The following is a 59,683-nucleotide window of genomic DNA, read 5'->3' as shown; positions in this document are numbered from 1 at the left end:
TAATATCCATCAAATTCCAAACATCATATTGCCAAACAATCTCATCCTCATATTCAAAACTTCTATCATCATCAATCACCAACTTACAATAAGGATACAACCAAACATTAACTTCATCATAACCCCAAAAATTATAATGCATCATCTCCTCCCATTTCAAGAACCCATTTATTGAATTACTTTCTTTAGAAAAGTTGCTCATTTTTTTATGTATCCGTCTTACAAAAATATACTCGCAAATTTTTTTAACTCGATTAAAAAACACTTAACAAAAAATTATATGAGAGAAAGACTAATGATGATTCAATCAAATTAGGGGCATAAGTTAGCATTTATATATGACGAAAACTATGTAAAGAGCATAAGATCTTTTTTCTATTTTTGGGATTAAATAGTTGAATTATATTCGTGAGAAATTTAACTACTAAATTTATGGTCAAATATTGATGACAATTTCCATTTTTGAAGGAAAATGTGCGACAATAAGACTTCAAATTTTTGCCCAAAAAAATTGAAGCCATTTGAAATAATGTCTAACCACTAACTAAAATCACGTGTAATAAAATTAGACCAAACATTCTCAAACCTTCATGCCCACATGTTATTTTCACCAAACTTTTCTCTAAAATCAGCAAAATATAATAATTTTATTTTTTTCTAATTGAGGTCTATTCAACATCAACCCATTAGTTTCTTTTTAGTTTTATAAGCAAAACATTCTCAAACCTTCATGCCCACATGTTAGTTTTAATCCCATGTCCAGCGTTTATTTAGAGATGAGTCTAGGATTATGACCATGGAGGGTCAAGTTAGTTGGCTTATATGATATATGCAGCATAAATTCTTACTTGAGACTTTTTTTTTTTTTTTTTATGATGTTTCAAGTTTGGGCCAGCTCAATTTTTTTAAAAAAAATTAATTATCTTTCTAAACACACGCGTATAATTGAGTATATAATGATGTACGTTTGGAGTTATAACATTACATAATTGGGTATATAATGATCGGTGTTTAGGGTTATAACATTATATAGTTTGGTAGATTATGGTTTGTGTTTGGAATTATAACATTATATATGGGTATATAATGGTCTATGTTTGCGGTTATAGTATTATGTATTTAGAGGTTTTTAAAATTATATAGTTGGGTAGATAATGGTTTGTGTTTGGAATTATAAGATTATATATGGGTATATAATGGTCTTTGTTTGCGGTTATAGTATTATGTATTTAGAGGTTTTTAAAATTATGTAATTGGGTATATAATGATTTGTGTTTAGGGGTATAGTACTTTTATAACACTAAATATATTATGTTATAACCCCAAATATATGCTGTTATAATACCATATAAATTATATTATTGTAATACCCCAACTAAAATATACCTAATTAGAAATCAGACTGACCAGTCTCTTTTTAAAAGATAGGCACTATCCACTCACCTGTAGCTCAGCTGTCAGGTGCCGATCACCAACAACTACTAATATTAACAAAAGGGTTGCTCTACCAAGTCGTCTCTTGAATCAGACAATAATATCAGTTACTAACAGTAACTGAGTCGATACACTTAACATTATACAAGACCTAGACTCAATTAAATTTTATCCTATTACATTCCTCAAATAATAAACTTAGAATAGTCTAATAAATTTGTCGACTTCAAATATAATACGACTCACAATAAACTATAACTTAATACGCCAACTTCTAATCATTCAACCTAATGTTAGCAACTTTAGTTTAATCCCTTTAATTATAAACCTAGAATTTTAGTACCAAACCAACTAAAAAAAAAGAAATTGAATTATATATATATATATATATATATATATATATATATATATATATATATATATATATATATATATATATATATATGTGTGTGTGTAAAGAAAAATCCTAGTATAATTTGGCTATCAGAGAATATGATCAATTAAAGAACAAATTAGAACAAGGATAATTAAATAAAAGTCTCTGAAACGATTAATATAATGCAATCAAGAGTACAGTATTAATAGTATTACTCATGATGAAAATGCAAGGTTGTATATATAAATAGATAAATATATAAGAAATTTGTATGATACCTTTGAATGACCCAGCAAAGAATGCAAGTACTGTTATAATGCAATGACACAATGAGAATATCAAACATATATATATATATATATATTGTTACAATTTTAAATATTTTATGTTATAACCACAAATATATGTTGCTATAACCTCTAATATATTATATTATAACCTCAAATAAATATATTGTTATAACTTCAAATATATTATGTTATGACCCTAAATAAATTATGTTATAACCCCTAAATATATGTTGGTATAACACCAAATATATTATGTTATAACCCTAAATAAATGTTATAACCACAAAAATATTATGTGACTTTTCACATTTCACTTCACGCGCGCGTTTGTTTTTTCATTTCAACAACAGTTATTTTTTTTTAAATTAACATAAATTAGATTTAGACTAGGCTTTTTTTTATAAAATACAGTGTTGGTATCATTTGGTGGGTACTATAACTTTAATTATTGATTTTTTAATCTTAATCCCTTGAAAATTTGATGGGATATGACACTCTAATCTGGTTATGCCCCTTTGTAGATCCACCTTTGTCTTAATTCCTGATTATAATGATTCGGAAAAATAGACTATAATTTGACCCAACCCAAAAAATTTAGCCAACAATACACAATTATGTTCCCGTGATTAACAAAAAACTGATATTTTTGTCCAATTACAAAGATTAATTCTGAATTGTACTTCAACAAATAGTTTGAAGTACATGAATGTGATATTTATAACAATAAATCAAAAGAGTAATTAGCTATTAAGGAAATAAAATCAACAATCCATTACTCTTTCCGTCCTTTCAGAATTGTCTGATGTTTTATAAAATCACTCGCAAGTCGCAAGAAACAAGTTGCGATTTGCGAAGCAATATCAAAAGGACGGAGGAGTGTACGTTGGATGTAGTTCGCAAAGTTAACACCCCGAACTCTAACATGCTCCGTCTCGCGAAGTATGTTCCCCCAACAAACAATCCCAAACTCTAACCTTTCCGGGGCACATTTTGTTCAGGAATGTCCGTAAATCACCAATTCCGAGCTTTTGATTGAGATCGATAGTAGAAGGAGAGCAAATTTCCTAACGCATAAACAAGAAAAATCTCGGTAAAGCATAAGATTTGCAGTTTCCTACATAAGAAACACTTAAAGAGGGTTAAAGGTGCACAAAATACCCTGTTCAGCCACAAAATGTAAGCAGCAGAATGAATAGCCTGTGATTCAATATCCTCAAATATACTATCCGAAAGCGTTAGGCAATCTCGAACAAGCCCAACTTCATTGTCAATGAAGATAGACACATTGTTACCCCCACCATCCTTGTTGCTGAGATGCTTCCACATAATGTTATTGGTTCCGAAATGTTTCGCCCAACATACTGCTAAAAACCGCCGATGAAGCCACAAGGCCTGCCAAAAATAAGGCGTTGTTGATATATGAGATACTACTTACTAGCTCCCGATAACCAAAGGTTTCGTTTTTCCCGGTTCTTTCTCAAAGGATCTAATGAACATAGAGATTAAAGCTATTTGATTATTAAATTCATAAAACCACATTTGAGGTTTTGAGAATTCGAATTTATCATACATACCTCTCGCCCAATATAACGCCTAATTAGCACGTCGTTCCAATCCAGTTCGTCCTACCAGCAACCAAAACATAAATAAACGCATAATACTATTTACCATGCCTTATAATTGGGTTAAATAGCCCAATAATAGAAACTTTTAGCTTATAGGCTTCTTGTTTTGAGTTCGTCTTACCGTGAGACGGTCTCATACAAGACGGGTTGTACTTTTTATATCACCGAGTAAAGAAAGTACAATTAGAATTAAGAAATCCCAAAACCCCGTATGGTACAACTGTTAAGCTCTAAGTAACCTCAACATTTTACATTCCCATGGCTCACTTCGTCCATATAAATGATCAACAAGTCACGCGCAACTAATTACAGAACGAGATTTTATTATAGTGCAAAAAGACTACCTTCCATAGTTGTTGAAGATGTTCAAACTGAGTGAAGAGAGTAACCTCGACATTCCCATGGCTCACTTCGTCCAGCATACGCAGCATTAACTTCTGTCAACCAGCAATGTCAAAATATCTTAGACATCTAAGAATGCCAAAATGCAATAAATTGAGAAAATTACCAAGCTATCTACAAATTTTGAGATATGAGGAATGAGGCCCACGTATGAATCGGTTTCTTTACCGAGATATAAAAATGTAATAACACAATAATTTTCAATATCCTGGAGCACAAGCATGAACTTGAGCCTGTAAAGGCATTGCTTCTCAACAATTATCAAGCCGAGGCCGGATACTTTAGTCAAAAATATGTACATGTTCACTAAAACTGAAAAACTAAGCAATATTTACCTGTCGATAATGAAAACAGCTATTATCAGCAACATGCAACGCAGCCCAATTTCTGTTGGCGTTCAACTCCCGTAGTGCCTATCAGATTTTAGGATCAAATCTCATCTTAGAGAAAAAGGGCGAGGAAGGAAACCTCAAATCACATAGATTCAATTTGTTTAGATGGTCTAAAATTTACAATTTTAATTAAAAAAAATTGGGTTATACATGTTTTTTAAGACTATAAAAAGGCCTTGTCTTATTTGAAAATTTGTGTTACAAATAATCAGGTCTTGTCTTAGTTGAAACATGTACTACTTTTTCCAAGAGAAACCTACGTTCAATTCTCGTTGCGCCCCCCCTAAACCTACCCTGTACCCAAAAAAATTTAAAATTTGCGACAGCCCCTTATTTGCATGATTTTCACCATGACTGATAGGACAAGATTTCAGTACGTAACAAAATGCACTGAATACGTGATTTCTGCTTAGAACCTCACCTGTTCACTTGTCATATAAGCGATCAGCCAACATCGATGATTCCAAGCACGATAGTTCATTTTAGAATTCTGCAAAGGAAGTCTAGGGTGAGTATCGACTTCTAGTGAAAGAAAACAGTCTTGTTTCTATCAACATTTAACTACATCATCTAATAAAGTACTGCACAATGCCACAACCTCGTGTGCAACTACAGGTAAAATTCCGTATTAGTGAGAAGTTGGAGCAATTAAATTCAGCCAGATATATCTTACACAGCCCAAAAGGTAGAGTTTACAAATAAATTCGAACAAAAAGCAGCCTGTAATAAACCTTTAACAATATCCAGTTCAGCGACTGAAATTAAACCTCGGCTATTTTCTCGACAAGATCAGATTCTTTCTCCAGAATAGCTTCCAGAGGACACTTACCAGCAATTTTGTTGATAATCCATCTCCTGTCAAGAAGCACAGTTTAAAAAGTCAAAATAAAACATGTGTGATAGTATCAAAAAGAATAATATGCAAATTAAAGCCTTAAAATTTTTGACTTTTGCGAATTACAGCCTCAATATTAATTTTTTGCGAATTACAACCATTAAAGTATCAAAGTTTACGGCGTTCAGAACAAATAACAGAATTCCAACCACTGAACCTGAAATTCTGACCACCAAAATGGTCGGAGTTCTGTGATGAACTATAAAGGGCAAGTTGCACTAGCCAGTCTTTTGGGAACATGCACGACATAAGAAAAGAGGAACAGTGTGGGAATGGGAAAGCCCCCTTAGTTGCATTATTTGCATGTCGATTGTCGAATACGCGTCACTTGTAGGTTGCCAATCACGCCGACTTCATGTATGTGAAAATGTCATTCAAGAATTAAACTTCCTTGCATCTTCAGGGCTTAAGGTTTCATGAAGGGTGAGAAGCTATAAGCATAGAAAAAACGAAGAGTCGGGAAGAATTGGCTTTCACATTCATAAATTCACGCGGAAAGGAGGGGATCACTCATGAATTTTTCCGATATACAAAGTGGACGAAAAAGCACGAATAACCATGATTTGAATTCACTTAAAATATCAAAAAGAAAGCGAAAGAACTACGACATCAAATAAAGGGCATGATACCTGTAGTTCCAAGCACTTTCAGATTTTGGCGCAAATGAGAGAACCAAAGTAGACACAAGAAGTTCATCTGCAATTGAAAATTCTTCTCTCTTTGATATGATTAGTTTCCTGTATTCATGAAAGAAAGTAGCATTAATTTCAAATCGGCAGATTTTCTCACCAAATCCATCACTTTATTTCACTTTATTTCCATATCATCTAGCTGAAGGAAAGTAAAACTAACCTCGCATTCCATGCCGTCCCAAAGTCACTGCTCAGTAACAAGAGAGCCTTGCTGTGCTTCATGACTTCATTCTCAATTCCAGAAAGCTCACAGCTGCTAGCTGCACTTTCATTCTTCAAAGAGAAACTTGAAATGTTTTTATAATTCGAATATGCATCCATGAATCGGTTTTTCGCTGCTTTATACAATGGAAGAAGATATTCCGTTGAAATCCCCAACTTGTGCTCTTTGCTCCAGAAAAAAGCTTCTTTGCCTTCCACTTCATTAGCTTTGGAAGAAACAAGGTCTAGTCTTGCATCTTCTTTGTGCCCCGTAGACGTAAAAGTAGAAGGTTCTTCCCCCTCCTTGAGCACCATTAGCTGGGATGAATGAATAAACCCCACCTCATCACTGTAAACAAACCAAGCTCATAAGAGGAAAGTTATAATACGAACAAGAAATATACAAATATGCATGGTTCACATAATCGTATAGCAAGGAAAGACCATGGTAGAATGAAACATTATCATCTATGCAGGATTTACTAAGTCATAGTCTTTCCTTGCTAGCTGAGGTGTTTGGCAATTGGCTGTTGGTTGTTGGCTTTTTTAGTTGGCTTGTTTGACCAGCTGAAAATATCGGCTATTTTTTTTAAGCTAGCTGAAAAAGTAAGTTGTTTATGGAAATGTTAACTAGAAAAAATTGCAAAAGATGAAATCTTGCAGTATTATTCGCATCTTTACAGAACATAAGGAAACTTACATTTGAGGATCGTGTTCTAAGATAGATTGCAAATGTTCCAAGAGGATAAAACCCTCCTTTTCCGAGCACGTTGGAACTCTTTTTGCCATTGTTCTGTTGCATCAAAACTAGAAAGCCTTCATAAATGATAATGGGGGAGTAATTTCAATAACTTATTAAGTCTTCCCTCAAACCTTATGAGCTAAAGTCCTAAAATTTCAGACAGAAACCCATTTAGGTATAGCAAAAAACCTTCTGATCCAAACTCAAACCAACGTTAATTCCAACATAATGCACCATCTCCCAAGCACAAAAAATAATTGGTAAATTTACAATTTTACATAAAAGTAATATTATCGTGTCCTATTCGTTGCAGGAACTTCTCTTTACCTTTTTCGAGTTGAGGGACTCTTTGGCCGCGCTCTCCGGTATGAGTTGCCACCTTCCTTACTTCCCTAGACCCTGCTCATAGTTTTCTATGGGCGGAATACACTAAGTGTTATGATGACGATGATGATCGTGTCGAACAACTGGTTACTTAATTTCTGATATCAATCGAAACGGGATAGCTCATCCCAAACGATTAGTCCAATAGGTAAGAAAGCCCATTTGATCTATAAATCCCTCATCAGCTATCAATACAACCGATGTAGGAAAAGTCTTATACCTTGACCTCAAATCCATTACATTTTCTTTTATAAAACAATCATACCTCTAACTCCAAATTCAAAATTGGTTTTATCATCAAGCCCAAACCTTGCAATTCTTCAACTCCCTTATATTTCTTAACAATCATAATTCTAACCTCATCAAGCCCCAATTTTATTTTATTTTTTTTGATTTGGGTTATTGTAAAACTAACAAATAAAGAAAACATCTTTTTACTGTAAAACTTCACAAGATCATAAGCAAATGAACACAAATGAACTAATAATCATAAGAGCATAAGACGGGCATATCCTACCACTGATAATACAAATAAATAAATGTGATGCATTGAAAAACCCAGAACTGGGAATTCAACCCAACATAGACAGGTACTGAAAATACATTTATTTCCACAAACTAAAATTGACCAAACATATTATTTGAAAAGATTAAACCCACAAGAAGATTACCTCCAAGATTGAATCTTTACAAAGGTTGTGTGATTTCAGCTTCAAAAGTCCTTCATATTCTTGATTTTAGCCCTAATTTCAGAAGACAGAAGGATAAACGGAAAATAATTGGGAGAAAAATAGTGATATACTAAAAGGGTAAAATAGTAAACCCATGTTGGCCTTTTCCCATTGTTTTTTACGCACGCTATACTTCTTTTGGCATTGTTTTATACTAGTACTTTTATCGACTGGTACTCACTTAACGGTGTTTCATCACCGAGAATTTGGAATTCTTTGAGTTGATCTTTTCCTCTCTTCATTCTTTTTTCTTTTGTTTTTTTTTTCAATTTTCAATTATTGTTTTAGAGCAATTTGTGGGGGTTTTCTTCAATCTGTAAATACAGTTTTTGAGTGGTTTTTAATGGATGTTTAAGTAATCATTCTATCAATGTTATTGTAGTGATATTTTGTGTGGGTGTTTGTTAAGGAAGAGGAAGAAATCGAAAAAGGGGAGGGAATATTTGGATTTTTAAGGAAATTATTATGTGAAGTTACCTTAATAAATTTAGTGTCATAAGTAAAATTTTAATTTACACTAGAAAATTTAGTTTTTTAACTTATACGTAATTATTTGCTAGTAGAAATTTTTGTAAAATTCAATAGTTTGGAAGAAGAAGATGAATAATCCTTTAAGATTTTACTTCTTTGAAATACCATTTTTATAAGTTATATAATATGGAAGTATTCCATTCTAAATTTGAAGAACTGTCTAGGGTTTGATCCATCGTAACATATATATGGACGATACTAAAATGACTACTCAAACTACGTGCTCTTATTTATATGAAGTTGTATATAATGTTTGCTATTAATTGTCAGTTAAAGAAAACCTCTTTGTTATTACATATTAAATAGTGCGTACATCTGACCCCGCTTTGGCAAGAGCTACTTAATGGTATATGATAATAAGATGTTGCATAAGCTACATTCATATATGTATGTAGAATACTTGAGATATCTTTGTACTTATCTTCACATTTGGGCTATTTTGTATAGAGTGAATCAGTGAAGAAATCCAAACACAAGATGGTGGCTAATCTAATATCAAAGTTGTCTCTAAGGTATTTGCTCATAATTGGCTTTGTTATTACAAGTTAAAGAGCGTGTATTAACATATGTTTTGTCTTGTTTCATTGTTGTTATATTTGAAAGAGAACTTAAATTATATGCGCTTTTTATTTATTTGTAGCTATAGATGATATTTGTGGTCGAAAAGCAATCGAAAACATTTTTTTGTAATTATTATTTATTAACAAGGATAATGTTGTGTATATTCGACCTCCAAACCGTACTTTCGTGAAAATCATTTTATAGCATTAGGGTAAGATTACACTAAGAGATGTTGAATGTAATTAAGATGTTTTATTTTACATGATATAAATGTAATAATTTTCCTAGTTTTTGTCCTAAGGTTGACTTATGTTGCTTCTTACAACATGTTTGAACTTTGAAGGTGGCCAATCTCTTCTAAGGGGTCTTACCAATTGTAATGGCTCTTGTTTAACTAAATCGTGAGATCACAAATAACTATCTCCATGCTCATGTATGTTACTTCTTAATTTATTTTCCTTTTTCTTTGCAATTTCTTTTAAAAGTTCACCAGATTTGCTTTTGTAATTTTTCAAATTAGGGGCAAATCAAAAAATAAAAGTTAAATAGCCAGAAATATATGAAGCAAAAATTATTATTAAAAAGTACTTCATGTGTCTTCTATACCATTTGACTTAAATATGTGAGAATTTTTTTAGTCAAATGGTGCTGTTTAAGAGGGAGTAGCTGCCAAGAACACATGAAAATATAACCCCATACAATACAATATTAACGCTTCCCTCACCATAGAACCACTCTAATAGTGGTATATAATCACAAATTGTACTAAGTGGCAAACTTAAAAATTAAAATGGACCGCGAGGGTGGGCCACAGGACCCCTGCTAGCTCTCCTAAGTGGCTTCACACATGTCTTAAATGATTCTTAATCGTCGTCATAGAATTGGATCTTTATATGCTTTTCACTATGAAACTTCCAAAAAACGATATTTGTGTGGCGACATGAAATGGTTTTAGGTATTGCAGCAGCAAAGGAGTCTTCATATAGATGAAGAAAAAAGGTCAATGTGGTTGATAACTATGGAGCTAAGAAGGTAATGTGTATACAAGCTCTTAAGGGGAAGAAAAGTGCAAGGTTAGGAGATATTATTGTAGCCTCTGTGAGAACCTCTACGTGAGCTGTTATTGCGTGAGCTACTATGCAACAAGGTCGTTGTGATGGAAGTGAAGTCAAATTTGATGATAACGCAGTTATGATTCTCAACAAACAAGGTGAACCTATTGAAACCCGAGTGTTTGGCCCAGTCCCACACAAACCACGCCACAAAAGCATTGCAAGGTATGGGCTTGATGACAAAACCATTTTTGAATTTGGGGTTAGAATTATGACTGTTAAGAAATATAATGGAGTTGAAGAATTGCAAGGTATGGGCTTGATGATAAAACCAATTTTGAATTTGGAGTTAGAGGTATGATTGTTTTATAAAAGAAAATGTAATGGATTTGAGGTCATTGCAAGGTATAAGACTTTTCCTACATCGGTTGTATTGATAGCTGATAAGGGATTTATAGATCAAATGAGCTCTCTTACCTATTGGACTAATCGTTTCGGATGAGCTATCCCGTTTTGATTGATATCAGAAATTAAGTAACCAGGTGTTTGACACGATCATCATCATCATCATAACATAAAACAAGTCGTCTTAAATGGCATTTTAAGATCAATTTTATAAAATAATCTATCGCATATTAACGTCAATGCCAGGCACAACACCAGCTTGTGGCATAACTGCACCAAAAAATATCCTAATGCCAATCATACAAGTCTACGGTAGGTAATATCAATGGTAAGAGAATACTTGATGCTATTACAAGAGATCACTTTTCTAAAACAAGTGAAAACTTTTGGATGATGGCGTGCCTGAACCAGCTATTCAAGAGTACAAATAACCAAGAGGGCATACCTGATTGAAATATCTACAATTACAACAAGGTATTCAATATGCAATACAGAAATCTATGGGAGATACATATATCAGAAATCAAAAAATAAATAAATAAATAAATAAACTAGCAGGAAAAAATTCATTTTTAATTGCCATTTGTTCAACAAAACATTGAAATGAAGAATTAATTTTGCAAAAACAATATCACCAACAAATCCAGTACAGAACCTATGAAAAATCGAATTGTTTAAACGTATACAATAGTACATTACTGTAAAACAGCTTCAGTGTACACTCCAGAACACAGCCAACTGTTTTGTTTTTTATAATATCAAAAAAACATTTAGAAAAATCAATTCATGAACCATCTGAAAATACATCAATTCATGAACAAGTTCATCATACGACTAGAGAAGAAAGTAAACGAAATCAAGAAAAACAGTATTTAAGGGATTATAACTCAATCCAGAAATATTTTAACATTGATTTCTTTTAATCAAAAAAACACACATAAATCAATTCATGGACAAATTCATACGAAAACAAAATAAAAGAAACACAGATGAAGAAAATGAATTAGAAGCCATACAGAGTAAGGGAGATAAACCCTAGCAGATGAATCCGGCGGCAACTGAAAAAAAATGTGAGAGAGGATGGAAATGGGAAGAAATTAGGGTTTTAATATAGTGGACAATTATTTGATCCGACTTAGATTGAAAATTTGAAATACTTCAGCAAAAAAATAATAATAATTAATTAAATAAATTAAGTTTTAAAAAATTTTCAAAAGTAAGCGTGAAAATTCTAAATCTATAATTTGAAGTAACTGCGAACAGCAAGTAAGACAAATATGCAGATCAGGATCTGTTTTTCGCATTTTACCCCATTTCTCAAAACCCTAACTTCATTCGACATTCTCCCTCTAAAACCATTGATTCAATCCATCAATTCTTGCATTCCTCTTTTAATTTTGCACTTCAAAATTACTGTGGGATACTCTAGCTTGCTTAAAGGAAAACTTTTTTGCGTTTTTTTGGTTTATATGTAGTTGTTTATGGTTTTAACCAAATTTGCTTATTATTTCAAATGTAGGTTTCTAGTTGTTAAATCAAGACTATTGTTAATCATCCATAAGTTTTGAAGGTAATTTTTAATTGTTTTTATAGCTTTATGTTATTTTTTGAATTAATGTTGTTGAATTAGTGAAATTCAATGTTGATAATATTATTAGAAATGTTAATGTTGATGTTGGTATTAGAAATATTATTTATGAATTGATTTATTAATTGGATTTTATGTGTATTATATATATATGAACTTAGTTATATTATGGATTTTAATAATTTTTAGACCAAAAAAGATTATAATCAAATGAATGTAATGTACTTGTATGGGCATGAGTTGATGTTGATGTTGATTTTCTTTGTATTAATATAGAAAATGGCATCATTTCGCGTGACTATAGTATGTTTTTGGAATGGTTGTATTCGAGAAAGTAGTGGCAATATGTTAGGGGAAGACGTAAGTTGTTTGCTTGCAATTCGAATATGAATTTGAACCACTTTAAACGTTTTATATGTTCTAAGATTGGTTTGGACCCTACTAGAAGTACTGTAAATATAAGCTTTAAATATGACATGAGTGGAAAATTGCTTGCCTTTCCTGTTGAGGATGATGACGCTATAGATACCCCTATGCCTATATTAACTCGGGAAACTGCAAATCCCGTCGTTTTTTCCGCATGTTGTAATTTTTCTCAACCCCTACGAATCAAGTTCCAATTGATTTAATGGTTAACTTAGGAGAAACTACTGAGATGTGACCTTGGGATGATGGAAATGAGAGTAATGAGCTCATTGACGATCCTTCTGAGGACGATGTGCATGTCGATGAGGATGCGCTAGCAAAATGACATGACCCTAGGCAACATTCCTACAATCATTCCTTCTACACCTTATGCCCTCTGTCCACCTTTAGACGAGTATGAGGAGGACAACTCATGGAGGACTTGGGCTTGTGATACCACATACACTGAAGAGGGAGAGTTTGAGAAGGGTATGATGTTTGATAGAAAGGAATCGTTGTTGGAAACTATCAGAGTGTATCATATTCGCAGAAATGTGGAATACAGAACGAAGACCTCGAACCAAATTGTCCTTATCCTTAAAGTGCAAGCGGGGTTGTTCATGGAAACTTAGGGCTACCTTTGATTCTTATTTATCTTCATGGCGTATTGTTACCTATAAGGGTAAGCATGGTTCTTGTGTATTGGGTAGTGACACTGTTTCGGCTGGACACATTCACCTGACATCTTCTGTCATTAACAATGTTATTAGAAATTATGTTGCTAAAGACCCATTCATTAAGGTATCTGTCGTACGGCAGATGGTTAAAGATCGTTTTGGTGTGGATGTGAATTATAAGAGAGCGTGGTGTGCAAAGCAACAAGTGTTGTTGTCCATTTACGGGACCTGGGAAGGTTCTTACTCACTCCTTCCACGCTTTTTAGAAGCTTTGTAACATTCCAACTCGGGGTTAGTACTTGAGTGGTATTTTAAGGAGGACAATGACACGGGTGTATATGTGAGACCTAATATTAGAACCTTCCAATGTGTCTTTTAGGCCTTTAAACCTTGCATTGAAGGCTTCAATTATTGTAAACCTTTTATCGTCATTGACGGCACGCTTGTATGGTAAATATCGTCATACCTTATTGACTGCCATTGCCCAAGATGGTGATAAGGGAATCTTTCCATTGGCCTTTTGCCTTGATAGAGAAGGAGAATATAAGTGCATGGTCATGGTTCATGGCTTGTATTCGTAAGCATGTCACACAGAGGATGGGTTTATGCGTTATTTCTGATAGACACGCTGGTATTTTAGCAACCATGGAAGAGCCGGAGTGGCAACCACCTAATGCTTATCATAGGTTGCCTTGATAGAGAAGGAGAATATAAGTGCATGGTCATGGTTCATGGCTTGTATTCGTAAGCATGTCACACAGAGTATGGGTTTATGCGTTATTTCTGATAGAGACGCTGGTATTTTAGCAACCATGGAAGAGCCGGAGTGGCAACCACCTAATGCTTATCATAGGTTTTGCTTACGCCATTTGCTTAGTAACTTCAATCGTGCTATGGGTAATGTTCAGTTGAAGAAGTTGTTTGGTAAAACAGCTGAGCAAAGACAACAAGTTAAGGTAATGAGTGGTTTAAAGGCAATTACGACTGCAAAACGAGAGAGAATTTTGTAGATTGATGACGTGGGTGATATGTCTAAGTGGTCATTGTATCATGATGGAGGTCATAGGTATGGCGTTACTAACACGAACTTAGCTGAAGTTTTCAACTATGTGATGAAGGGTGTACGTTTCTTACCTTTGACAACACTTGTTGAATTCACCTTCTATCGGGTAAACGACTACTTTGTTCAAAGACATGAACGTGCTAGCGCATGGTTACTTGGAGGACACATGTACACAGCGCATACCACTAGGATTATCAATAGAAATACTGAGACGGTAAATTTCCATGACATAATTGCATTTGATTACAGAAGTGGTGTATTCGAAGTTAAGACTGGGAGGGGAACTAGAGGATCGTCCAAGGGGGGTAAGATTCAACATGTAGACTTGAATCAAATGAAGTGCACATGTAACAAACTTGAGATATACCACCTTCCTTGTTCACATATAATTGATGTTTGCGTCAAACGACACCTTTCATATGAGAGGTTCTTGGATCCGTGCTATACATCTCAAAGTTATGCAAGTACATACGAACATTACTTTATGCCAATGATCGATAAGAGGTCATGGCCGCAATACACGGGCTTTGAACTTAGACATGATCCCGATCAAATTCAAGATAAAGGGAGGCCTAAGTTTAGGAGAATTGCCAACGAAATGGATGAGGGTAGACCAAAACGATCTAATTGTCGTCGTTGTGGGAGCGAAGGTCACAACACTAGAACCTGTAACTCAAAGTAATATTTTATATATATTATACTAGAATGCTAATCTGTAACTCAAGGTAATATGTTGTATATATTTTATATTATTACATAATAGTAATATTAATTAAAGCTACTGCGAACACAACAGTAGAGGAGATGAATCCAACAGCTCCAGGACCCCTTGATCCTAGTGTCTTGACTATGCAGCATCAGCACAGGAGTACTCCTCTTTGAGATGCCCAGGTTAGGTATGCGATAGTTTTGGTTTACATTTTACTAATGCTAACTCAAGGTAATATGGGTTGGTACAGGGCATTCCACCACCTTGTGAAACTGAACCCCAGCTGCACCTAATTTCGCGAAAAAATCAAGGTGGGGCAAACTAGATGGAGATCAACTAGAGTCACATCGCTCGTTGGGATGGTAGACTGGAGCTGCTGGTACAAGGTGCGCTGATCGATGTTCATGGCGCAACTACTACACCAGACTACATGTCGTGGTTCCTCTCCATCACGCGCCGATGGATGACACCACGTGCCATCTTCGCAGCAGCACATTACGCACTTGCTGCGCCTACAATGACCCAATTTGTAAGTCTTCATTTGCATTTATATGATTAAGTTGCCAAATAAATAATACAATGTTAAATTAACTAAATATTAATTGCAGGCACAAGGTGCGGCTGACGTGATGCGGTACAGCCACGAGGAGCCGGTGAGGGAGATTGCGTATGGCATGCTCGTCGGCTCGCAATTCTAGCACTTCATACCGGAAAGTCGCTGCAGAGTCCTCACCGCCTACCACCCATACACACGTCTTATCTCCTGTTTATGACTACCATTTGGAGGAGATGGACCATTTATACCCCGTTGACGTTGCGAGGACCTCGCAGGGTGGGTCATCACAACCATCACGGTACCAGTCCCCTCCACTGCCAGAGCGACACCCAAACGCCTCTTACTATCGTAGGAGGCGTAGGGGACCAACTCAGTTGGATAGCGTAGATGAGGGTCGTGAGCGTTAACGTTTAACTTTTGTGTATTTAGATCGACTATGTATGTATATATATATATATTGAGTTGTATATTTCAAATATTTGTATATATTTTGTTGTATATATATGTTTAATTACTTTATCATAGCCTCCAAGCTTTAACTAATGAATGATCGGAGTTTTGGCAATGAATCATGCTGCCTGAAACATACATTGACTTGTAATTACTTATTCTAATGTCTCTAGTGTAAATACAACAAATCACAACTCAAAAATTAAGGAAAAAAAAAATCAAATAGCAGTTCACAGTTACTAACTGCGAACAACAAGTAAGACAAAATAGTTGTTCGCAGTTAGTAACTGCGAACAACTATTTTGTCTCAGCTCCAAACCACAGGTTTAACATTTTCACGCTTATTTTTGAAATTTTTTGAAACTTAATTTATTTATTTATTATTTTATTTTGCTTAAGTATTTCAAAATTTCACTTAGATTAACGGTTCTGGTTTATTGGGCTTTTGTAGGGTGGATGGCCCATCATATTGTAAATAGATTCACCCTTTATTTTTTTTGTTACTCGTCTTGTATGAGACCGTCTCAATATGAGATGAACTTTTATAAATTAATCAATTTCTATAATTAATCATTTTAAAATAGTAAATGATTATTTTAATAGACTAAATGTATATGAGTCAGCCAAATAAAATTATCCTCACAATAAGATTGTTTTATTAAAAATTTGTGTACTATTAGGTCGCCCAATTTCAAAGAGGGGAAAGTGAACAAAAATTATTTTATGTTTAAATAGTAAGAAATAACAAGGATGATTGGTAAATGACTTATTATTTGGTTGTTATTTTACGCTCGTGGTGTTCATTTAAATGTTCAATGTATTATCTCTTGGTCGAGTTAATTTTATTTCTTGAATATTATATAAATAAATATCTTGACAATTTGATTCTAAATTAAATGTATGAGTTATTTCTAATCGAATTAAGTCATTCTTCATATATTAATCGAGTCAATTTGACAACTCTATTCTTGGCCTTTTGCTTTGTCAAATAGTAAAAGAACAAGTCCGATTAATGAATTTTAAGTCACAATAAAAAAACTAACAGTATTATTAGCATATTTGTTATTGTTTTTTGGCTTTATGACTCACTTAACAACTTGCTAATCATCTAATATTTTAAAGTGGTTAAACTAGCTAACAATTTAAACTGAAACGTATTATGATTTGCCAAACAAACTCAATGTTTAAATGAACATATTTAGAAAAACTTACGGAAACATTTCTACATATTTTGTCACTTTTGCTCTTTTAAGTTATATTATTTTAAATAATTTATCCATTACAACCTTATAATTTAAATTTTTTTTGACGCATCAATAATTTTTGTGAAATATAAACACCGAAGTATCTACACAAAATCTCGTATGTGGCCGTCTTACGCGTGCGACCAAAAAATATTATACTTGCTGAATTCAAGCCTTAAAACACACATTTTAAGACTTAAAAAGTCAAATCTAATACTTAAAACCTCTACTCCAAATCTCAATATTTCTTCTTTAGAGGCTTAATCTAATTTTTTAACTATCGGTTTTAACCATTAAAACACTCATTCCACCACTTAAAATACCAATTTTAACTCTTAAAACTCTTACCCCATTCCTTAATTTTATGTTTTACTTACATATTTTCAATTGTAAAATATTAATTTCAAGACTTAAAATGTCTATCCCGATGACTATTTAAGACTTAGTTTGTTAAATTTAAAACTTAAAATGCCTATTTCAAGATTTAAAGTGACTAATTTAATATTTATTTAAAATTACAACTTTAAAATTATAAATTATACGTGTGAATGATTGCACATATACGGCTCGTCTTTCTATTTTTTTATTTTTTATTTTTTATTTTTATTTTTGTGTTTCGAATTACACTTTATTAATAAATCTATTCTGTATTCAAGTTTGTAAAGTGGGAGTAGTGGGAGTGAGAGTAGTGTTTTACTATCGCTAATATAACTGTGCATGCTTCATAACTTCCCTTCACAAATCAGCCGCAATTTCTAACACTTCCTTTAAAAACCCTAATTACATAGAGAAGTCATTCAAATTACTTAGCTTACAAACCCCTAAATAATGGCGTCGATTGTCACCGAAGAAGAACCCATTACCACAACAGAGGATATGGATCTGGAGAACCCGGAACCCGTTTCAGAAGATGGAACTACTAAAAGAGTCAGAGAAGAAAATGAGGAAGAAAACAATGGCGTTTCGAAGAAGCTGAAAGTTGAGGATGATAAGTCTGTTGAAGAAGTGAGGATGGAGAAGATTGAAGAAGACAAAGAAAATGGTGAAGAAGAGAAAGGGAAGGAAGAGGATCAAAAGAAAACGGATGAACCAGTTAGTTTGGGTCCGAAAACATTCGGATCATCTACTGATATGTTTGAATATTTTTACAAGTTGCTTCATCACTGGCCTACAAATGTTCAAGTCAATAAGGTAATACTAATTTTGATTGTTTGTATTGATATTTGAAACCGTTTAAAATGGGATGTTTGTTGAATTGGGTATATCTTTTGTAAGTATAATTATCATTTTGATGTTTGAATTTGTTTATTATAGTAGATTTATGTTTGTTGAATTGGGTATTTTGATTTGCAAGTACAGTTATCTGGGTTGTTTCAATCAAATATTATTGCTTTTTTTGTTTTTTCTTTTGAAATTGTTATTTGTGTGTTTTTTGTCTAGGATGAACCCTAATCAAATCAATAGTGAATTGGTATTTCTTTGTCATGTTCATTTTTTTCTAGTTTGGAGAAGTGTTTGTTTATTAGGAATTTAGGATTAGGGTATTTCAGTTGCAATAGGTGGTTTTTCATTCCCTTAGAAATCTGCTATATGAGATATAGTTAAGTGCATTGTGTAATTGATGGCAGTAACACTGTATTGGAATAAGAGGAAATCGAAAGAAAGAAAGGGATGGGAGGAAACCATTTCCCCCCCCCCCTCTTATTTAGGGGTAGTAGTTTGTCACACGCATTGGACTCTTCAATTTACATCAAGTACGCTTGCAGTAGGACTGCGATAGCATAAGTGTACAGTACACTTTGCACCAAAAATTGTATTTTTTTTATAATTTAGCGACACATGCCTGTCCCGAGTCTTGGTGACGGAGGTAAACACCACCTCTCCGATGTTGCCATAGTATAAAAATGCGGTAACGGTCGCGATTGCAGTAATGAAAAGGTGATGCGGTTGTCATAACGCCAAAATATTGGTCAAAACCATAAGATATGCTTTAATATGGCCCAAAAATGCTTTTTTTACACCTTTACAAATTACAATGCTGGAAATATCGGTTTGTTTATTTTGAAAACCTCTATAGTGCGGCCAATGCGATGCGATGCGATGCGATTTGGCCTTGTTTTTACTCTATGAATGTTGCTGATATTTTGAGGGAAAATTTGAGCTTTTTCTCTCTTCTTCCTCTACCCTTTCATATTAGTATCTAAACAAAGTGTGAATGTCAAAAGTAAACCCAAATAGTGTATGATAACAAGGGATTCTATATGGGACTTGTGACGAGGAAAAAAATGTAGTGGTAGATAGTATGTACAATAGTAGGGAAGTATAGCCCTCATTTTTGCGGGGTTTCTTAATCACCTCAACTAAGGAGAAGTAATTCTTTTGTATGCCTAGTAAGTAGGATTGCTAACTTTAATGGCGCCAAGGCGGTTAAGTTTACTGTCATAGACTTGCAATTTTCTTGTATCGACAGTTAACACTACTGGTGTTATTGCTTACAGTACAGCCTGGATTGTCAACTTACTTCTGCGTTAGTGTCATCCGATGGTTCTGTTTTCTTTATGGGTTTTCTCTCTCTATTCGAACTTCAAATCTGTTCATCCCTGTTTTTAATGTCCTCCCTATCTTGTTTTATCAAATTGACCATTTAAATAATTCCTCGTCTGCTTCGTTTAGGCATGTGTTTGTAGTAGTTTCCTAGACATCAACACTTTGTTTTGTGATCTTTAAGATATGCAATTGTTGTGACATTCATGTATAAGAAAATTGAACTTGTGGTATATGGGGCAATATCAGTTACTGAAAAGTTTATTTTGCACCCTTAACAGATATTTCAGTTTGAAACTGAACTCACAAGTCCCATTGTAATTGATTTAAATCATATAGAAACATATATGTTCTCAAATATGTCGGGCACTATTGAAGATTTTGGAACGAGCCGCCTTAGGTAGATCTGGCTTGGATATCTCCATGTTTTTGTTTTCGATTCCAAGATTAGTTGATTTAAATATTAAATTTTCGCTCATAATTTAACCTAATAACTAGTATTCCGCAGATTGTGCAAATATGTATACTAATTGCTTTTAATCCGTTTAGTGTATTGTTTCTATTCAAAGAGAAGTGAATGACTCGTGTATTATAGTTTATATATCTATCCCTAAACGGATTCTATTTCAATTGTAATGTGTTTGATTTCAGCGGTGTATATACATCGTCTTTTTATATGTGCATTCATCACAAACTCGGTTTTTGTTCCAACTCCGCCTTAATAGAATGCTTTGTATTTCTTTCTTCCAGTATGAGCATATGGTACTTCTGGACCTGATAAATAAGGGCCATCCTGAACCCCAGAAGAAGATTGCTTCCGGCATTAGTGCCTTTGAGATCCGCCAGCATCCAGAGTGGAAAAGTCGCTGCTTTTTTGTCGTAAGAACTGATGAGTCTGTTGAAGACTTCAGTTTCAGGAAGTGTGTGGATCATATTCTACCCTTGCCTGAAAACATGAAGATTAAATCCGATGTGAACAAAGCACTTGGTGGTGGAAAGAAACATGGTGGCGGCAGAGGTGGTCGCGGTCATAGCCGTGGAAGAGGTGGCAAGCCTCGAAGGTGAAAAGATCACCGAAGTCGAGAAGTTTTTATGCTAGATGTTATGATTCTACTATAACTATGTCTCTGTTTTGTTGCACTATATCATGTGGAATTATTATCAAATTTTGGTAAGAGTTTTATGTTTCGCCAGCTACTTTGTGTCATCTCTCTTGAGTTAATGCAAACTGTAACAAGAAACTCGTGGAGTGAACGAGACATAAGAAGCTAACTTTGTCATCATGTTTGATTTCGCCAAGCAGTACTCTGTGCATTCCTAACATGAAGCGAAACCAGTAAGAATACGGTTGGATCAGGTTGCCCTCGGTTTCGGGTGGGAAAATTATGCAGCGAACGTTCAAAGCAACATAAGACTTCATGTTGCACTCATTCTGATGAAGCAAATGGTGATGACTGATGAGACTTGATAAAAATGCTTTCTGAAGCTTTGTTATGCAACTTATTGTGCTATAATTAAGTTGAAAAGAGCATTTTTAAACTGCCATTTATGGAAAAAGCTTGTGTGACCTAAGTTATGATGGTTAAAATAAGTGATTATTTGATAACTTTCACTCCCTAATTATATTCCTAACCTTAATTCAACAAGTGGAAAGTTTCACTTTCTTACATGATGATGTGATTTTGGAGAGTGCAAGATGAACAAATAAGTGATTATTTGATAACTTACAACTTTATTTTTAGAGTCATAGCGAAAAAAAAAAAAAAAAACTTGTGCAACAAATGTATTATTCGATTTGGAGTAACTTAATTAAGAATATTTTATGTTTGAAAATATGAGATCGTTTTTATCAACTAGAATGCACGAACAATCTCATTAACTAACAAGTAAAAATGCAACACATTAAGCATTAATATCATTGTCAAATCATGCCTGAAAAAGCCTAAATAGTCGCAGGTTGTGCCTTAGTAGTCTGCCTTTGATATTATATGCCAATCGGGTTGGGCCACAGGCAATCAGGCATGTTTGCCCGTTTTATTTGTTTAAGTAGGAAAATAGCATGTATGGCTAGTTGTGTATACAAACTTTATGTTGACTTGAACCACTTCTCAAAACTTGTAAATGTGGCACACTTCAAGCACCAAAAATCATGCATCACGTGGGTTCAACTCTATATATGTGTTTTGTTGTGTCGTGCCAACACACGTATGCGGTATGCCAGTGCGACTCGTGTCCACCTTTTTGTTTATCTAATATCTATATCATACATTTTCTTTTTCATTAACTTATTTTTTTTAATAAGACTCGATAAAGTTTAAGCTACTGTTTCATATGCTAATAATTTCTATCGGTGAGTTATTCAACTCATGTATAGAATGCGTTTCACAATCAAAACTTTTCATCCAAAAATTTACATAAAGTTTAGGAAAATATTTTTAATGTGATAATATTCTATTCATAAGGAATGGTGTAGACGTGTAGTTACCCCACAAGGCCATATGCCATAAGACCTTAAACAAATGGAGTAAGAGTGTCAGTAAGACCCAGGTGTAAGTTACCAATTTACCATTCCACTATTCGGGTCTACAACATTCAACAATAACTGCTTATCTTGCTCTGATTCACTTTGGGCGAAATTCGAAAACCATTTCCACCCAGCTTCGCAATATAGAATCAAAGCAAACCAAACCAAACCATGGCAGTGAAGATGAACAATGCTACTAATTTTCTTTCATAAAATCTTCATTCTAGTTTCTGAAATTTCTTGTTTTCACTGGGGTTTCAACAAGATGATGTCTCCTAAACCAAATTCTGAGGATCGTCACTCTATTTATTCCAGGTAAAAAGAATAAAGAAAAGACCCAATCTTATTTTATCTTTTAAAATTTCGCATTGACTGGAGGATGATGAAGAACCCTAATTTCTGAAATTTTATTGATCATATGTGATTTTGTTATTTTCATGTTTAAGATTATGTTGGTGGACTTGATTTTGCTATTGGGTATTTGTTGAGCTCCAATACTTTATATCTGAAACTTTCTTCAGCTTGAACAGAGAGGATGACATTGATGAAGAACTCTAATTTCGGACTCTTATTGGTTTTGACAAATGATTTTATTTGTGATTTTGGTCATTTCGTGTTTAAGATTTTGTTGGTTGACTGATTTTAGCAATTGGGTACTTTTGATATCCGAAACATTTTTTTCAGCTAAAGTAAATTAATGAGGATGAGATTGACGAAGAACCCTATTTTCTGACTCTTATTGATTTTGACATATGAATTTTTTTGTGATTTTGTTCATTTCCTGTTCAAGATTATGTTGGTTAACTAATTTTAGCAATTGGGTATGTTTTGAGCTCCAATAACTTATGTCCAAAACTTTATTTAGCTCAAAGTAGATTAGAGAGGATGAGACTTTAGTTATCTAATGATCAAAAGAAGGATGTGTACTTAAATGTGTTAGTTTGCGGTGTAGTAGAGTTTAACTAGTCCTTGAAGACTTTGGTAATTGATCTGAGGAATGAAGGAAAACTGTGGATTTTTGCCGGCAAGGTCTTTAGCTGATTCTTTTGATTCATGTAGCCGAGCCCATGTTTTGGGTATATGCTTAGGCATTGTTTCCGGAATAAGGTTGACTTGTTCTCAACTTATCATAGTGTAAAAATGCTGTAACGGTTGCGATCGCGATAACAGAACGCCGATGCGGTAATGGGAGTGATGCGGTTATCATATCGTCTAAATATCGGTCTGAACTATAAGATATTCCTTAATGCGGCCAAAACCTTTACAATGTGGCCGATGCGATGCGATGCGATGCAGCCTTGTTTTAAATCTATGCTTATTCTGTTGAATTCTCATATTTTTTTAGTATTGAATTTGTAAAAGACTAGAACTTAGAGCCGACCTAACCTAAGTTAAGCTGGGATAACTTATTTGAGCTTGGTGATGCCGAAAGGTATGATGAATCATTTCAATTCGATATTGAAGCATGGATGCGCCTATCTTTTGGGATTATGGTTTTGATTGTCGTTTAAACGTTAATTCTTATGTTGGGTTTTTGAGGAGGTTTTCATATAAATGCTTTACTTTGCATGGTTTTCTAAGATAATGATTAAGTAGTTATTTTCGGAGTTTGGCAAAGATCAATTTGTAGACAATTAGACATTGTAGTTTTAGCTGATAGGGGGACATCAACTCATGGAAAATGTATTTCAGACATTGTTTTGAATGGATTGGTTATGAAGGTCAAAGATTTATTGGGCATTGAATTTGACGGTTTGGCAACAAATATCTCAAGCTCTTTTTGTATTATCTTTAAGTTTGTACTTGGCACTTGGCATCTTGTTATTCATGCTTAAGAGAAGGTCGATTAATACCCTAGTAGAAAGTGAACCATTATGGCTTTTTCTTTGAATCTCAATTGTAATTCAGTAGTGAGTGAAGAAGCTTAAGAATAAGATGTCTAGCAGGAAATGTAGCTTTTGCCTCCCACACTGATTTAGTCCTTGGTTAATTGATGAAGAGTTGAGTACTCTTTTTAGCTGATTCTGCATTACAAATTTGACCAATATTGATGTGGGTGACTTGGTGAGTGTTGGAGGGGCTATGTGTATGTGGGGGTTCTGTTTCCATTCTAATCAATAGCCACAGCTATATGCATATATTAGTGACTAGTGGGATCAAGATTTTTTCAGAAACACTAAAAATATCTTGAATAAAGGATATGAAGCGCTTTTCAACATTTCTGGTTTCGTATTAGAATGGATTAAGCCACAAGTTAAATGTCCTTTTTTTTGAACTGATACGAGTTATATATACTTTTTAAGATGTGAATTCTTAGTTCTATCATTGTCACCAAATAAAAGGAAAAGCTGCCTTTTAAAAATATAGACAAATGCTTTAGTTTGTTCATCGTCTTTTCAGCATCTAATACGAAAAGTTTAAAAAGTTTCTTTTTTTTTTGTGAATTTAATTTTTACCCCTTTTAGCATGTTGGTTGAGCAATTTACTTCCACTTTCATTGTATAAACTAATTCCCGATGATTTGTTCCACAGGCAAACACCTCTAAGAATCATACATTTTGCTGGAAATTTTATGCGAATATGGTCAATATATTCTATGTACCTGTACTTTATGCAGTCGGAATCTTCAGTAGTGCTTTTTATCTTCAGTTGCATGGTGCCATCATCTATCGTCTTGTTAGCTCTGCAAAAACCTTGGAGAGGAAGGCCACTGTCCAATGCTCAGGTTCGGCTATGAGGAAGCATATGTATAAACATGCGTACTATTTTCTCTAATCTAACTTTAAAATTCTCCTAATTCTTCCAGATTGTTCCCTCCATGATAAATGGAGCCATAACAGCGTTGTATTTCATCCTTTGGGTGAAAGGGGTGAAAGCATGTGGCCCTCTTCGGTATGTGGTACATTTTCAACTTATGATGAATATCTTCATATCTATTTGACCGCTACTATTTGAATATATGCAAACTCATCTTTGAAATCTGTTTGTTCTGCGGAAATTTTGAGTTGCTAGCATTCATCAACAAACCCGAAATTTGAACTTTATATTCTCATCTAGTTATCTGTTGTATTAATTAGTGTTTCCTTAATTTTTTTTTATCAATACTATCTATGCTTGCTGCCTTTTCTTTTTCTGGGGTTGTTTAGGATTCCTAACAATTTAGTTTGAATGCCATGTTATTTAACTATTATAGCTGTTCAATTCAGAGCAATTCTTGCAGAGTACTCCGGTGCTGTCCTTGGAGTAGTATCTGCAGTTCTTTATGGACGTAAGGGTCATATTTGGAAGAAGGTAGGTTGAAGCATCTAAGTTCTTATTACCTAATGTCAATTTCAAGCTATTATTTTGTCAGAATCTGCATTTCAGTAATCAAATTAAATTACATATTCGTCTTATGTGAAATAACTTATATCCGTTATTCCAGGTTGGTGGGTTTGTAGCAATGATAGCGTCTCTCTATTTCTTATCTCAAGGATGGGCCATGGCAACTTATTCTCCATTTAATATCCTTTGGTTCACTTATAGGTTACTTTTATTCCCTGGTTTGCTTTTTGATGCTGATAAGAAAATATCGATATTGGAGTTGTTAACTTAACCATAGATTACCATTCCGAGAAAACCAGGATATGGATTCTCAGAAGGAAAATGTATTGGGAATGAGGGAAATGGCTGTTCCTATGTTTGCAGGAATATTATCAGCTTTCAGAAGAGTAATTACACGGCGCATTTCTATTAAGGTGTCAATCTACATAATTATTGCAAAGTTCTTATTCTCACAATTTATAATAGTCTCGTAATCTCGTTTATAATTTCTCTGTACCGTATTTATGATTCTCAGAATCAGCTTAAAAGGCGTCTTCATGCCATTACCATTGCTTCTGCTACATGCTTCATGTTTCCAGTTGCCATGTGGGACATAATATTGGTGATCTACTGATCTTACCTCTCTAGTTCATCTTAGTCTTGTTTTTTAGAATGAAATGAGCACAAATTTTTGTTTCAAGTATAGCTTATTTTCCCATTTGGCTTTTAATGTATGTTGTTCTTGTGTACTTCAGGGAACAACACCTGATGGCAATAAAGAATTTACCTTTTCCACATGGCCTTATATCAGCACCATCATTTTTGGGGTTATTTTGATATTCTATGTTGAGAATATCGCAGAAGAAAGGTGTGTAATAAGTGATTGTACTTATACCCGATATTCATGGATCTTTCTATGACATGCACATGACCCGTGAAAGTAGAATGACACTTGTGAGTTGTGCAAGATAGGAAGGTCGAGTACTCGAGTTGTTGTATCATTGTTTGATCTTGAAAACTTCACGTTGTGCTTGTGTTTTTTTTTTTTCTCCATTTTTCGTATTTGTCTTTTCACCGGGAACTTATATCTAACTTAATAACCTATTGAAAATTTGATCTAGACGCTAATTAGGATTTGCGGCCTTTGATAAATGATAACTCTTTGCCTTGTATAAATTATCTGTTTTATCTTTGTTTCCCCGAAATTGTATCTGATCGAATCTTCAGGGAAACAATATTGGTCTTGAATTATTGAAAATAGAAATATTCTTGAAGTTAAAACTTATTCAGTACTTTGGTGCTATAAATATGGCTGACAATTGACAAAATCTTTCCGTCTTTGTAGGTTGCACATGGTTTTCTCATCTCCCAAACATCTTATGGTGGCCGGAGGATGTATCATTGTAATGGAGATAATGTACAAAATGGACTTTTCTCTGGCTGGATTCATTATTTGCTGTGTAGTTCTTGGTTTTGGTATGGTTTAACTCTTTCAAACGGTCTGATTTTCGGAATTATATGATAATGCAGGAATTGAAAGTGAAAATATTTCATTTTGAGATTGCAAGAGTCTAGTGATACAGAGTGGCCTTTATAGTGGATGTTTTCAGTTTCTATAACTTCAGACTTAATTTACCATAGGATACTCTATACATTGTCGTTAATTGACAATATCATACTTGTCTGTTAAGAAATGTGCCATTTCTTCTTAATTTGTCAGCTTTTTATTTTTATTTTAAGCATAAAATCTACTTCGTTTACTATTTGTATTCCAAGACTTCATACTCTTCTATAATTTGTACCTTCCAAAAAAATTGTCGAGAGGTATGACAACTGTCACATGATTCACTAATCTTCTTGCAAATCATACATAAAAAAAAGCAAATTATGGTCGGCTTTGGGATATTTTTAAGGTCATTTTGAGGCTTGAGCGAATCGTGAATTTTAAAAACGAATTAACTGGCGAATCATGTTACATTGGGTATGACGATCTGCTTGTTTGGAGAATGGCCTCTATGAGAGAGTGTTAGGTCCCACCATCCGTTTCATGATTGGCATTTTCTATTTTAGTCCTCTCTGTCCTCTTATCTGGGGGTTATCTTTATGGGCTTTGAGTTAGAGTGAGAAAATTTAAAAATACTATAAGAATTTTGGGAAGGAAGTGCGTGTAAAAGAATTTTTTATGTCATCTTGTGATCGTTTTGGCTGAAAATAAAATGAGAATTCAAGTTGATATCTTGGTTGAAATTATGTATCTACTTTGGTTATTAGAAAAATCAAATGCATTCTCCGTTATGGGTATGAGTTGTCGTTTTTCTTCCCTCTCAGATCCTAATCATGGTTTTCCTATGAGCGAGATACACTGGGTATGATGATGATGAGAAAAATCAAATGCAATTTGAGTTTTTCTTTGAGTTCGGTTAAATGTTAATCGCGATTCGAGATTATCATTTTACTTCAAATTTTATGTTTGAACATGAGATTTCTTTTTTTTTTTTTTCTGGCCTGTTAATCAATATGTACATTGATGGCTAACAGGGATATATGAAGCCACTTCTTTAGAACGTCCACGGAGAGATTCCCAACAAGCTTCGGATTATTCAGATAATCTGTTTGAGGACCCGGTTCAGATATCATCTTTACCAACTTAAAGTACGCTCGCATGAAACTTGCTAATGAGATAAGTTGTGTTAAATTATAGATTTTTATATTGGTTTGCATTGACAAATCAATCTCACACAGTCAGTTGAAGTGTGATGATTCCTTATACTAAATTTGTATTTCAATATCTGTTCATGTTGTGCCTTTCTGTTTTTCCAGCACCGGAAATTTCTTAATTGAATTTCCTAACATAATCCCGAATGTCGGTTTACATGAGCTTACTACGACTTGGCAATTCATGATTAAAATATTTGCCTTCATACTCGAGTCAACCAACAATAGAAGTGATTCTGGCTATAAGTAAAAAAATACCACTCAGTGTTACATTTTTAAATTTGTAGCTAAATGCCTAAATAAATACACAAATTATCAAATGAGTCAGTCTCATGATGAGACCATCGCATTCAGGTGATTCAATGTACATTTACTGTCGTAAAGTGATCTCTTATAACCTTAAAGTGTAAAGTGATCTCTTATAACCACCTTAAAGTGATCGTTTTTATAGTCTTAGAGTGATTACTTATAACCTTAAATTTATCACTTAAGATCTTAAAGTGATCAATTAGAGAAATTGATTAATTATATGGCTTGACTCATGATGAGACAGTCTCATACAAAACTAGCCGTAAATAAATATGTGAAAGTGCTCCCTTTTTGGCTGTAGAGAATTGATCAGGCAGTTAATCACTTTATCTCATGTAATATGTTCTGAGGATTCATTTTTGCTTGAATATGTTCTTGTTCTTAATTCAGGGGCTACTTCGCTGGACGATCCTTCCTACTTGTGCAATTGTGTTATTCATTTAGAAATCAACGTGTTTGAAGTCGGAAGTCAACTACAGCTCGTGAACATTCATGAAAAAGTTAGATTTTGATCGTGGCCGATAAAACATAGAAGCTCAAAATGAACTTGCTGGAGCAAATAAGGTAAATTCTCATGCTCGTCCATCAGCATTTATAGGTTCTCGTTGGGAAAGGCGTGTTAACAACAATCGAAGAAAATGTGCATTATTTGATGAAGAGAATACCCTTTGCTGCAGAACAGTTTATAGGACTCAAAATTGTTATTCATAGCTAATTCTTTCCAATATGAAAGGAACAAAAGGAAAATTGATCTTGTTTTTTGAATCTTTTCCTATATCTTTGTTGCAATTGTGTTTAGCTTTCGTGATGTTATCCCATTATATCTATGAAAGGAAATTCGTGATACTTACGCCCATTTAGGTATGCCTTATGGCATGTTCCGAATAGCGTCTACTCCCCACCCCGGGAATGGCCTCGTGATCAATGATAACCGTCAATTTTTCGCCCCCTCGCCTAAGATATGTTCATGGTAAGATTTTCGGGCCTCTTGGTCCTGACCTAAAATCATGGCTTGGGCACTACTCATTGAGTTATATTTTTAAGGGTCATAATAAAGAGAAAGGAACAACAAACCCTTGTGAAAAATCCGAGTATATGATATATATGTTGGACTTGATAAATTATTTTAATAATGTTATTAATTACATTAAAATACAAATTATTCTAATAAACATCTTTAGATAAGTAAACACTAAACTAAAGTATTTTTACTATTGATAATTAATTTAATTTTTTATTGAAAAGACGTGTATGATCATACACAAACATTTATAACAAATTCTTGTGAGATACAATCTCTTTGAGAAATCATTTCTAATTGGGACGGTCCATTGTATATTTTTTAAAATATTGTAAGTAGGCATTAAGAATGATGTAAGTAGATATTTACGATATTGAAAGTAGACATTAAGGATATGATAAGTAAGTATTAAGGATAATATAAGTAGATATTAATAATACGGTAAATAGGCATTAATCTTTAAGTTCACAAAAGAAAGAATCAACCCAAACTAATACATTTATAATATTAGTGACACGTTTACTCTAAGTTGACCCTTGAACTCTTCTGAAAGGCATTCGGAAATTAATATAAATGTCATCACATAAGTTGCTAGCACTTTGTGACTTTGTGTTGCATCTATTTTGCCCAATCAACTTCAGCTTTAGATGCATACATTTGCCCCAAACAAACAAATTTATCTAAAAACCAACAAAAAAAAAAGTCTAAACAAATTATTGAGGACCAAACAAGAGCAACAAAGTTTATTTGGCAATTAAATTGTTTGTTTATTTAACCGACTGATAGTATTTATGGTCTTGTAATGATAGCTCATTCGACTTATGAACTGTAGGTTCTACTTGTCAAGTACAACTAACAAGACAAAACATGATCCGCTTTGGATCTAGGTAAGGCATTTGCCTTGCCGATTTGATTAAGCACGAACACGCCCCATGCCCATATCTACGCATGTGTTAAGCAGGAGCGAAGTCAGCTAGTGACAATGATGTCAACTGACAACATTCCACCTATGTATAAAACTAAATACATAAAAATATTGTTATATGTACTAGCTAAGTTGATTAGAGCTTTATTGTTTGATAGCACTTACTTAGGTTCAATTGTTCAAACCTCAACATCCACATTTTTTTAATTTAGAAAGAAGACTTATATTTTTCTTTTATAAAGTATGTTTGGTTTCGGTAGTAAATTATTTGTTTTCTTAATTTGTATAGGCTTGTTTTCTTAATTTTTTTAGACTAAATTTGTTAAAATTTCTTTTGATTTCTAATTTTTTAATTATTTGTTTTAAAAATTTTTCAAATAATTATATTATGTGCGATTTTTCATAATTAGAAAATTCGACGTGGATAATTACCATGTTAACCACAATATTATTAGATATAACTTTTATTTTTATTTAAATTGTTAACAACACTTGAATTTTTTCTAAATTCGCCACCGAACTATTAAGAACTTATTTGAACATAAATCTGTAGAGTAGCTCTATGCCCAACAAAATAAGTCCAAGTGGTTAACAAGGCATCATCTAAAGGGTATTATTTATGTACGCAATAATTTTTTATTGATTAAAATATTTTAATTGATTAAGATGGTTTTTTGTGTTTTTTTGGTGTTGCTACATCAACTTTTCATGGTCAATTACATACAATTGTGACCATATTCTATTATGAATTACTTTATGAGATAAAAATATCATTATCAATTCCATCAATATATTTTGTCATAAAGTAATTTAAAAAACAAAAGTATAGAAGTGCACGGTTCTTGATAATGAAGCTTTGCATGACATATATTTCAGGACTTTGTATATCACACTCCGACTCCTAGATGTAATTTTGTAGCCTTGTTATACCATACTTCCACATATTGTCTCTAATTATGTTGATTTATGTTGCCATATTAATTTTCTCATGTATCTCATTATATAATTGCTTAATATTTATATAATTGAATCTTATTTTTTGGGATTAAAAATTTAATATTGTTGTTGTACTTCCTCCGTTCTAAAATGCTTGCAATATCTGACGTTTCACATAGTCTGTTGCACTAATTCAATTCTTAAAATCTCTAAATATGTATAATAAAAAATTATTTAATATTAATAATCTTTGCATTGAGACGAATCAAACAAAATTTCACTTGACTTTAACTTATATATTAAAAATTAATCACAAATTAAGAATGATGAATAAATAGTATATTATCGTGTAATGTTGCTAGTAATTTAGAATGGATGAAGTAGATTGTATATTTATTTATGAAAAGGACTCCAGTTTACTACTCCCTCGTTTCTTTTCAAATTTTCCATTTGGATTTTTGACACTATTAATTATTAACTCTTATTTTGTATTTTATTCTTAATCTATAAGTTAAAACACACTCAAATGAGATCTTCGTCCCAAAATAAAATTTATTAATATTTAGTTTTTATAATTTTTAGTTGTATACAATTAAAAATATTAAGAATAGTATTAGTGCATTGGCAAATATGTCCAAACTAAATGGGACATTTAAAAGAAACAGTGGGTGTACTTCGCTCTAGAACCCAAAGTGTCTTGTAATGGGCCAGATTCGAACTTGGATATCAAACGGGTCTCTACTTTGATCAGCAGGCCAGCAGCTGATTGGACCCGACCCATTTAATCTAGTGGTAGATCCAAAAAAAAATATGTGGGCATGTGGGGTACGGATTAAAGAAACGGGTAAAAGTTGCATTGTCATAGACAGCAAGGAAATTAGGTTAAATCACGAGGCAAATCAAATCTATTGACTTTTTGATGAAAACAGCATGGGACCCACACATGTTCCCTCTGCGTCAGATCTCAACATAATTATAACTAACGCGTGTGCTCACTCTAATTATATACTTCCTACCCTAGTTTCATGTACTACTCCCTCAGTCCCTTTTCTATTCTATTTTTTAAAAAAATTTAATTAAAATTTTTTAAAATATATATAGATGATAAAATATATTTATGTAAAATTTTATTAGATTTTTTTAATGTATAATTTTTATTATATATTTTTATAAATTTTTATAATGCGTATTTAGACATATTAAGGTTTAAAATTTACTTTGTAAATTGTGTAAAAAGTAAACGAGAAGAACAAATAAAATTGAGGAAGAAATATTTTATGTAAAATAAAAAATACATCGACGAGACGAAAAGATAAATTAAATATGAGTGGTTAAATGAGAGAAATGTACTCACATTTTTATTATTATTTGTCGTGCTTAATTTACTATTTTTTTCTTTAAGATACTTATTTTACCGCTGTGTTTGAATCTCATTCACGTATAATGATCCTTTGGTTAACAATTTTAGTAAGTAAAAAAAATCTAATTACCTCTTGTAATAATTCCAAGTCGTCCATGTCTAAATTGAAATGTCAAATGTGCAATCAAATAAGAAAATTCATAAATTTGACCAAGGAAGTAATTTTCACTCATATCAATCAAACGAGTGACTTTTCTCTTATTGATTAAACTAAGATTTTATTTTCTTTGAAAAGCAATTAGATTTAATTCTCAACTAATCTTTCTTTTTTCTAGACCAACTCTGTGATAAAAAAGTTTAAACCAAAATAATTATTTAATTAAAATAGAATAATGCTGCGAAATATATATTATTACGACCTTTAAAAAAAATGTTATACGTGTGCATAAGTGTCTTCCATATATATAGACAAAAACATCTACATTTGTGAAAAAGAGATTAAGTCCGGTGTATTTAGGAGCTGTTTGACTGTCTTAGTCTAAGCCCATCCGTAATTTACGCTCTTAAAAAAACTCTATATGGGCTTTCTTGGGCCCTTCCTCCAATTATTTTATGTGGATATTCTATTCTTTGTCTCCTATTTTATTTTTAATTATTAAGTATTATTATTAATTATTAATTTTGATAATTGTTAATTATCATAGTGGGAGTATCATGATTTACAGAAATCACATTTGCATCATTATAGAACATTTTATATGAATTAAAATTCAACAAATGGAAGGTATCATTTAAATTGATTTATTTAACATAATGTAGTATACACTTATAAATCTTAAAGTACTCACTTATAACGTTAAAGTGATTACTTATAATTTTAAAATAATCACTTTTTTATAGTTTAAAAATGATTACTTATAACCTTTAAACGACCATGATCTTAAAGTAATTAATTAAAATAATAAGCTAATTATATGGGCCCGTTTAATGGTGAGACGGTCTGATACAAGACGAGCTGTTTTTTTCCCACAAATTCTTTTTGAGAGGATCATATCGTGAGACGCTTTTCATATATATGAATTTAATAGCACAACTAATACAATTATTAACATATGATCAATTCCACGTTTTGCGGTATCCTAAGAATATCTCTTTCTTTTTTGAAAAATGGGTTGAATGAAATTGTGAAAGCATATTTACAACGATTAAATAAAGTAGAAAACTAAATATATTTTAAACTTGGTGAATAGAATTGATTTGATAAAACCACATGTATCACAAGTAAAACCGAACTCTCTAACAAAAAACCTAAATAAATTAGACTAAATATTACTCTACAATAACAATAACAATGAAAATGAACCTAATTTTCTTTTTAAAAAATAAACTAATAATCACATCATTTTTATAAATATAATTTTATCGTCTTTTAAATCTCCTCGGACTATAACATAATTTTTTTGCAGATACACCAAATATAATCACTACCTCTATTAATTTTTTTAAAAAAGAAGTTGAACACTAATCCAATTTTACTAATCAAGTAGAAAAACAAAAAAAAAAAAAAAAAAAAAAAAAAAAAAAAAAAAAAAAATAGTTAACAAGAAGTTGCCAACAAAGTTCCATTTCCCTCATCCCGACAAGCACACGACGTCGTATATATTAAAACGCCATCGTTTCATGAACTTACTAGGTCATCTAAACTTCATAGTGGCTATAAATGTTTGATTTCATCCCCAATTTTTCTTTCGACTTTTCTTCCACAAATTCCCATTGCATTCTTCCGTCCATCTTTTCGGAGAAAAATTTCCGCCCAGGTATTATTTTTTCTTTCTCCTCATATTATTCTCAGTTTGACCATCAACTAACTATTAAAATTAATTAAATTCGTAAATTAATAAATATATATTAAATTTGAAGTTATATTAATATTATTTATATCATCTAAAATAACATTAAATTAGCAATTCACCACCAAAATAAGCGTAATTAATGTTCCAATTTTTGGTCAAACTAAATTATTGCATATTTATCTTTTTATTTATAGCGTTTATCCATTTAAAAAATAATTTATCTAGGGCTCAGCTTTTTAAAAGAATCAGTTTTTGCGTTTTTTTTATTAAATCTAGATTTCCTTGGTTTTAGCTCGTAATTTTTGACTTTTAGTTGAAATCTAGAAATCAGATCTAGCATAAGAAAAAAAAATTGAATTATTAAAAATTAGTAGTAATTGTTTACTGAGTAGATCTTGTAGAGACAATTCACTAGTGATATAGTTACGATCTAGGTATTTTGATGAACATCTGAAGAGGAATATTGATTTGATTTTTTTGGTGTGTGACTTTAGGCGTTCATAAACAAAAAAGGAAAAAAAATGAATCGGTGGGAAATTCAACAGAACGCCGTCGTGGTAGGTTGTTGCGAAGAGATGAGGAGCCCAGTTGCCGTATCGTTATCGAATCGTAATGGATCGGGTTCGGTTCTTGTTTGCCCTAAACCTAAACGAATCGGGTTTTTAGCTAGTACTCTTACTATGTCATTGAGATGGCAGCGAAGGTAATTTTTTTAAATAAAATGATTATTTTCTATTTTGCTAATTAGAAGTTTTATATTTGTCTGAGTTTATTTCTTATTATTTTTTTTTTGTGTGGATTTTAGCCAGCAAGCAGAGGTATATGATTCAAAAGATGGAGCAGAGCTTCTGGACATGATACTTAGAAAGGTAATTTTTCAACAAATGTGTAAAATTAAGTTTGATATATTTTATTTTCTGGGTATTGAATTCAATTTTGAAATTGTAATTTTTCCTATGTGATGTATTTTATGTTTATTATCACTGAATAGAAATTTAAAGTGGATATAATGTTTTTTTAAAAAGGTTTGATTGAAAGTTGAAATCATTTTAGACTTTGTTTTGTGATTAGAGGAGTGTACTAAATTTCTTAGCTTTACTGTATTTTGGGAACAGGTAAAAATTAGTGGGTACTTCAACAAAAAATGTTTGAAATTTGTAAAATTGAGCTTACTTTCAAATTTGGGATTTATTAAATTTGGCTGATTAGAGATCTATAAATCTTCAAAATTTGATGTATTAATGGGTGTTTGTTTTGAGATGATGATATATAATTAATTAGAAAGTACTCCTATTACACTGAAAAGATTATTGTGAATCATAATCACATGCTAGTCTATCTCACGAATCACAAATAAAAAAGCGATATTCGCTTTTAGGTTATTTTTGAGCCATTTGAGTGAATCGCAAATCCAAAAAGGCGAGCGAATTATGTTTTACGTTGTGAATAATTAATGGAAATCTTTAAGTAGCTTGTTTTCATAGATGATGACTTTTCACTAATTTAATTTTGTGTTGAAATTTCAGAATGATGTCCATGGTGAAGGAAAACGCATAACAAAAGAGATAGCATCATCCCCCCCATTTTTTTGCGGATCACCACCTTGTAGAGTTTCTAATCCAATAGTACAGGACTCGCAATTCGGGGACGAAAATTTATCCCCATTATCGACTTTACAACTCGCATCATCCCCTTCAACGACCACATCTCCTTCACCTTCACCATCAGCTATGAAATCCGGTGGTGTTAGGATGAAGTTTGGTCTCAAATCGCCCACAGTTAGAGTAGAAGGTTTTGATTGCCTTAACAGGGATCACCAGAATTCAGGCATCACTGCTATGGCGTAAAAAGAAACATAAGAACAAATTCGTTTGGATAAATGTATATACAAAGCTCAACTCAAGTGAAGCTGCCATTGATCTTTGATCAATTATGGATTTTTTCGAGATTTTGGTGATTAAGAACCATAAATTTTTTGTGATATAGATAAATTGGTTTAAGAGAGAAATTTGTGTTTGCCATTGTGTATATAGGATGTGGTTATTTTACTCTTAAGTCTAGAATACTAAGGAGAGATTAGATGTCTTAGAGATTCTGGTCTCTGTTTTTTTGTACTATATATACTTCATATAGTATTTGAGAAAAGATTGCAAGAGGAATTTGTAAAGACATGCCATTGAAGTGGTCTGACTGATCTTGTAACTTATGGTGTAAATAAATGCTCATTTGCTTAAAGATGAAGAAGAATCTTTTATAAAGGTATGGTATATCATGTTCTATCTCTTTTTTATGCCTTGTTCATAGTTTTAATGAGTGAGATATAATAACGATAACGATGCTGAATCATGTCGAATGGACATGGATACAATACAAAGAATAAATGGATTGAAGAGATATGCGAAGGACCGTCTATGAAGGCATGAACATCTCTTACTAGTTATCTATTACTCTCTCAGTTTTCATATGTTCTTCTTAAATAGAATTTATAAATTTTAGTGTTAAGTTTTGACTATAATTTCTCATCAATCTATAAAAAGAAACATATTCATGTAATATTTTGTTAGTTTTATCTCAATATATACTTTATAAATATCAACTTTTTGTGATTTTTAAAAACTAACAATTAAAATTATTTGATTTTTAATTTGCTTTAGAATCTAAAAAAAATAAATAAGAAGAATAGATGAAAATAAAAGAAGTATTACCTATCATAAAATTTTCCTATTTTAAAGTTTTAACCAAATTATTTTGACAAATGAATAAATGATCATTTTTTCAATTTATGCTTCTTTCCTTCCTAATAACTAATGAGTAATTGTCAATCAAGACTATTCATTGAATTGATTTGAAGAAGGCAACAAGTTGAAGACATGAGGTTTGGTACTTTGGTTTGAACAATTCAACCATATGTTCATTTATTGGACGAGTGGTTTAAGTCTTTTTGATTGAGATCAGACTTTGGGAATTAGTAATCCAGTCAATTTCATGACAATAAATTTAATTTTTTATGGCTAAACAATACCATACATCACATTGAACTTTATCAATTAATATTTCCAAACAATACCAAAAATATTAATTTTTTATGGCTAGCTACGAAATTGACACCATTTTTTTCTTTTCATATACTCCCATCTATTTAAAATATGTGAACCAAATAATATTTTACAGTTTACACTTTTCAATACACTAATTTAATCGTAATACTTTTAATTATGCATGATAAAAAATTATAAAAAATTAAAATTAATAAAAATTACATTAAAATGAATTAAATAAAATTAAAAATTTTCATATTTAAATTACATATAAAAAATAAATACAAATTAAGAATTCTCTATTTATAAAATTCAAATCTCAATATGACACAACATCCTAATTTTTTGTTTTTTTTTCCCTATGATGGGGTCAATTGTCATATTTGCTTGAACTTAAGTATGATAGTGATGGGCATAAGACAATTAGTTACAGCTAAGAAAGATTCAAAGTTAGGTACTAAATAACTTACAAGATTAATGCTTTGCAATTTGCATGATCTCATTAGATTTTCAACTTAACTTCTTCATCATTGTTTGCTGGTGAGATAGAGATATTCTTTACTACTTTTCCATTACATCAAATTTGTTTATAAACATTTGATAAGAATACTAACAAAAATAAAACATATGGATATAATAAAAAATAAGTTGAATGTGCAAATAAGAATTTAAGCAAGATTATGAATTATGACCAAAAACAGAAATTATGATAAAAATTTTGTCGTAAGATGAGTCCATGTAAAAGGTTTTTATTATGATGAAAGTTTTTATTATTGAGCTATTTAACCAAGTATGAGTCACGTCTAACGGTAAAACCGTATTATACAAGAATTTTTGTGAATAAGTAAAAGATAAATTCTTTCTTACATATGAAATAACTAAAAAATATAGTTATCCTTATTACATGTTATTTTTGTTTTCCAAACAACATATACTACTATCAACTAATTTACCAACACTTATTATGCAAACTATTAACCCAAAATTTTACTCAAAACATATATATTAGTTTACTCCATTATTAGATATATAAGTTAATACGATCCATTATCCACTTGGTTGCCTTAATATTGTTGAACTAATATTATCAATTTTTGGGTTTAAACCTTTCTATTGGCTTTCCTAATTAATCAATCCAACCAATCTGACCAAACAATAAAACAAGTCTTGGCCCAAAAATAGAGGTACTCATTTAGACCATTTTCAGGCCAAGTATTTAAAATTAGGTTAAAATCAAATCTTGTCTCCAAATTGGATTTGACATTGTTATAAATCAAGTTTTGAAGCTGGATGAATTTCGATTGATTATACAAGACCAATAAAAGTCGAACATCGGATGTTTTGAAGACCTCAACCCAAAAACATAACTTGAATAAACCAAAGACAAGAATGTACAGTAACCAAGGCCCATAATTTGGTTTCAATTTCAGATCCCAACCTTTTGAATTTTATTAGGTCGAGTTTTAGGTTAGGTATTTCAAGTCAAGTCATTAAACCTGCAAATTCCTAAGTGAATCTCTGCATCATAAAGATCAACAACAAAATATAGGTTGAAAGGATACCAAGACATAAAAAATGCCCATACTCCTATTGAATCAGTAAAAACTCGAGCAAAGGCTAACAGAAAGCCTTACACTACACAAGCAGTCTGTTTAGACTTCCAAACACTACATTGGCAATTAAACACGATATCACATACCCCAAAATCCAAATACTAACCATACAATAAGATAGAATGAACATGTACATCAACTATAAGGTACAACACTCTCGATCACCCAAGGCGAGCATAATAAAAGCCTCAAGTTTAAGAGGTGATTTGAATAAAAAAATCATCTCAATTAACAATGTCTAAAACCATATAGCAAAAAACCCCTCATGAAAGAACGATTTCGACAATCAACACTATAATAATCGAACAAAGTCCTCAACACTCAAGTAAAAGGAATACCAATCACTAAAACACAAGCAAAGCTCTATGTGCATGTTCATGACCTAAAAATACTTGAGAAAACTATAATAAACGACAACCCATTTGGGACCAAAATAATGACTACCAAAATATAAGTGCACAATGAAGGACACCTTGAAAAAGTTAGAATCAAGGGGATGAATCTTCGCTCTTCTTCTCTACGTCATCCTTTTTCAGCTCGGCTTTAGTTTCCTCTGCTGGGGCAGCTGTTTCTTTTGCTGGAGAAGCTTTCTCCTCTAAAGCAGCTGTTTCGTTTGCTGGAGACGCTTTTTCCTCTGGAGCTTTGTCCTTGCTTTTCTCTTCTCCAAAGCTCAGCTTCTCAAGAGCTTCAGCAGTGGCAGATGCATCTTCATTCTCCTCTTGCTTCTTTTGTGATTCCGCAACCTCTTGGAACATCTCCATGAAGTTCTTGCAATCTGAAGCGATGCAATTTACGGAATCAGAAAACAAGAAAAAAACACATGTTGTACCGAAAGAATATACTTGGCATATAGGCATCGAACAAGTCATTCAATAAATCATGATCAAAACAATAAAAATTTCCAGCAATCACCATTTCACGTCATTGAAAAAGGTATACAAACAATCGCAGAATACTACCAATAATTATCAACCCATAAATGTTAGTTCTCCTACCATTCAATCCATGCATTTGCATAGTTTGTACTTCCCCAAGTTTCAAAACCCACTTTCCATAACAAGTAATCACCATTTAGTCTACATATACTCGAAAATTTTGTAATTATAAACAATGCTAACGTCTTCATCACAACAATATATTGATAGCTACATGAACCAAAACAAACAAGTGCAAGATAACGTCACTCACAAAGATTATACCTTATTCTCCCTATCTAATAGTACCATACACCCCAATAAAATCATTTTTTTGAAATTGATAAACTAATTAAATAAATAAATGGGAGTTCAGTTATTACAAATAGGAAAACAGAAAGCAAAATCCATGAAATTGTACAGACGATTGTAGAACTTTACAAGATAGCCTGTGAATTTAGCCTAAAAGATCCCACTTTGTACAAATTATTTTAACTCCACATTTAAGTCACATTATTCAGCTCTCAAGGTAACAAAACTACTTAAATACACTGAACACCTTGAAATATTTGAGTCCCCACTCAGAATCTTTTTGTGATGTTGATATGGAAAATTTTCATCCCCTCTCAACTAAAGCTCTTGCCTCCCCTCTAGTTACAAGAAACTTTGGTTTCCATGTTTATTGAATTTATTGATGTCCAAAATCAAGCTTAACAATCAGTGATAAAAACAAATTTCAACTACACCAATCTACTGATCAAAACCAGTGATTGGAGCTCAAAATATCAAGATATAGCAAGAATAATTGTAAACATTAATAAGGGCCTACAAGAATCAAAAACTAACTTTCAATAGATGCAAATCGGATGCAGAACATCTCCTCCTTTAACTCCCCATCAGCATAATCACTAGCATGCCAAACACAAGACTTCTCATTTCCAGCATGTTCTTGAACCGTCATACCCGCAGTAACTACAGAAAGGAAAGATGATAAAATTGAATTAAGACATCAACAAAGAAATAAATGAAAAATGAAAGAATCTTGAAATTATTTAAAGAAACATACTGAGATGATTAGCACAGATTTTCAAAGTCTTAGATTGTCGCATAACCAATCGAACTTTTCCGCTAACTTTATGTTTAAGAAACTTAACAGTGCCAGAACCTCTCTCTTTCCATTGATTGCCATCTTTATCAAATCTGTAAAGCTTCGACTTTCTATGCAATAACAATATCCAGAAACTCTAATTAGGTATAAGTAAAGAAAATCCAAGAAATCGGAAAACAAGAAAGATGAACCCTAGAATAATGACGCAACCAAATTGAATTTTGAATACAAAAAGAATTAGATAGACAAAACCCTTAAAGATAAAACCTTGAATGATGTAAACCACCAATTGAATAAAGAAAACGTAAAATTGTAGAAGAAACGAATGTAAAATTACAGATCGAGCAGAGTATCTTCGTCTTCTTCGCCAGTAGTAACAGAAACCTCTTCAAGTTTAATGATAGGAGCAATTTGAGCACCGGTGTCTTCTTCTTCCGCTTGAGTTTGTTCTTCTTCGTTGTGCTCTGGATCTACTGACGCCATTAATGGGAGTCTGGGAAAGCAATGGGCAGAGGAGAGTGGCGAAAGTATGGAGAGAAAAAAGATTATGCAAGAGCGGAAATGGGAAAGTTGAGAGATGATGATTTAAAAAGAGTGATCCTTTATTTGTTAATATTTGCATTGCTTATTATGAATCTGCTGACGGTAATCCACTATATGACTGTTTGATTCTTTCGTTAAGGAAAACATCGGGCGTGCATAGTGTATATAAAGATATATATATATGTTGGGTGAATAGAAATCATTTTGTTCAACTATTAATGAACGACAATTCATCCCCACTGCCGCCAGTCCATTAACATTGGAAAAAAGTAGTTGACAATTTTTCCAGACATATAAAAACACATTTTACTAATAGGATTATGCTTTAAAATAAACTATGCAGACCACGACCACTACAGCGTAATAACACCGCTGAAGATGTTATAAATTTAGATAGTCCATAGTGTAACATAATGTGTAAATCATTATTCAGTTTTACTATAAAAATTGTAGATGGGATTCAATTCATAGATAGTTCATAGTTATACTATTGTGTACGTCATTACTATAGAAATTGCAGATGAATTCAATGTGTATACTAATGTCGTAAAGTAATAAAAGCATTGATGTAAACATGAATTAAATTTAATGTAAAAAGCGTTGATGTAAATAAATAGATGCATTAATGTAAATTAGTTTAAATACAGACTATGAAGGGTCATGCCCCTTAAAAGCTTGCCATTCGGCAAATAAATCTTTAACATTATTAAGATATACATCTAAAGTATGTCTTTCCTGGGGGTTCATTTCCGCAACAGGAGGCAGTCTCGCCAATGGAGCGACTCGACTCGGCCATTCATTCAAAAACTGGAAAAAAAGGGAGAAAGGGTGTGAATAAGATATTAAACAACATCTAAATAACACAACGACATAATAGAAAACAAATAAATTCAAAAAACTTACGTATTCCAATCTGATTTCAGTTAGACCAAAACCGGCACTCGGTCTTTCGCCGGGGACGACGTATGGGTGTGAGCACTCTCTGAACCAGTCAACGTAACTAGGATCAGCCTCTGATGGAACAGATGCTCGATGAAGTGCCTGATCATCAAGGCGGGCACTATAGGGGAACCTACTCCATGCTTCCACGTACACAGGCGAAGAAGCAAAGGTCACGGAGTAGGTACCGTGTGCCGGTCGTAGAGCCTGGGTTGGTCTTAAAGGAGGGGGGGGAATAGCCTGCACAAAGTCGATCTGTCGCACTGTCCTCTCTGGCAAATACACCTCGACGATATCAAAACAAGTGATACCCCCGATGAAGGTGGTGCGTGGATGCTCCTTCATCAATGCCCTTGGAGAAGTTATGTACGGAGTCCATTCCACCTGCATACAAGCCAAGTTAACATATAAAAATAATCTAAAATTAAAATAACATGCATAAGAAAGTATGATGTGATGTACAACACCTGAGTTTCCGTCATAAAATCCAGTATACTCCTGCAGTCCCTCAGCCTGTTGATCTCACGACCTGGCTTGGGCGTGGACCACATCTCCGCCCTAGTCTTATTAGGCACATCTGCACGGCGAGGATGAGGGCGAAAGGCGGGAAAGTACTCGTAGATCCATGTCTGAAGCAATGTCAGGCAACCCGCAATAGTCTTGCAACCAGCCCTAGATGCCATTCCCAGTTGGCGATACATGTACGCCAGCGTCACCGCACCCCAAGCGATCTCATCCTGATCGACGTTGACGGCAAGTATCGGGTGAGGTCGCATGCCAGTTCTAGTCTTGTCCGCCAGCAGGGTAGAGCCGACAATAGCCATGTAGTAGGCTGTCGATTGGGTTTCCATAAACTGAGACCGATGACACAACTTTATTACTTCAGCAACGTTGATGCAGCCGCAGGTGAATATCCCTTTCCGTCGTAGCTCGGACATGGGCTCTCCAAATAGATTGGTAATACCGACCTGCCACTCTCCCTCAGAAGGCTCAGCCGGTAGAGAACCTTTAATGCCTATGCCCAATATGCGTTGCACGTCGTGCAACATAATCGTCATCTCCCCCCATGGCATGTGGAAAGTGTTCGTATCCGGCTGCCATCTCTCCACGAAGGCCGATATCAAAGCACAGTCGATGTGCTGGTGCATAACATATGGTAGACGGCCGAGGGGAGTAGCAGGTAGAACATCGTACAGTGCATCGGTCATATCCTGTAGTCCGATGATCGCCTCCAACGGCTTCTTCCTACTACGGCATTCCAGAACCGGAGGCGTACGCTCAGAGCCTTCAAAAATAAGTTTAGCTATGTGCCCGCCATAGCTGGGTATCAGACGCATATCTGTGGGCCCCCGGGCTGGGGCGATGTGACTAACCAGTCCGTTCCAGCGGACTGCGAGCGCCTGCTGCCCCGTGGCGGCTCATTATCAACGAGATTATGTCCCGCACTCTCAGATGCGCCTGAAGAACTAGGGCCGGCTGCAAATCTCCCATTGGACCCCCGGACAACAGTCCAGTCCACTGGGCGAACAACAGCGCCTTCATTCTCCTCTTGCTTCTTTTGTGATTCCGCAACCTCTTGGAACATCTCCATGAAGTTCTTGCAATCTGAAGCGATGCAATTTACGGAATCAGAAAACAAGAAAAAAGCACATGTTGTACCAAAAGAAGATACTTGGCATATAGGCATCGAACAAGTCATTCAATAAATCATGATCAAAACAATAAAAATCTCCAGCAATCACCATTTTCACGTCGTCGAAAAATGGCATACAAACAATCGCAGAATACTACCAATAATTATGAACCCATAAATGTTAGTTCTCCTACCATTCAATCCATGCATTTGCATAGTTTGTACTTCCCCAAGTTTCAAAACCCACCTTTCATAACAAGTATTCACCCTTTAGTCTACATATACTCGAAACTTTTGTAATTATAAACAATGCTAACGTCTTCATCACAACAATATATTATTAGCTACATGAACCAAAACAAACAAGTGCAAGATAACGTCACTCACAAAGATTATACCTTATTCTCCCTAACTAATAGTACCATACACCCCAATAAAATCAATTTTTTGAAATTAATAAACTAATTAAATAAAAAAATGGGAGTTCAGTTATTACAAATATGGAAAACAGAAAGCAAAATCCATGAAATTGTACAGATGATTGTAGAGCTTTACAAGATAGCCTGTGATTTTGGTAAACAAGAGCCATTACAATTGGTAAGACCCCTTAGAAGAGATTGGCCACCTTCAAAGTTCAAACATGTTGTAAGAAGCAACATAAGTCAACCTTAGGACAAAAACTAGGAAATTTATTACATTTATATCATGTAAAATAAAACATCTTAATTACATTCAACATCTCTTAGTGTAATCTTACCCTAAAGCTATAAAATGATTTTCACCAAAGTACGGTTTGGAGGTCGAATATACACAACATTATCCTTGTTAATAATTAAAAAAAAATGTTTTCGATTGCCTTTCGACAGCAAACATCATCTACAGCTACAAATAAATAAAAAGCGCATATAATTTAAGTTCTCATTCAAATATAACAACAATGAAACAAGACAAAACATATGTTAATACACACTCTTTAACTTGTAATAACAAAGCCTATTATGAGCAAATACCTTGAGACAAATTTGTTGTTAGATTAGCCACCATCTTGTGTTTGGATTTCTTCACTGATTCACTCTATACAAAATAGCCCAAATGTGAAGATAAGTATAAAGATATCTCAAGTATTCTACATACATATATGAATGTAGCTTATGCAACATCTTATTATCATATACCATTAAGTGGCTCTTGCCAAAGCGGGGTCAGATGTACGCACTATTTAATATTTTAACATGTAATAACAAAGAGGTTTTCTTTTACTGACAATTAATAGCAAACATTATATACAACTTCACATAAATAAAAGCACGTAGTTTGAGTAGTCATTTTAGTATCGTCCATATATATGTTACGATGGATCAAACCCTAGACAGTTCTTCAAATTTAGAATGGAATACTTCCATACTATATAACTTATAAAAATGGTATTTCAAAGAAGTAAAATCTTAAGGATTATTCATCTTCTTCTTCCAAACTACTGAATTTTACAAAAATTTCTACTAGCAAATTATTACGTATAAGTTAAAAAACTAAATTTTCTAGTGTAAATTAAAATTTTACTTATGACACTAAATTTATTAAGGTAACTTCACATAATAATTTCCTTAAAAATCCAAATATTCCCTCCCCTTTTTCGATTTCTTCCTCTTCCTTAACAAACACCCACACAAAATATCACTACAATAACATTGATAGAATGATTACTTAAACATCCATTAAAAACCACTCAAAAACTGTATTTACAGATTGAAGAAAACCCCCACAAATTGCTCTAAAAGAATAATTGAAAATTGAAAAAAAAAACAAAAGAAAAAAGAATGAAGAGAGGAAAAGATCAACTCAAAGAATTCCAAATTCTCGGTGATGAAACACCGTTAAGTGAGTACCAGTCGATAAAAGTACTAGTATAAAACAATGCCAAAAGAAGTATAGCGTGCGTAAAAAATAATGGGAAAAGGCCAACATGGGTTTACTATTTTACCCTTTTAGTATATCACTATTTTTCTCCCAATTATTTTCCGTTTATCCTTCTGTCTTCTGAAATTAGGGCCAAAATCAAGAATATGAAGGACTTTTGAAGCTGAAATCACACAACCTTTGTAAAGATTCAATCTTGGAGGTAATCTTCTCGTGGGTTTAATCTTTTTAAAGCATATCTTATGGTTTTGACCAATATTTTTTTGGCGTTATGACAACCGCATTACTTTTTCATTACTGCAATGGCGACCATTACCGCATTTTTATACTATGGCAACATTGGAGAGGTGGTGTTTACCTCCGTCAGCTAGACTCGGGACAGGCATGTGTCGCTAAATTATAAAAAAAATACAATTTTTGGTGCAAAGTGTACACTTATGCTATCGCAGTCCTACTGCAAACGTACTTGAGGTAAATTGAAGAGTCCAATGCGTGCGACAAACTACTACCCCTAAATAAGAGGTGGGGGGGAATGGTTTCCTCCCATCCCTTTCTTTCTTTCCCACTTATTCCAATACAGTGTTACTGCCATCAATTACACAATGCACTTAACTATATCTCATATAGCAGAATTCTAAGGGAATGAAAAACCACCTATTGCAACTGAAATACCCTAATCCTAAATTCCTAATAAACAAACACTTCTCCAAACTAGAAAAAAATGAACATGACAAAGATATACCAATTCACTATTGATTTAATTAGGGTTCATCCTAGACAAAAAACACACAAATAACAAATTCAAAAGAAAAAATAAAAAAAGCAATAATATTTGATTGAAACAACCCAGATAACTGTACTTGCAAATCAAAATACCCAATTCAACAAATATAAATCTAACTATAATAAAAAAATTCAAACATAAAAATGATAATTATACTTACAAAAGATATACCCAATTCAACAAACATCCCATTTTAAACGGTTTCAAATATCAATACAAACAATCAAAATTAGTATTACCTTATTGACTTGAACATTTGAAGGCCTGTGATGAAGCAACTTGCAAAAATATTCAAACAATTCAGTACATGATCCGAATGTTTTCGGACCCAAACTAACTGGTTCATCAGTTTTCTTTGGATCCTCTTCCTTCCCTTTCTCTTCTTCACCATTTTCATTGTCTTCTTCAATCTTCTCCATCCTCACTTCTTCAACAGACTTATCATCCTCAACTTTCAGCTTCTTCGAAACGCCATTGTTTTCTTCCTCATTTTCTTCTCTGACTCTTTTAGTAGTTCCATCTTCTGTAACGGGTTCCGGGTTCTCCAGATCCATATCCTCTGTTGTGGTTTGATGTTTAGGGGTTTGTAAGCTAAGTAATTTGAATGACTTCTCTATGTAATTAGGGTTTTTAAAGGAAGTGTTAGAAATTGCGGCTGATTTGTGAAGGGAAGTTATGATTTATGAAGCATGCACGGTTATAGTAGCGATTGTAAAACACTACTCCCACTTTACAAACTTGAATACGGAATAGATTTATTAATAAAGTGTAATTCGAAACACAGAGAAAAAATAAAAAATAAAAAATAATAAAATAAAATAAAATAAGCCTAAACCCAATAGACTTAGCGTGAGACGAGCCGCATACGTGCAATCATTCACATGTCCAATTTATAATTTTAAAATTGTTATTTTAAATAAATATTAAATTAGACATTTTAGATCTTAAAATAGGCATTTTAAATTTTAAATTTGACAAACTAAGTCTTAAATAACCATTAGGATAGACATTTTAAGTCTTGAAATTAATATTTTAAAATTAGAAGTACGTAAGTAAAACATAAAATTAAGGAATGGGATCGGAGTTTTAAGAGTTAGAATTGGCATTTTAATTGGTGGAATGAGTGTTTTAATGGTTAAATCCATAGCTAAAAATTAGATTAAACCTCTAAAGAAGAAAGATTTGGAGTAGAGGATTTAAGTATTGATTTGATTTTTTAAGTATTAATATGTGTGTTTTAAGGCTTGAATTCAGCAAGTATAATATTTTTTGGTCCCACGCGTAAGGCGACCACATACGAGATTTTGTATAGATACTTCCGTGTTTATATTTCACATAAATTATTGATGCGTCTAAAAAATTTAAATTATAATGTTGTAACTGATAAATTATTTAAATAATATAACTTAAAAGAGCAAAAGTGACAAAATATGTAGAAATGTTACCGTAAGTTTTTCTAAATATGTTCATTTAAACATTGAGTTTGTTTGGCAAATCATAATATGTTTCAGTTTAAATTATTAGCTAGTTTAACCAATTTTAAAATATTAGATGATTAGCAAGTTGTTAAGTGAGTCATAAAGCCAAAAGACAATAACAAATATGCTAATAATACTCCTAGTTTTTTATATTGTCTTAAAATTCTTTAATCGGACTTGTTTTTTTACTATTTGACAAAGCAAAAGGCCAAGAGTAGAGTTGTCAAATTGACTCGATTAATATATGAAATAACTCATACATTTAATTTAAAATCAAATTGTCAAGATATTTATTTATGTAATATTCAAGAAATAAAATTAACTCGACCCAAGATAATATATTGAACATTCAAATGAATATACGAGCGTAAAATAACAACCAAATAAAAAGTCATTTACCAATCATCTTTGTTATTTCTTTACTATTTTAAACATAAAATAATCTTTGTTCCCTTTCCCCTCCTTGAAATTGGGCGACCTAAAAGTACACAATTTTTTTATAAAACAATTTTATTATGAGGATAATTTAATTTGGTTGGCTCATATACATTTAGTCTATTAAAATAATCATTTACTATTTTAAAATGATTGATTATAAAAATTGATTAATTTATACAAGTTCGTCTCATGTGAAGACGGTCTCATACAAGACGAGTTAAAAACAAAATACAGGGTGAATCAGTTTACATATGATGGGCCGTCCACCCTACAAAAGCCCAATAAACTAGAACCGTTGATCTAAGTCGGATAAAAAAATTGTCCACTATATTAAAACCCTAATTTCTTCCCATTTCAATCCTCTCTCACATTTTTTTTCAGTTGCCGCCGGATTCATCTGCTAGGGTTTATCTCCCTTACTCTGTATGGCTTCTATTTCATTTTCTTCATCTGTGTTTCTTTTATTTTGTTTTCGTATGAATTTGTCCATGAATTGATTTATGTGTGTTTTTTTGATTAAAAGAATTCAATGTTAAAATATTTCTGGATTGAGTTATAATCCCTTAAATACTGTTTTTCTTGATTTCGTTTACTTTCTTCTCTAGTCGTATGATGAACTTGTTCATGAATTGATTTATCTATATGTTTTTTTGATATTATAAAAAACAAAACAGTTGTCTGTGTCCTGGAGTGTACACTGAAGCTGTTTTATAGTAATGTACTATTGTATACGTTTAAACAATTCGATTTTTCATAGGTTCTGTACTGGATTTGTTGGCGATATTTGTTTTGCAAAATTAATTCTTCATTTCAATGTTTTGTTGAACAAATGACAATTAAAAATGAATTTTTTCCTGCTAGTTTTTTTTTTTTTTTTTGATTTCTGATATATGTATTTCACACAGATTTCTGTATTGCATATTAAATACCTTGTTGTTATTGTAGATATTTCAATCAAGTATGCCCTCTTGGTTATTTGTACTCTTGAATAGCTGGTTCAGGCACGCCATCATCCAAAAATTTTCACTTGTTTTAGAAAAGTGATCTCTAGTAATAGCATCAAGTATTCTCTTACCATTGATATTACCTACCGTAGACTTATATGATTGGCATTAGGATATTTTTTGGTGCAGTTATGCCACAACCTGGTGTTGTGCCTGGCATCGACGTTAATATGCGATAGATTATTTATAAAATTGATCTTAAAATGCCATTTAAGACGACTTGTTTTATCTTTGAGCTGATTTACATCTTATTATCTTTTGTATTAGGATAAGATGTTTACTGCTCTGAGGAAAATACAAAAAGAGAAGGGTGTTGGCCCAACTGACTTTGAGGAGACTGTTGCCCAGGTATACTGGCACTTGATATTTATAGTTTTGCCCTAATTATGTAATTGGCTGAGAGCCTACGTAGAGTAGCCCTTAATCAAGCTTTTGTTTCTTTTTAGGCATTTTTTGACCTGGAAAACACCAACAAAGATCTTCAAAGTGAGTTGAAGGATCTGTTCATCACCTCTGCTGTGTAAGGGTGCCATTACTCTTGCATTCAGGATTTGTCTTAGTATACATATGCGTTGAGTTATGATTATGTTACTTCTCTATCAATATGCAGACAAGTTGACATCTCCAGCAACCGCAAAGCTGTCATCATTCATGTTCCATACAGGCTGAGAAAATCTTTCCGTAAAATTCACATCCGGTTGGTGAGGGAACTAGAGAAGAAGTTCAGTGGCAAGGTAATTTGGTTTTACCTTGTGTTTTGTCTGGTACCACCGACATCCATTATTTTAGCTTAGGATGTGTTTTATGCGATATATTTGATACAATAAGAAACATAATTTAACTGTCGATGGAACTGACTGTCAATACAATATCAGATGTAAACATTTATAAGATTATTTAGTTTAAGAACATCAATTGCAAAAAATTGTGGCTAGTATTAATTGTTGATCACTATTCTTAGACTCTTCCTGCCTGTTTTTTTATTGCCCATTCCACAATCCTCATTAGACCACAAGTGTGGAATTCTCTTTTTCTGTATCCATTTTTGCTTAATAGGTTTTTATTTGTTACCTATCTTAGACATTTATTTTATGTAACATTAACGATGATACCCAATTTCTTGCTTTTTCCAACCTTCGCTGTATATTTGATGCTACTCTTTTATTGATTGAATCAACAGATATCGTATTTGTATGAGTTATGATTGTATTGTCAACCTTGGCAGGATGTTGTTGTCATTGCCTCTAGAAGGATCGTGAGACCACCCAAGAAGGGTTCTGCGGTCAAGAGGCCCAGATCCCGTACTCTCACCTCTGTGCACGAGAACATTCTCGAAGACCTTGTCCAACCTGCCGAGATTGTTGGTAAACGCTGCCGATACCGCCTTGATGGCAGTAAGATAATGAAGGTAAGCTCAATCTTAATTTATAACCTCGTAGATTTTGGGAGAGCCTACTCGGTTGAGTTATTGAAGCATTTTGTCTTTGTGGTTCTTTTTAGGTTTTCTTGGACCCAAAAACCAAGAACGACACTGAGTACAAGCTCGAGACATTTTCTGGTGTCTACAGAAAGCTTTGTGGGAAAGATGTAGTGTTTGAATACCCTATGACAGAGTCGGCTTAAGTTAGCATATGGGATGTCACCAGAATTTTGGGTTTCCCTATTCAGAAATCTTGTTTATTTTCCGACTTAGTACCCTATCATTAAGTTTTGCTCTGGAATTGTTAAGTAGGATAAAGAAAGTACATTGATGAGGATTTCTTTTGTTGCCTAAGATTTCATGTTTCATGTTTTGGATGGTGCTTGTGGAACCTTTGGCCCGTTTTTACGAGTAAAAGTCTTCTAATATTTACTTGATTACTTTATGCTACATTTTCTTAATCACGTTCTTACACATACATGAATGTTTGTTATATATGTGTTATGATGTTTTGTGCCTCTCTTATTTGAGTGGGCAAAAGCAATATCTAAGTTCATCCCAAAATTCCAGCAATTGTATTGCAGCTTTGTTGGTTCTGGTTCATGCAGTTTGCTGCTCTATTCTCATACACCTCTGCCCTACTGTCTGTTTTAGTGGTTCAGGTTAGATTTTTCTGTTTTGATTTTTAGCACTTAATGAAAAGCTTCTTTGTGCACGAAATGGTCACAAAATTTGCCGGAATACACCGTGCAAAAGTATGTTAAGCCTTAACATCCCTTGATTATGCCAAGAGACTTAACAAATAACTAGGCGTATTTTTGACGCTATATTTTGAATCGTATATCAACTCATATTGAACTAGTAAAAGTTGGCATGATAAAACAAAGCCCCATCATTCAGCAAGTGGACAAAATTACTCTCTCGTCTTGTTTTCATTCAAGTGTACCAATATAACAGTTAAAATTTGCACGTGTTTGTGCTGACACAAGTTGAGCCAATGCAAGGATCCGCAATGTTCATAAACTTAATCGGGTTACTGTAAAAAATTAGGTCTTATCTTAGTTGAAGTATATATTATATTTTTATGCTAAAAATTAAAGTCTTATCTCATTTAAAGTACATATTAGATATTAACTTTCCGAAGCAAGATTTTGAAATTGATGTCACTATGGCAAGAGAAACACAAACGTGATGCAATATGACCTATTTGCTAGTTGCTAGCTAGCTTGAACCACTAGTTTATTTGAGTAAGCTTCACTTGAAACAAATTTTGTCTCACTAGAGTTTCTATATTCCATTCTTAAAACTCTCAAATTAAAAATTAAATGTAAAACAATGTGAAAAGTATTTTTTTTAGAAAAATATAGACAATAAAGCAAAGAGTTTTATTGACAGGGTTTACGGATATTAATGGTTGGAGAGTTGACATTGTTGAAAGCACTATGTTTTGGGTCTTAAAATTGGTTAATAAAGCCCTTAACAAGTTCAAATCCTTTGCAAATCGATAAATTCTTATATCATATTGTTAAACCAAAACATTTTAATTTCGACTATTTTAACAAATCTACAAAAGGCAAGGATCAAGATTTCTAAATTTTGCACATTTTAGTCTTGATAGAGCTCATTAAAATCATATTATCCTATTAAATTGTATAATATGATATGATGCCAAGCAACTTCCTTGGACAAACGCAATCAACATGAGAAATTTTAAAATATAATTTAGTGAATTTAAAGCAACAAACATATTAACAAGACATAAAAGAAAACACAAAGGACGGATATGTGAAAATTTTCTTTTGCTAATTCTTTTACTATACTCTTTTGTGATAGCATGTGTACAACATAAGCTTTTTTTATTTCTTTTTGGCTAAAATTAACAGATATATAAAGTTACATCAAATCTCAAAATAGTGAAATTAATGATGCAAAGAGATAGCCAAAAGAATTATCTGAAAAATAAGCTATGCAGCAGATATGGCATGTATGGCAGAGATTTCACAAGAATTTGCTGTTCACTCCAGCTCGATACAGTTGCAACCGTTTACCAGTCGATGCTATGCTCAATTTTGTGTTAGCCGGTGCAAACAACACATCGCCTACCCTTATATTCTCCATCGAGAAGGGCGTAGTACTTATTGTTCCCGTCCCTTCTGTGACCAAAAATAACGATGGTCCAGCCATTGCCGGAAACTTGGTCGAAGTTCCTTCAGGAAGATCACAATGATCTACCTCAAACTCTTCAAATGGAGGCCGGTACCTTGTTGTGCGTCCTTCGGTGCCCTCGACATTAAAGCCCCTAAGAATATTAGGACGACCCTGAAATTAATATCAACTACGTCAGATAAGAGTGCTGTAAATAAGGCGTGAGGCACGACATTGAATATAGCCTACAACATTTGCAATACTTCCATCATGTCCCCACTATTTCTCGCAATAACGTAACTAAATCAAAGTGTTGCAAAATCAGAGAGACGGAGGGAATACTTGTTTAATCACATACAAGTACTTCCCGAAGAACGACTGGAGAACAATTCGCTACAAAACAAATTCGAACTCCTAAATTCTGGCTTCTATCTATATACAAAACAATAAAAATGAAAAAAAAAACGGGGAAGTAGTCCATTTACCGGTTTGTAGGTGAGCATTTCACACAAAGTTTTCACATCCCTTTGCTTCGGAGTTAGACCAGCCCGAACAACATTATCTGAAGTTGCCATACACTCGATGCAATCACCGGATACATAGGCATGAAGTTCGTTGGCCCCCAACCACAAGGCCTCACCAGGGTTAAGAGTTACAAAGTTCATTAGAAAAGCAGCCAGTACGCCCACATCACCGGGATATTGTTCTTCAAGCCGCAGGACAAGCTTCTCTTCTGATGTTAACTGGTACTAAAAACAAATGTTATGGAGTTGATAACATCCTTTCCAACGCACATTCACGACTATGATTTTAAGGACCCATGCATATGCATGAAAGAACAAAGTTGTAGGGAAGAGAAACGGAAATAGCTACTCTTGTGAGAGACCGTTTCTTAAAGAGATGACCTCAAAACAAAAAGCCCACATTCTTATTTTCTCTTTGGTTTGTATTAATTGGGCTATTTAACCCATATATCTAATGTGTCTCTCGGAGAAACCTTCTCTCACAACAATTTGTGAAACGGAAAAGGACACACTGATTGTTGATTGAAGGAATAGCTTAAAGTTTAAGTTACACGAATAGAAGGAGAAGACTCATTCAATGACCAGATATATCTAAATGCATCCTTGCTACAGTCGCACCATTTAGCATGAGTCAAATTTCGAAGACTAGAGAATCTCATAATGTAGTGATTCCTTCTTAGGATTTGAAACCAATCAAGCACCAACCATCTAATTATTTAAGGCCGACATCATACCAGACAGCACAAGGAAACCAAAAACTTGAATGATGCAGACAAGTAAAACTAGTCAAGTCACAAATGAAATTTGGAAAAGCACCATCTCGACATTGCCATACCATTTTATTGCAAAAATTCACCCACGAATTTTCATCGCAAACTAAAAACATATTAGTAAATCCAAAACAAAACTTGTACGAATAAACTTACATCTTCCTTCTTCCTTAAGCGACTAATCAACTGAGACAGAACCTCAGCGACGACATTCTCACTTGCTGACATGATGTGGGTAAAGAGTTGTTTCAATGCAGCTTTAACTACACCCTCGCCGTCTTCTAAAGTGACATTTAAAACTTGATCTACTACAGGAGCACCAACTAACTGAGAGATTTCCGGAACGCCTTTAAGAATCTTTTGAAGATCCTAAAGTTGAAACGAAACAAAGCATTAACAAGAACGTTGAGGTTTTATGAGCCACTCAATATTTGAACTATAGACATTTCATTTCTAAGGAAGAGACACATAACCGGTGTAACATGATTCGCAAGCTAATTCACTTTTTGAATTCACAATTTAAATTTACCCAAGAATAGCCCAAAACCGATCATAATTCGGTTTTTTCAATTAGCGATTCGCGAGGACATTAGCAAATCATGTGACACTGCACATAACCACCACCAAATAAGAGCATACAGATAAAGACACAAATGTAACCATTATGATCAGACAAATTTAGCATGTAGTAGCAAAGAGGATGTTATTCTCCGGTCTCCATATAACGCATCACAAATTCTATGCTCTACCAAGAACAAAAGGCGACCATCACATGGTGAAAAACAAAGCCGTATAGCATTGCATTATGTTGTATAATGTGAGACGAGCTCATACAAGAAGCCCATTAGGAAAAAAACAAAAAAAACAATGAAATCTGATATCACACTTGTAAAGGAACCAATTTTATTTTTTAGAGTTTGGGTTGACTCAATTGAGGGTGAGACGGCCTCAATAAAGAATAAGCGTTGAAAAACAAAACAATTTTGTATTTATGAGTTGTTAAGATTTTAAATCCATGTTTTGGATCATTTCAAGAGGGGAATATTCGAAGTTATCATAACCGCATAACACCTGTTACCACATCACCATGTTCGTTACCGCAATCATTAACACATTATTGCGCTATGGTCCCTCACAAAAGATCATGTCAAAGTAACCAACAACTCCGGTTAGAAATGAACTTCTTACTCATTCAAGTTACAATGGACCATCAAAGCATAAAAGAATCATCAAAAGCTTCAAACCAAATACCCAAAATAACTAAAAACCATCAAATTATAAGCATTCATCAATTAAAAAAAGGAAAGCATAGCTTCTCCTTTTACCTCTATTCCAACAAAACCACAAAGGATCTCAAATTTTGTAATAGCAAGAGCCATTTCTGGCTTATGATTGTCATCTTTGTAAACCCTAGGATCCTTTTTGTGCAATTCCTTTGCTAACTCTTTACATGGATGAGCTTGTATAGACAATGTTTTTGCAACCGACAACACCTAAAATGATCAAAATCTTCCTATTAGGCACAAATCAATCTATAATTGTCCCAAGATTCATTACTAATTCCAATAAATCACAATTACATAAAACATATAATGATAATACACAAAATAAAATTTTGAATTGGTCTAAATTAACTCAAAAACTACATGTAAATTTACTAGTGTAATGAACATTGAATTTTAGTTAAACAAACAAATGGGGAATACAAAAGTATACATTAAATTCAGTAAGATCAAAACATTTGAAGAACAAAAACTAATTAAAATGGCCAAATTTTAGAAAATTTTACCTTGAACAAAAAGGGTAGATCATAACCCCATTTCTCTACAACTTTATTACCAAGCACATTAGGGTTCTTTGCAATCCAAGCCTTAAGAGTATCACCTTCAGAATCTCCACATTTTGCATTACCCAAAATGTTCCTTTTCTTGACCACATAAGATGAACCAGATTCATGGGTTCCCATCCAAAATTCGGCATAAGGTTTGTTGGGATCCAATTTATTACTCACAGAATTTGCACTATACAATCTATAAACCTCAGAATCACTCCCAATTTTACCCCAATCATAGTTTTTTACTGAACATCTAAGTCTTTGAAGATTATGATCGTCCCAAAAAAGTTCATTTCCTGCCATTACATCCTTACTTTTCTTCTTCAAAATTGAAATCAAACAAATAAAAACAAAAATGAAAGAAATTGGCAATAAAGTTAAGTAAGAAACATCATCACCAAAATCGGCTGACATTGCCAAAAACAACTAAATTTATAGGGGAGATAAGAAACCTCTCCACCTTCCAAAATCCAAAATCCCCAAATCTTGAAAAGTTTGAATCTTGATGAAAAAATGGAAAATTGATTGATACCCACAAATGTAGATGGACTAAAGAAGCGAAATTGAGTTGAAAAATAAGGAAATTTGATTGAATTGTTAAGGAGGGAAATAAATGTGAAATGGGTATATTCCAAAAAATAGAATATGTGTGTCAATGTTATAAAGACTCAACCTTTATATAGGAAAAATAAATGGGAAAAAATAGAAGCAAATAAGATTGAGATCTAGAGAATGAATTTTTTGTGTTATCTTATGAGAAAGAAAGAGAGAAGTGGATTGAAAGGTACAATTACAAATTAACACTAATTTAATTAATTTTTTGTGGGTTTTAGATGGAAATATTGGTGTAAGTTTATAGAAGTATAGGTTGATTTTTGAGGAATAGATGAGGAAGAAGATGGTATAAAAAGGTGTAGGTAAGCAAGAATACAAGATGGTATATTTATGGTAAAGAAGTTTTGTTTATACTTTCTACTTTATCCATGATTTTGGGAAATTGTTATCTGACTAATCTCCATAATCCACAGTTTGGACCAGTTTGGTAATTGGAATAGATATAGCTCATTCTTAAGGGTTAATATTAATTTTCTACAATTTTAAGTTATTTAATAGTTATAAATATTAAGGGTTAAAATGTTAAAAAGAAAAAATAAAATAAAATTAGTAGTTTGAATAGGAGGGAGTTGTAATTAGATCTCTTAGCTTTTGATTGTTCAACTAATTGACTAAAATTCGACCGATTGAGACTTGATTTTGTAAATTGTGAGTTTTGCATTATTATTTTAGAGTTGTAATCTATAATTATTTTGTTAATTTTTTATTTCGGTCTAATATTAATTATTATGAATTGAAAATTTTAACAAGAGAGAGAATATAAATCTTGATCATATTCAAATATTCAAATTATCTTTTGCTCATGAAAGTTCAAATTATCTAATTGAATGTGTATTATTAAATACTTCCTCCGTTTACTTTTTGTATAGTTTTTCAAAGAAAATTTTAAACCTCAATATCTCTAAAAACACATAATAAAAATTATAAAAAATACATAATAAAAAAGCATACATTAAGACAAATCTAACGAGATCTCACATGGATATATTTTTTCTTCTAAATATGTCTTAAAAATATTAATCAAATTAATTATCCTTAAGATGGAATATTTCAAATGGTATGAACATTAGAGAACGGAGAGTATAATATATTAAGTTTATAGACGAAAATAAGAGGGAAAATATATGTAATTCCAATTCAAATATATACCCGCTCATATTCAAATTATCCAATATAACAAGTTGCAACAAATTAATATTCATATTATGGAAAATATATTTTCATTGTAGGAAACAAATAATCATCCAATAATGTGCATTATGGAAAATATATTTGCATTATGGAAAACAAATAATCCTCCAATAATGTGGATTATTAATGTTGTGATCAGAGCTATGCATGTATGTAGAATATCATATCCAAAATATTCAATTTTATGTAATTAATTTGAATCTTTAAAAATATCACAAATTTATGTAATTAAATTATTAAAAACACACTTTACCCATTTTTATGTAAAAATTAAAGAATATTAATTTTTTGTAAGTGATGAGAATCAAATTGAATTTTAGTGAAACAGATTAAAAGTAGACATTTATACGTGAATATATATATATATATATATATATATATATATATATATATATATATATATATATATATATATATATATTTATATACATTTATACGTGGATATATAATGACCAAAATTTTCAAAGATGAACTCTAAACAATCAAAATAAATTAGAAGACAATAACAAATATCATTCATAAGAATTAAGATATAGGAGTACTAGGGATTGGTAAAGTTAATTAAGTAATAAATAATAAATATAATATAATAAAGTAAGTATAGATATTTCAATTTAATTAACAAGATAAAAACAACACGAAAGAGGTGAAGATATATTCAACAAATTGAAGATAAGGATAAACTAAAATAACTAGATATAGAAGACTTTGTCAATTTGCTATTAGCCTATTGTGTGCCATATTTTAGATATACTTTATCAACATGCATATACTCAAACCGCCTTCTTTTTTTAAAAAAAAATATTTATAATTTTTTAAAAAAATTAAATAACTCTCATATGTATTGGTTAATTTTTATTTTATTTTATTAGAGAAATGA

General features: G+C 32.8%; 9 protein-coding genes across 18 annotated transcripts; 4 read left to right on the top strand and 5 right to left on the bottom strand.

The window, feature by feature from the left end:
* Positions 1-2,698: 2,698 nt before the first annotated feature.
* LOC130804002 (uncharacterized) lies at positions 2,699-11,822 on the bottom strand. 8 transcript variants are annotated; one of them, XM_057668279.1, is made up of 12 exons: positions 11,730-11,822; positions 8,105-11,171; positions 7,008-7,196; positions 6,267-6,656; positions 6,044-6,151; positions 5,287-5,374; positions 4,941-5,009; positions 4,463-4,540; positions 4,070-4,162; positions 3,675-3,725; positions 3,259-3,492; positions 2,699-3,164 (listed from the first exon to the last, which is right to left on the bottom strand). In XM_057668279.1, the coding sequence occupies exons 3-12, from the start codon at positions 7,094-7,096 to the stop codon at positions 3,018-3,020; spliced, it is 1,347 nt and encodes a 448-aa protein (XP_057524262.1). In that variant the 5' UTR covers positions 7,097-7,196; positions 8,105-11,171; positions 11,730-11,822; the 3' UTR covers positions 2,699-3,017. The 8 variants fall into 8 exon arrangements, with proteins under 8 accessions (XP_057524262.1, XP_057524263.1, XP_057524257.1 ...); XM_057668280.1 differs by having other exon boundaries at positions 7,008-7,114; XM_057668274.1 differs by having other exon boundaries at positions 7,008-7,100.
* A 6,242-nt stretch (positions 11,823-18,064) lies between these two features.
* On the top strand, positions 18,065-21,251 carry LOC130804451 (protein EMBRYO DEFECTIVE 514-like). The gene is made up of 2 exons (XM_057668884.1): positions 18,065-18,596; positions 20,700-21,251. Exons 1-2 carry the CDS (start codon positions 18,234-18,236, stop codon positions 21,012-21,014), a joined length of 678 nt encoding a protein of 225 aa, XP_057524867.1. The 5' UTR covers positions 18,065-18,233; the 3' UTR covers positions 21,015-21,251.
* Positions 21,252-22,475: 1,224 nt separating this feature from the next.
* LOC130804322 (uncharacterized) lies at positions 22,476-29,894 on the top strand. The gene is made up of 11 exons (XM_057668716.1): positions 22,476-22,788; positions 25,006-25,198; positions 25,280-25,365; positions 25,680-25,764; positions 25,898-25,976; positions 26,080-26,210; positions 26,312-26,398; positions 26,532-26,644; positions 27,122-27,252; positions 28,315-28,428; positions 29,191-29,894. Exons 1-10 carry the CDS (start codon positions 22,664-22,666, stop codon positions 28,425-28,427), a joined length of 1,143 nt encoding a protein of 380 aa, XP_057524699.1. The 5' UTR covers positions 22,476-22,663; the 3' UTR covers position 28,428; positions 29,191-29,894.
* Positions 29,895-34,660: 4,766 nt separating this feature from the next.
* Positions 34,661-37,153, top strand: LOC130804380 (uncharacterized). Its single transcript, XM_057668795.1, has 4 exons — positions 34,661-34,859; positions 35,390-35,598; positions 35,701-35,764; positions 36,422-37,153. Exons 2-4 carry the CDS (start codon positions 35,417-35,419, stop codon positions 36,740-36,742), a joined length of 567 nt encoding a protein of 188 aa, XP_057524778.1. The 5' UTR covers positions 34,661-34,859; positions 35,390-35,416; the 3' UTR covers positions 36,743-37,153.
* A 2,349-nt stretch (positions 37,154-39,502) lies between these two features.
* Positions 39,503-42,245, bottom strand: LOC130804084 (ran-binding protein 1 homolog b-like). Its single transcript, XM_057668410.1, has 4 exons — positions 41,906-42,245; positions 41,527-41,678; positions 41,307-41,432; positions 39,503-40,321 (listed from the first exon to the last, which is right to left on the bottom strand). Exons 1-4 carry the CDS (start codon positions 42,049-42,051, stop codon positions 40,035-40,037), a joined length of 711 nt encoding a protein of 236 aa, XP_057524393.1. The 5' UTR covers positions 42,052-42,245; the 3' UTR covers positions 39,503-40,034.
* Positions 42,246-42,715: 470 nt separating this feature from the next.
* On the bottom strand, positions 42,716-44,387 carry LOC130804083 (protein MAINTENANCE OF MERISTEMS-like). Its single transcript, XM_057668409.1, has 3 exons — positions 43,518-44,387; positions 43,015-43,434; positions 42,716-42,918 (listed from the first exon to the last, which is right to left on the bottom strand). The coding sequence occupies exons 1-3, from the start codon at positions 44,385-44,387 to the stop codon at positions 42,760-42,762; spliced, it is 1,449 nt and encodes a 482-aa protein (XP_057524392.1). The 3' UTR covers positions 42,716-42,759.
* Positions 44,388-44,418: 31 nt separating this feature from the next.
* LOC130804085 (protein EMBRYO DEFECTIVE 514-like) lies at positions 44,419-48,099 on the bottom strand. 2 transcript variants are annotated; one of them, XM_057668412.1, is made up of 3 exons: positions 47,624-48,099; positions 45,694-45,757; positions 44,664-45,308 (listed from the first exon to the last, which is right to left on the bottom strand). In XM_057668412.1, the coding sequence occupies exons 1-3, from the start codon at positions 47,936-47,938 to the stop codon at positions 45,235-45,237; spliced, it is 453 nt and encodes a 150-aa protein (XP_057524395.1). In that variant the 5' UTR covers positions 47,939-48,099; the 3' UTR covers positions 44,664-45,234. The 2 variants fall into 2 exon arrangements, with proteins under 2 accessions (XP_057524394.1, XP_057524395.1); XM_057668411.1 differs by lacking the exons at positions 44,664-45,308; positions 45,694-45,757 and adding an exon at positions 44,419-44,655.
* A 1,495-nt stretch (positions 48,100-49,594) lies between these two features.
* Positions 49,595-52,164, top strand: LOC130804014 (40S ribosomal protein S7-like). Its single transcript, XM_057668302.1, has 6 exons — positions 49,595-49,723; positions 50,572-50,652; positions 50,751-50,824; positions 50,915-51,038; positions 51,530-51,712; positions 51,805-52,164. The coding sequence occupies exons 2-6, from the start codon at positions 50,578-50,580 to the stop codon at positions 51,925-51,927; spliced, it is 579 nt and encodes a 192-aa protein (XP_057524285.1). The 5' UTR covers positions 49,595-49,723; positions 50,572-50,577; the 3' UTR covers positions 51,928-52,164.
* A 1,342-nt stretch (positions 52,165-53,506) lies between these two features.
* LOC130804013 (mannose-6-phosphate isomerase 1-like) lies at positions 53,507-58,023 on the bottom strand. Of its 2 annotated transcripts, none has more exons than XM_057668300.1 (5): positions 56,953-58,023; positions 56,489-56,656; positions 55,320-55,532; positions 54,355-54,618; positions 53,507-54,043 (listed from the first exon to the last, which is right to left on the bottom strand). In XM_057668300.1, the coding sequence occupies exons 1-5, from the start codon at positions 57,409-57,411 to the stop codon at positions 53,723-53,725; spliced, it is 1,425 nt and encodes a 474-aa protein (XP_057524283.1). In that variant the 5' UTR covers positions 57,412-58,023; the 3' UTR covers positions 53,507-53,722. The 2 variants fall into 2 exon arrangements, with proteins under 2 accessions (XP_057524283.1, XP_057524284.1); XM_057668301.1 differs by having other exon boundaries at positions 54,355-54,612; positions 56,953-58,017.
* Between the last annotated feature and the right edge of the window lie 1,660 nt (positions 58,024-59,683).

The sequence above is a fragment of the Amaranthus tricolor genome, chromosome 17 (assembly GCF_026212465.1).
Source record: "Amaranthus tricolor cultivar Red isolate AtriRed21 chromosome 17, ASM2621246v1, whole genome shotgun sequence".
NCBI lineage: Eukaryota > Viridiplantae > Streptophyta > Magnoliopsida > Caryophyllales > Amaranthaceae > Amaranthus > Amaranthus tricolor.
Note: the sequence above shows the minus strand (reverse complement) of the source record. Positions and strands in the feature narration are given on the sequence as shown.

Coding starts and splice junctions, on each gene's coding strand:
- LOC130804014 (XM_057668302.1), top strand. CDS start 50,578: ATGTTTACTGCTCTGAGGAAAATACAAAAAGAGAAGGGTGTTGGCCCA. Junction 50,653..50,750: donor TTGAGGAGACTGTTGCCCAG/GTATACTGGCAC, acceptor GTTTCTTTTTAG/GCATTTTTTGACCTGGAAAA. Junction 51,039..51,529: donor AGAAGAAGTTCAGTGGCAAG/GTAATTTGGTTT, acceptor CAACCTTGGCAG/GATGTTGTTGTCATTGCCTC.
- LOC130804083 (XM_057668409.1), bottom strand. CDS start 44,387: ATGCGTCTGATACCCAGCTATGGCGGGCACATAGCTAAACTTATTTTT. Junction 43,435..43,517: donor ATTTTATGACGGAAACTCAG/GTGTTGTACATC, acceptor GCTTGTATGCAG/GTGGAATGGACTCCGTACAT. Junction 42,919..43,014: donor CTGAAATCAGATTGGAATAC/GTAAGTTTTTTG, acceptor CTTTTTTTCCAG/TTTTTGAATGAATGGCCGAG.
- LOC130804084 (XM_057668410.1), bottom strand. CDS start 42,051: ATGGCGTCAGTAGATCCAGAGCACAACGAAGAAGAACAAACTCAAGCG. Junction 41,679..41,905: donor GAAGATACTCTGCTCGATCT/GTAATTTTACAT, acceptor GTTATTGCATAG/AAAGTCGAAGCTTTACAGAT. Junction 41,433..41,526: donor AATCTGTGCTAATCATCTCA/GTATGTTTCTTT, acceptor TCCTTTCTGTAG/TTACTGCGGGTATGACGGTT.
- LOC130804013 (XM_057668300.1), bottom strand. CDS start 57,411: ATGTCAGCCGATTTTGGTGATGATGTTTCTTACTTAACTTTATTGCCA. Junction 54,619..55,319: donor GCTTAAGGAAGAAGGAAGAT/GTAAGTTTATTC, acceptor ATTTGTTTTTAG/TACCAGTTAACATCAGAAGA. Junction 54,044..54,354: donor AAATGCTCACCTACAAACCG/GTAAATGGACTA, acceptor TATTAATTTCAG/GGTCGTCCTAATATTCTTAG.
- LOC130804380 (XM_057668795.1), top strand. CDS start 35,417: ATGAATCGGTGGGAAATTCAACAGAACGCCGTCGTGGTAGGTTGTTGC. Junction 35,599..35,700: donor TCATTGAGATGGCAGCGAAG/GTAATTTTTTTA, acceptor TGTGGATTTTAG/CCAGCAAGCAGAGGTATATG. Junction 35,765..36,421: donor TGGACATGATACTTAGAAAG/GTAATTTTTCAA, acceptor TTGAAATTTCAG/AATGATGTCCATGGTGAAGG.
- LOC130804322 (XM_057668716.1), top strand. CDS start 22,664: ATGCTACTAATTTTCTTTCATAAAATCTTCATTCTAGTTTCTGAAATT. Junction 25,765..25,897: donor AGGGTCATATTTGGAAGAAG/GTAGGTTGAAGC, acceptor CCGTTATTCCAG/GTTGGTGGGTTTGTAGCAAT. Junction 26,399..26,531: donor CCATGTGGGACATAATATTG/GTGATCTACTGA, acceptor TGTGTACTTCAG/GGAACAACACCTGATGGCAA.
- LOC130804085 (XM_057668411.1), bottom strand. CDS start 47,938: ATGGATCTGGAGAACCCGGAACCCGTTACAGAAGATGGAACTACTAAA. Junction 44,656..47,623: donor CAAATGTTCAAGTCAATAAG/GTAATACTAATT, acceptor GCATCGCTTCAG/ATTGCAAGAACTTCATGGAG.
- LOC130804451 (XM_057668884.1), top strand. CDS start 18,234: ATGGCGTCGATTGTCACCGAAGAAGAACCCATTACCACAACAGAGGAT. Junction 18,597..20,699: donor CAAATGTTCAAGTCAATAAG/GTAATACTAATT, acceptor TCTTTCTTCCAG/TATGAGCATATGGTACTTCT.
- LOC130804002 (XM_057668279.1), bottom strand. CDS start 7,096: ATGGCAAAAAGAGTTCCAACGTGCTCGGAAAAGGAGGGTTTTATCCTC. Junction 5,375..6,043: donor GAAAGTGCTTGGAACTACAG/GTATCATGCCCT, acceptor GCTTCTTGACAG/GAGATGGATTATCAACAAAA. Junction 3,726..4,069: donor ATCTTCAACAACTATGGAAG/GTAGTCTTTTTG, acceptor GGTTGCTGGTAG/GACGAACTGGATTGGAACGA.